At 35.4% G+C, this 72,089-nt stretch overlaps 3 protein-coding genes, 1 long non-coding RNA gene and 6 other non-coding genes across 14 annotated transcripts; 7 read left to right on the top strand and 3 right to left on the bottom strand.

Moving 5' to 3' along the window:
• Window positions 1-756: 756 nt before the first annotated feature.
• Window positions 757-8,618, bottom strand: LOC111898617 (uncharacterized). 5 transcript variants are annotated; one of them, XR_008230248.1, is made up of 4 exons: window positions 8,339-8,618; window positions 8,014-8,137; window positions 7,075-7,164; window positions 757-1,172 (listed from the first exon to the last, which is right to left on the bottom strand). XR_008230248.1 is itself a non-coding variant. In XM_023894515.3 (2 exons), exons 1-2 carry the CDS (start codon window positions 7,078-7,080, stop codon window positions 873-875), a joined length of 306 nt encoding a protein of 101 aa, XP_023750283.1. In that variant the 5' UTR covers window positions 7,081-7,709; the 3' UTR covers window positions 757-872. The 5 variants fall into 5 exon arrangements, 1 of the variants encoding a protein (XP_023750283.1); XR_008230249.1 differs by having other exon boundaries at window positions 8,359-8,617; XR_002852643.3 differs by having other exon boundaries at window positions 8,014-8,605.
• Window positions 8,619-13,053: 4,435 nt separating this feature from the next.
• Window positions 13,054-20,028, top strand: LOC128132197 (uncharacterized). Its single transcript, XR_008230250.1, has 2 exons — window positions 13,054-13,464; window positions 19,868-20,028. It is a non-coding gene; the product is annotated as an uncharacterized LOC128132197 (long non-coding RNA).
• Window positions 13,520-13,621, top strand: LOC111898691 (small nucleolar RNA R12). The gene has a single exon (XR_002852671.1). It is a non-coding gene; the product is annotated as a small nucleolar RNA R12 (small nucleolar RNA).
• LOC111898679 (small nucleolar RNA SNORD24) lies at window positions 13,671-13,755 on the top strand. The gene has a single exon (XR_002852660.1). It is a non-coding gene; the product is annotated as a small nucleolar RNA SNORD24 (small nucleolar RNA).
• Window positions 13,830-13,909, top strand: LOC111898689 (small nucleolar RNA Z199). The gene has a single exon (XR_002852669.1). It is a non-coding gene; the product is annotated as a small nucleolar RNA Z199 (small nucleolar RNA).
• On the top strand, window positions 13,993-14,070 carry LOC111898682 (small nucleolar RNA SNORD18). Its single transcript, XR_002852663.1, has one exon. It is a non-coding gene; the product is annotated as a small nucleolar RNA SNORD18 (small nucleolar RNA).
• Window positions 14,106-14,208, top strand: LOC111898694 (small nucleolar RNA R64/Z200 family). Its single transcript, XR_002852674.1, has one exon. It is a non-coding gene; the product is annotated as a small nucleolar RNA R64/Z200 family (small nucleolar RNA).
• Window positions 14,321-14,414, top strand: LOC111898695 (small nucleolar RNA Z221/R21b). The gene has a single exon (XR_002852675.1). It is a non-coding gene; the product is annotated as a small nucleolar RNA Z221/R21b (small nucleolar RNA).
• Window positions 20,029-30,734: 10,706 nt separating the features above from the next.
• LOC111898673 (uncharacterized) lies at window positions 30,735-31,662 on the bottom strand. Its single transcript, XM_023894568.2, has 2 exons — window positions 31,558-31,662; window positions 30,735-31,457 (listed from the first exon to the last, which is right to left on the bottom strand). The coding sequence occupies exons 1-2, from the start codon at window positions 31,660-31,662 to the stop codon at window positions 30,735-30,737; spliced, it is 828 nt and encodes a 275-aa protein (XP_023750336.2).
• A 636-nt stretch (window positions 31,663-32,298) lies between these two features.
• LOC111898616 (2-oxoisovalerate dehydrogenase subunit beta 1, mitochondrial) lies at window positions 32,299-35,243 on the bottom strand. The gene is made up of 13 exons (XM_023894514.3): window positions 34,857-35,243; window positions 34,459-34,570; window positions 34,271-34,306; window positions 34,111-34,170; window positions 33,972-34,029; window positions 33,783-33,880; window positions 33,631-33,720; window positions 33,455-33,523; window positions 33,294-33,380; window positions 32,974-33,069; window positions 32,811-32,888; window positions 32,617-32,703; window positions 32,299-32,539 (listed from the first exon to the last, which is right to left on the bottom strand). The coding sequence occupies exons 1-13, from the start codon at window positions 35,060-35,062 to the stop codon at window positions 32,504-32,506; spliced, it is 1,113 nt and encodes a 370-aa protein (XP_023750282.1). The 5' UTR covers window positions 35,063-35,243; the 3' UTR covers window positions 32,299-32,503.
• Window positions 35,244-72,089: the final 36,846 nt, after the last annotated feature.

Here is a 72,089-nt window from a genome sequence, read left to right on the forward strand (position 1 = left end):
AAATATTCCTTTATTTCATAAACTAACTTGTAGGTTATAAGCTTATTTCCATGTTTTAACAAGTTTCATGTTTTAAATACACTTTAAAAGTAAGAAAGACAAAATAAGCAATTGATATTTTTCAACACAATATTTCTTGTGTTATACTTGTATTCCCCCCTCCCCCTACAACATTAAAAAGTTGGAAAAAGATATGGGGGTATGAACTCACCTTATGTGGTGATTCAATTGAAGATTCGATATAGGGTGATAGGTTCCACGAACTAAGTCCCGAGACACAAACGAGTCCTAATTAGCATATTATCACACATATATGTATATAGTTAGTGAATATAACTACAAAGGTGTTTAGGAAACAACCAAGGATGCAAGAATAACTCACTAAAAGAGTGTTAGAAGCAAGTTAGGAGACTGATCACGGTGTTCACCAAAAGAATAACTCACCAAAATGGTGTTCACTGCCCTAAAGAGTGATCACGGCCCAAGAACACATGAGTGTTGACGACCCATGTTGAAGGGTTTACGGCCCTATGAGTGGTTCCAGGCCCAAGAACATGAAGAACACTTGAAGATTTTTGGTGGTCGGTAAGTGCTTGAAGGCCTTTCGTGGTATACCAAAGAGGTGTAAAATAAAAGGAGTGTTTAAGGGAAGAAGATGGTGTTCTTGAGGATGATACTTGAGAGAGAATGCAAGAGATCACGGCTAGAAGGAGAGAAATGAAAGAAAAATGAACCCATCTCATATATATAAGACTCTCCTTCCTTCATTTTGGTAGTGATCACCACAATGATGATCTCATACCTTTCATGCATCGCACCTTGATGGTACCTATCCATCAAATCTTGATGCATCTCATAGGGGTAGTAGTCCACTAGGACTTTTGGAGTTTAGCGGTCATTGTCGCAAGCATGATGCAATGGACTTTCGTAGCATCTCGCTCGGGAGCTTCGAAGGCAGCGATCTCTTCGGGAGTAACAGTCTTGACGTTAACTTCTTTCAGCTCCTTGTAAAGGACATACTCCTTGTCCTCGTAATGGGTAACTATTCGAATGTTGTGGATCCAATCGTTGAAGTTGGACCCATCGAAAATCACCCTCCTACACAAATTCATGAGTGAGAATGAGCCGGAAGAGGTTGAGCCAGAAGCGTTGTTGTTGTTCGAAGTAGACATCTGAAATAGAAAAGAGACAAAGTTTGATTAGATAAGAATCCCCAATTAAACACCCAAATGTGTCACACCCCCGAACCAGACGGCAGAAACGTCCGAGGGATCGCGTGACTTAAATTGAAATATCATCACAATGAATATAGATGAAACATAACATAAACATCACCATGCATTAATATATAACAACTGACATTGTTTACATCAAGTACATTGTCTAAATATTACATTTCCATAGCATAAATTGTTTGAGAGTTTTCAAAACATAACATCCTAATACACTTGGTATTGTTCTTCAGTTTATCTGTTACCTGAGAATACAAGTTATTTTGAAAACATCAACATAAAGAATGTTGGTGAGTTCATAAGTAGGTTTGATATGAAAATGTTTTGTGTAGTTTATAAAACCCAGAAAATCCGATATTTTCTGAACTCGCAATTGTTTATAAAAAAAAGTGTGAAGATCCATAGGTATATGCGTGAATGATTTCAATATGTGTATAAATGAGAAGTTTTGCATTATAGTTATTGAAAGTACAAGTGAATAATATTGATTTCCCTCGAAAAATTTGATGTTTTCCGATAAATAATATGATCGTTTTGTATTATTATATTGTCACAACGAATAAATATGATTTATCCTGATTACTTAGATGGTATTGGATTTTTATGTGAGTCGTTATAACCATGCATGATAATGAATAGTTCGTCTACCTTGGCATTCTAGTGAACGCAGGAATAGATTTTCAGATTTTGTAACCCTAAACTGGCCGAGTCTAATTGTAGCGAACAACTTAGGTGTGGTGGAGTCACCACCGTATAGATCTATACACAAACTCTCGCTCACCCTCCAGGAGACTTTGATTATAACTACAGACTACGATCGACACTTAATGGTGTCGCCCGTAATTACTCACTTAATCCAAATGAATTTGATTACCCTTGCTTAACGACCTGATTTTTCGTTTACTTAAATAGAAGGTAAGCCTAACAGACGAGGAGAAGAAGACCACGAGGTACCACTGATCGCGTATATTATCTAAGGCTGTCGAGTATACGAAGGGTGCGCTGGCCTACTTCGCATATGATTTATTTGGACCTTACTAGCAATGCTAGTGGGCCACTGAGGCCCAACAACATGTAAATGCCATTGAGGGTCCCTTAAGCATGTAATTGGGTCACAGGAGGCCCAATAAACATGTATTATTATTGTTAGGCCCATAAGTCATGTTAATGGGTTACGAAGGCCCAATAAGCATGATTGGAATCTGTTAGGTGCAATTTGTGCACCTTTTTGCACGCCTTTTAGTCACTTTTCATGTATATATTTAGCATAATTGTTCTTCCTTTTTCTTGCATTTCATCATATTCATGTTAGTCTCTAGAACAACCTTATTTGCACACTTTTATGTCTTTTTCAGGTAAACCAAAGCTTGGAACGCGCTTTGGGAAGTGCCGGGAAGCATTGGTGAAGATTTCGGGATGATCGGGTGAAGAACGAAAAAGTTGGAAAAATCAAGTTTGGAATTGGAGTCAGAGAAGTACACGGGGCGTGTTGATTTTACACTGAAAAGTGAGCACGGGGCGTGTTTGACAAAAATAGGAGCTGTTGACCATGATGAACACGGGGCGTGTTGCTGAACACGACCCGTGTCAGTTTAGTGCAAATCAACACGGGGCGTGTTTCTGAACACGACCCATGTCAGTTTAGCCTATTTTAACACGGGTCGTGTTCGACCCAAAAACCAACTTTTGGCAGTTTTTCCTATCTTTCATATTACGGGTTGAGGGTCATTTTTACACACACACTACATATCAGAGCACCATTGGGGAGGAGAATTCGAAGGTTTTTGCAAGGGTTTGTCCGTCAATCATTTGGAAACATTAATTCTTGTTTTTTTAAGTTGTAATTACACTTAATTTCATCTTTTAGACTTGTGATCTTGTTCTAGCCATGTGTGGCTAGAACCCTAGCTTCTCCAATTTCATGTTTTGACTTCTTAGTAGTGATTTCAATCATATGACATGATGTTTGTTCTTAATTTCTATCTAATGAATTTGATTTTGCTTCAATCGAATGTTTGATCATAATTGTGATTCTTATTGGCCATTTGAATTAGGGTTAGGTCATTCAAGTTATCTCTTTTACAAAATCCGTAATTGTTTTGTGAAATTGAACAAGTAACAAGCATTAAATTAATCTCTATTGAATGAATTTAGTGTAAATCTTATTCATACACTTTTACGCTCCCGAGCTTATGAGGAGTATTGGGTGTTGTTGGGAACATTCACATAAAGCTTCATGCAATCTTATAATCTAATTCTAAGAGCTTGTTTAGATCAGGTTAATAAGGTTAGGGTTAATCAAAGAGCTTGTTTTGGTTAATTAATGTGGTGAATGGGAAGTGTTAGAGCTTATTAGCACTTTCAAGTACCAACTTAGATAGAATTGAACGAATATTGTGTCACATTTGAGTCACATTGCTAAATTGTCATACATGGAGTTCGAGTCCTTACAAAATCTGAACTTAATTCATTCGTTTAGTTGTCTACTCGTGTTTTAAATTTGTTTGTTTAGTCATTGCATTCTAAGCCCCCCTTATTACTGTTGGTGACCATAGTACCTTGCGCAAAGAGGTATAGACTAATTATCCCGTGTCTCTGTGGATCAACCCTGCTTGCCTTGTACTACCTTTTAGTGCAATATAGTGGGATTATTTTGGACTATATCGTACCCCTTTATTTGTTGGGTCTGACACCCCTAACAGAATCTTTCAAGCCCAACAATTTGAATATTTACTTGTTTTAGGTATAGTATAATTGTCGAAAAGTCTTATTGAACAATTCTTAAATCGCAACGGCACGAAGTTTATCGATTGTTTTATAACGATATTTAAATTTATGAAAATATATGTATATTTTTCATTCTAAATTCATAAGTTATAATTTGGTATTTTTGACCCTATATCTTAATAATAAAATAATTAACTCAAAAATATTGGTTTGGCCTATTCAGTCCTTCTTTAATAAAAATGACAATTTTAGTCCCTTTTTATAAAAAAAATGACATTTTAGGTCCTTAAACTATTTTTCTTGACATTTTGGCCCATAACTTATTTAAATAATGTTTTCAGCCAAATGTTTACTTCTTGGCAGTTTCAGCCCCTTTAGTAAAAAGATTTTCATTTATAATCCAAACTTTTCGCAACTTTTACAAATTTGACCCAAAATCCAAAAACTTTACATTTTTAATCCTTTTTGGCAAAAAAGGGTCATTTTAACCCCTGAAATAGATTTATTTACTTTTCTACCCACTGTTTTGAGAAATTTACCATTTTAGCCCCTTAAAACCCATATTTTTCGCAAATTTTAGCCCAATATGCTACAATTTCAATTTTTAGTCCTTTGAAAAGCATAATGTTCATAAAAACTTCTATTTTAACTGTTTCGACCCTTTTGATCCTTATAAAAGCCGCAAATGACAACTTTTTCCCAACTTTTGTTTATTTGACAAAAATAGTCCAAAAATGACTTTTATGTTGTAACATGCTTATTATAACCTTAGATGATAATTTTTCTTAACTTGTTAAGCGTAATACATCCTAGATCACATATTTTTCCTCCATGAACTATAGATCTCGAAATATATTTCATTTTTGGCACATATTTACCACATAAACACAAGAAATCACAGATAACATACACATACACATAGATCTACACATTTTACTTGTATTCTCCCCCATAAAGATGTGAAAACTGAAAATAGAGGGGTATGAACTCACCTTGCTTAGTTGTTTCGGTTTTTGAAGAAGATAAGAAGAAGACTTTTGGTCCTAGCAACACTTGATGTGGATCTCGAAGTTGTGGTGATTCTAGGAGTATGATTACCACAAATGTTTAAGAGAAGGGATCTAATCATGAGAAAAGAGTTATATAATCCTTGGATATGTATAACTTACCAAGAAGTGATGATATTCTCTTGAAATCCTCTTGATGCACAAGCAAAATTTCGAGATTTTAGAGTGGGAAGGAGGAGAATACTTGAGGGAGTTTGGAAGAAGTTTGATGTTGCGTGTGTATGTTTTCCTTATGCTCTCGGCCGAAGAAGAAAAATAGAAGGGAAGAGAGAGGTGATTAAATGACTATCATGGATACATTTTGGATCTTTGCATGGAAATATGGGGTGTAATAAGGAGGTGGCACCTCCAAGGTCAACCCTCCCTAATTACATCTTTTCCTTTTTTTTTTCTACTTGGGCCGAGAGAGGGAGAAGGAAGAGAAAAGAGTTGGGCCTTAGTGTTTGAGTTTCGTAATGTGAAGCCCAAATTGATAGCTTTCGTCCCATTGGGACTTTGGAGTGGATTACGACCCAATCTTGCATGAAGAATGGATTTGGGGCTCTTTAGGGCTTATTGGATTGTTATGGCCCAACAAGGCCCATTAAGGTAAACTAATCCATTTTAGGCCCATTATGGCCCAAAAATAAGCATCATACATGCTTTCAAGTTTTAGTTATAATGTTATCCTTGTTAAGTGTTTACAAAGCATCAAAATTCCTAGTTGTGACAAAATGAGAAATTAGGTCTAGGATCCAACAACATTATTTGCAATTTAGAAGAGGGATGCGGTAATCTAAACAACAAACAATTTGAAGGTAATTGAATGATGATTCACTAATTTCCACCATGAAAAACGAAAAGAAATTAAGTTTTGAATGTATTGAAAACTCTTAGATCTTTTGAGATTCATTGAACTTTTCAATGACATGTTTAAATCTCGATATGCCCTTCAAGTTTGTGACTGGGATACCGAGGATCACAATAAAGGTGTGAATAACCATGCAAATATACTTGGTAATGTCGATGTTACAAATCACCTAATCAATGTGCCGGTTAACCAAACACGCTCCATTGATCTATGATAAACATCAAGTCACCCTTTGCCACGATTGCTAGTCCATATTAATGTATCGGTTATCCACGCACGCTCCAATAACGACTTGACAATGGTACAAAGTGTAATTTCATGGAATAGCATTATTTCACATTTTTCCTAAAGTAACTAAGATTGAGAATTTTTTATAAAAATCATTTGGTTACATTATTAATAATTATACTTTTAATGAGGAATTAGTTGTCCTATCCTACCCGTTTGGCTAACGACCCTCCACCAATCAAGGAAGCGGTGGGTGAGAGTGGACACCCATTAGACTGCCATTTTATAGGCAACAACCTTATACCCCCTTATAGATCGGCTTCGTGAATGAGGCCTACTAACGGTAAGACTAGCATTGTATATATATATATATATATATATATATATATATATATATATAGATACACACACACACATTAGTTGTGTGCCCCGTGCAAAGCGGCAGCGGTAAACAATTTCTCTAGGCAATTAATTTCATTTGGAAACATGTTATGTTATATTTGCGAGGCAATGATGACAAATAGTTTTTTCACACGAACAATTAAGAACATTCACGACATAAAGGTAAATTCAAAATTTAAAAGATGTTAATTCTCTAACTATCAAATAGAGTTAGGTGATATTTAAAAAACATTAATTCTTTAACTATCAAATAGAGTTATGGGATATTTAAAAGAGTGCTCTGGTTCATTGCAATATGTGTTGACCTCTGAATTCCATGATGTATCCTATTTTTTAATCCCTTAAGTTACTCAAGTGATTATGTGATATAGACATGTAAATTCATCATTTCAAGTCTCGATAAGTTACTTTAAATATACCAACAAAATCTTTCAAAATTACCTTCTAGAACATGAATAAGCTTCCTATGTTTGACTTCTTTTCATATGTGAAATTTGAAACCTCGTTGCACCTCAAATTGAACATAGATAAAAATCGCAGCAATAAAAAAACAGAAATTAGACAGTACCTTCATCCACGACTTCCAAGCTTATATATGTTCCATATATGCTTCGCTAAAAGTTGGTGAAAGCTTCCTTGTCATTACATTTAATGTCATCTGCATAGGCATTGGGGCAACTGTCCTGTTTTAGGAAGCCGTCTTGCAACTTATCTGTCATACAAAAAAATGTCATGACATGTCAAGTCTTTCACTTTTAAGGAAAAAAATGAATAGGAAATACAATGAGTTGGGGTAAAGCAAATAACTATGTACTATTGTACTCCTATAAACCAAGAAGTGACTAAGTAAAGCTAAGTATAAATAACCAGGTAAAATTATTCAGTAAAATCAATAAATTAAATATTTGAAATCAAGTTCAAAATACAAAATGAAAAGGTAATGTCGTACAACCAAGCGTAGTGAATAATCATCTTGTCATGTCGAATTCTTTTCTTAAATCATCGTTGCTTTGTACCAATCATACCTACAACCACATATAGTGATTTTACAGCTATCAATTAAGAATAAAAGTTGAAACTTAAATTTATTGTCATGAAAGATGAAACCAATATTTAGTACCAACATCATTTAAAGCAGTGGTAAGGAATCTTTCTCAAACTTTGAGCCAACCAAGTTCGGATGCTCCATTATGGTAGAGGAACCATCAAGCCTTATATATATATATATATATATATATATATATATATATATATATATATATACACACCTCATGTAGTTCATGTGCTCCTGTATCAACCAACATAAGAAATATTATTTAATTAACCTGAAACTGAAATATATATATATATATATATATATATATATATATATATATATATATATATATATATATATATGGATCTTATCAAATACTTTCAGCATACATATAAAGCCTCTAATAAGAGAAGAAAGAGGTTGATTAGGATATTTGAAGGTTATTTGGAGAAATCATGGTTTGATTATTACCTCATTGATCTTCGTGGGCATGAGCTAGGATTCAACAGAAGTAAGAACTAAATCAAGAAGAACCAAGATTAGATTAATAACTTAGGAATTTTATTCCTGATTGACCATGGAGAAGCTGCAAATCCTGAAACCAAAAAATCCAAATCAAAGAAACCTAGTACCATACAAAACACCAGAATCTGAAACACCCAAAAACCCAAAAAAAAAAAAAAACTCATAACTCAACAGATTAAGAAATATTAGGTTAGAACTTTAATCATCTTGAGCTCACAACCCAACAAAACCACAAGAGTTAGCTGGCAGATAAAATGAAGAGAAAAATTACCCTTTTTGATTTGCATATACCTTTTCCTTTCTTTCTCTGGTGAGAGGTTGTCATGTTTTTTTGGTCAATCAGGGTGTGTTTTTGTGTTTGTATGTGTGTTGTGGTGGAGGCGACAAATAGTAGTTGACTAATTAGGGTTTTAGTGAGAGAGTAAGGCGGAGAAGGGGGAATTGCTTTTGAAGAGAGCGTGATACAGTTTCCAGAGGATTTCAAAAACGCAAAATTCAAATTCTGAAATGTGAATGAATGGTGGGTAGTGGCCATTAATATATTTTTGCCAATATATTAGGATTCAATTGACTCGATCAATGGACAGGGCGACATTGACGACGGATTACTTCGATCAAAACTAACTTTAAAAGATTTAATAATATTTTATTTATAAAGGGTTGTACTATAAGCTTAACGACTTGAATATCTTAAAAAAATATTATTATTATATTTAATCTATTTTTAGAAATAGTTAGCTTTCTTTTATAAGATAGTGTGTGTGTATATATATATATATATATATATATATATATATATATATCGTATAATATTATAATAGTATAAGGGTTGAATTTTAAACTTGTAAACTTCTAGGGTTTAGAATTTAAATATTTCAAAATTAAACTTTTAATAAAAAATTTAAATTCCAAAACTTGAGGGCAAGTTTTGAAACTTTTCAAAACTAACTTTTAGATCAAATTTGAAAAACTATTAATTAATCTTATTATTAATATCTATCACATAATTTGATCTAATCTTTTCCTTAATAAGATAATTCAAATAAAAAATACAAATAATCATATTTATCTTATAAAACAAGTAATTATCTTATTTTTGACAATTATCCTTCAATTGAATTGAGATAATCACTACCATATTGAAAAAATCGAGTTTTATCAGTTAAAATAGTTTATGGTAATTGTCCCACCTCAATTTTAGTCAAAATCCCGAAAAATCAGCCACCAGACGATTCGACTCGCTGAGTCACAGAACTTGACTCGTCGAGTAGCCCTGACTCGTCTAGTTCATCTGGTGACTCGACGAGTCTATCAGTCAGAGGCATGATTTTTCGACTTTTTATCCTTAAAAAGTTATCAATGCATCAAATACAAAAGAGAAATGACCTAGGTTCTGATACCACTGTTGGGTTATGAGCAAAACAACATTCCTATGGTGTTCATGCAAACCCTAATTGCTTGGATCTAGTTTTCTATTTGTACATGCAAAATTGTCCAAGACTTGCAAACCCTAATCTAGCATACAACAAAACTTTGAATCAACATAAATAAGCTAATAAGAATGTTACCTTTGATTGTTGCTTGAAGATCTTTAGTTTATGAGAACCTAGCACCTCAAATGTGATGCTTCTAATGAATCACAAACACCAAAGCAAGTTGGAAGATCTTGGAGAGAGTGGGAAGGCTCAAATTCGGCTCTTGGATCTATAGGGTTCAAGTAGTAGCCGAAATATGAAGCATAGGGGTCCTTTATATAGGTGTGAGATTAGGGTTTCAGTCAGAGTCATTATCCGGTTACTTAGCCACCAAGCAGCCCATAAAAACTTCTGGATCCCTACCTTGGATGAAATGTTAAGGGCTATCCATAAAGATTTCGTCCACCCTATCCCTAGGGTTTCTCAACCTACTTTGCAACTATCCAATAATTACAATTCAGTCCCCAAAGTTTAATTAATCTCTTTTGTTCACAAAATTAATTCTTAATTAATTCTTGACCAATATTAACTAAACAAATATGATTTCTCCTTTAATATATTATTCATATAATATATTAATAAACCATAATAACCTCTTTCTCCATTAATCATCTAGTCAAGTTGCTCCAGTGAAGGCAACCCAAAAGGACCATGCTACAACAAGGTCAAGTACATACCAAATATAGTTATGGACTTAGACATTAATTCAACAACAACAAGGCTCCATTGTTGCTTCATATCACTCGAAGTGCTCCAAACTTCTTCTAGTTGCTCCTAACCCCCTTCTAAATGATCCGTTCCTTTGACACTCGATCCTTTCCTTTGTCAGTTGATCCATTCATTTCTCAGATGATGTGTTCCTTTGTCACATGCTCCATGAACGCCAAGTGCTCGATTTAGTTCCAAGTGCTCTAAATGCTCCATGAACATCATCCAAATTCTCGAGTCACATTTAACATATATTTTAGGGGAACCCACTAAGCTTTGTGCTTATGATTTTCACTTTATGTTTCAAGTAATTCAAGCTCAAAGGGAAGGGTCCGACCTGATCGCACTGCATCCACCTATGATTTTCCGCATCATGAGATATTGAGATTTGTACTCTGATAATATGGTATTATGATAAACTCTCGACTATTTTATATGATTACTGCATGATTGAAATGAATTTAAAAGCAAAAAATTTATCTGAATTTTTGGGACGTTACAATTACGATGATAAAAATGAAATTAAGAGAAATGTGATATATAAGAAAGTCTTCGGAACCGAAATACCACTAAGCAGTTCCAACTAGCTCCATTCTACTAAGAAGTTTACTATCTAAGAAAGTGTTTAGAACTTTAATCGGCCCAAACCGGACCAAAATGAAATAACCAAAAATCAATATTAGTAGAACATAAAACTAAACAGAATACCGCTGATCGATTCGGTTTTTTGATTAAATAAGTCATACATAATGAGGACGGAAAGACAAAAAAATATCAAATCTTTCCATCCCATTGAACTTGCCTCTAACTTAAATCATAATTTATTTATAATTAGTTTCCGTTTCATTCCACTATTGTTAGCTAGCCCTCGTTTCATCCCCATTCCCCTAGGTTGGAGGGTAGGGATGAAATTTAAAACCGGAAAATCGGAACCGGAACCGGAACCAAAATATGTAGAACTGGTCCGGGTTCCGATTTTAAGGAATAGGTTCATCTAGGTTTCCGGTTATCTAGTTTTGGGTCCAACGACTCTGGGTACACTGGTTTAAGAACCGGAACCAGTGTTAGGAACCATAACCATTTTTACGGATTGGAATCAGTTTTTGTGAAAAGTTTAAAACATACATAACTCATTTGTTTGAAGTCGGATTGACATGCAGTTTTATCCAAAGTGTAGTTTAGAGTTTATACATGATTTTAGACTATAAAATTGTCATTTCTTGTTTTATATTCATTGTCTTACAGTCCCCGAAGTCAAGATATCAAAGCTGAAAGTTTTTAGTTTTTTAGCTATTTTTGTATTTTGTGAAAATGTTAAAACATACATATCTAATTCGTTCGAAGTCGGATCAAATTGATATGAAGTTTTTTCCGACTTCTAGTTTAGATTTTGTACATGAGTTTAGACTATAATTTTGTCATTTTTGGTTTAATATTTAATCACTTACAATCCTACGAAGTCGAGATATCAAAACTAAAAGTTTTTAATTTCTCAGCTCTTTTTGTATTATATGAAAAAGTTAAAACATACATATCTAATTCGTTTGAAGTCGGATTGAAATGTAGTTTTTTTCAACTTGTATTTTAGAGATTATAGATGAGTTTAGGCTATAATTTTGTCATTTTTGGTTTAATATCCAATGATTTACAGTCCCTGAAGTCGGGATATCAAAGCTGAAAATTTTCAAATTTTCAGCTATTTGTGTTTTGTATTTTGTATTCTGTGAAAATTTTAAAATATGCATATCTCATTTGTTTAAAGTCAGCTTGACATGTGGTTTTTTTCAGAGTATAGTTTAGAGTTTGTAAATGATTTTAAACTATAGTTTTGTCAATTTTGGTTTCATATTCAATGACTTACAGTCCCCGAAATTGGGAGATCAATATAGAAAATTTCAAAGTTCAACCCCCTAGGTAATTACCAAAAAAATCCGGTTTTTTTGGTTCTAAACCCACTTTACCTAGTTCCACCCTACCCACTTTGATGTTTTCAGGTTTTCCGGTTCTAGACCCACTTTACCCGAAACTGGACCAGAACCGGTTCCTATATACTGATCTGGTTTCCGATCCTACAAAATTCCGTTAACCGATTCCAGGTTTTCCAGGTTATGGTCCATCCGGTCCGGGTTTGGACCCACTTTCACCCGTATTGGAGGGAGTGGTAGCATGGTTAGCATGCCGCCACATCAGATTTTTCAAAGCTACACATGAGTTTTTGAAGCCATATAGGATAGAGAAAATGATAACATCCAAGTTGTAAAAAGGTAGGAATGGTAGCATCCATATGATGTTGTATTTTTAATAGTTTTTATTTTGGTAAAAAAAAGTAAAATAGAAAAAAAATAGCCGATCACAACCCTTTGCCCCATTCCATCTCTTCTTACTTTGGGTGTAACGAGTCCTTCCTAGCAAGCCTCCTAACGAGAGTTGATGTGTAGCATTCTTACGCCTTGTTCCTGAGTTCTACTTAAAGACATATATAGATGAATATGAAGGGAAAGTGAGGGATATCGAAAGAAAATCGTGTTCCCGAGTTATTTTAACAAAAGGAAAATCAGAGGAAGGAAAGAATGTCAAGCTATATTTATTTCCCAATTTTCCTCTTAAATTGGACGGATTTGGAAGTAAAATGAAGTGAAGAAAAACTTTTAAATTTGTTTTTTTTTTGTCTCATAACAAAACTTAAAATTTTTCTTTTATTTTCTGAAACAAAGAATAATTTTTTATTCTTTCCCCTCCTATTTCTATCAATAATTTCCTTCCTTTTGTTTTATTTAATTAAAAAAAAAAAAAAAAAAAAACAAGACGTTAGCGACCTATGGCCGTAGCCTTACTGAAAAACGCAAAAACAAGGAGCTAGGGTTTGAAACAACCATCCCTAATTTACATCTGCATATAAAATACATCCTCCTTGCAACCAAACAACTCAATCGCAGCTACTTCATCTCTTCTCAATAGCTCGCATCCTCCTTTCATCATCATTTATGTTTCAATAATGCTCGATTTACTTGTACTTCATCGTTTTGAGTCTGTTGAATGGGCTTATCATTAAGCCTGATATTGCAATTCCTTGATCGGAGTCCAATTTCAACGGTGGATTAAGGGATCTATCATTAGGCTAAATGAAGTATTTCGATCACATATATTTGAATTCTATATGTGGCTACCTTTAGCTCCGGATCTTCCTCTTTAGCTAGGGCTTTTCGGTGACAAGGTAGATACATTCAAACTTACTTATCTTTTCTATATTTATCATTATATCATTGATAACGAGTATGATGAAAAAAATCATTCGGATTCCCAATGATTTTCTCTTTATAATAGTTTTTATTTGAAGAGGAAGGTGATCTTACACTCCATTTCTGACTCATTATACTACGATTTATCTAAATCAATTTAATCGATTTTTTTTACTGTTGTGGCCATTGATGTAAGAAAGATATTTGCTACTCTTGATGGGATTATCCCATTTGATGATTCATTATCCACCAAGATCTCTGAGGCCTTTTCTATTTTGGATTTTTAATTTCGTTTTTGAAATTATTCTTTTCATATAAAACTAATTTACATGTTGTGTTTGTCAAGTGATGAGAAAATAACTGCAACAAGATGATCGAACAAAATGTTCATGATTATTAGTATTTAAGTCTCTGATGTTCCACATTTAGCCCTATTTTATCTTCTTGTTCTTTCTATTTCATTTTTATTTTGATATCTTATATGTTAATCTTTTGATTATTTTGAGATATGATGAGCAATTTATTGGTCCGTGTTTCTGAATTTTCAGTGATCGACAAACTATTAACCAAACTCTGATCTCCATTCTCAATATTCAATCGTATTTACTTTTTCTGTATTCTGTTTTGATGAATTATGAAACTTATCACATGTCAGACTTCAGAGTTTCTTTCAAACAAAGGAAACAATGAGATTACAAGTTCATAAATCTGAGCAGATGTGAAAAAACATTCCAAGCTTTTTCTTTTTCTTTTTTTGTTATTACAATAGATTGAACTTTCATTATGATTTTGAAAACATTCTTATATAATACGATTATTTATTTCATGAAGGGGCGATGATGATAAAACAGGAAAGTCATGCACCACTCTGATATTCATTGTGATCGATAAACTTTCTCATAACCCATATTTTGTTTCTGAGCCCTATTTTTTTATTAAAAAATTTATTTTTTGAAAAAAATGTTTTGATTTAGTATTTTTTTTACTATCTCGAATCAAAATTTGTAGATTAATGAGGATCCAGATGATGGAATTTCTCTTGGTAGAAATTAAACCATGATGCGGACCGATTAGCTTTTATAAGCATTTGGGGATAAATATTTGGTTTCTGATGGGTCCTCTATTTTCATGATTAAAAAATCGCGATGTATTGAAATATTATAAATATATTTTTTTAATCTGGTTTATCGATTGATTTCTTATGTAAAAATTGATTACGATTTTGTAGTTTCTTTGTGGTTTCGTTATATTGCCTCTTCTTTCAGCTACAAGGGGAAAGATATATGATCGATTTCTTGATGGCTTTGTTCTGGGGGCAAAAATTTAATTCCAAAAATTAGGGTTTTTATTCTATCTCAGATTTGGGTTTTTCATCAAATTTGGGTTTCATTTTTGGTAAATTTTACTCGGTTTTTGTTAATTATTTTCTATCTATGATTTTGAATAAAATTTTGAAACAGCTTTTACATGATTTTGAATAAAAGGATACGAAACCAATATGCATTTACATTTTTAAGAAATAAGCTCACCTTTGTTTGCCCTTTCCATAAATTGCTACAATTAGTCCCTGAGAGCTTATATATAAGTTATTTATCCCATAACCTGTTTCCTAAAAAGCCAAGTCAATAATCACAAAATTTATAAATGTCATGGCTAGATTCACACAGTTATATAAAATATCAATAAAGCCTTTAAAACCAAGATATTAAAACATAAGCAAAATGAAGTTAGAGAAGATAAATCAATACCTTATCATTTGTTCATCAACATAATTCTGTTATAAACATAAACCTGTAATTGTAATATAATTAAAAACACAATTTCTAATGAAATGAAGAGAGTCCGATGATTACGACAGAAAAACATTAAGGGAAAGAAAAGTTTTTTTTAGAGGTAAAATATCCAATGATGCAATGTATAATTTTTATCTCGAATGAGAAGCCGAAAGAGGAACATGTGCATCTAAATATTTTGGTGATAAAACCAATTCTCTTGAGAAATGTATTCATAAGTTTTGGGGACATATAACATTGTTATCCCATTACATGGAGCAAGGCATAGTGTCTAGAAGTAGACAGTGGTAAACAAAAGGGGAAAATGATTTTTTGAGGGTAATTAATTTTTGTATTTGTATTTATTTGGTCTTTTTTTTTTGTATTCAATATACCATCGAACTTGTTGTTTGTGTTTACCATAACCCTTTTGACTGGTTTTTGACCTGTAATAGCCGGTCAAAGGGTTATGATGAACACAAACAACAAGTTCGATGGTATATTGAGGACAAAAAAAAGGAAAGAGACCAAATGAGAATAAATGCAACAGTTGCTTACCTTTTTTATTCATTGTAACTCATTTACAACAAATCCCACGTGATCTCCTACTGATATTAATGGCTTTATGAGATTTATTTTTGCTTCTCTTCAAAATATAACCTACGAAAGGACATTATTCATATATGTACAATTTTGTAATGCACTTGAATATTTATTAGGGGAATCTTGACTAAGCAGGTGCATTTCATGACTACATTATATTTCTAATCAAATGATTTATGGATTTAGACAAGTCTACAAACAAGTGGAATCACAAGTGCTGTGATTTTTGAGTTTATTTAGCTTTAAGATCGAACTCATGGGATAAGATACAACATCAATACGTACACAAATGGGTAATTGTTTTTATCAAAATAACTTTCGAAAAGAATCTTATGGTATTTTAAAAACTTTGGATGAGGTTGAAAAACGTTTTCAATTGTATTGAAGGTCTAAAATAAAAATATTTTCATGATTTTAGTCCAAAAAACTTGAAATGAGGTTTATGTTTTTATTTTTATTTTTTTGTATTTTTTATAATAATTTTAATACTATTTTAATTAAAAAAATAAAAAAAATATAAAATAAATTACTGAAATCATCCCTATGGTTTGGTAAAAAAATTGCATGTTTGGTCCTTAACGTTTTTTTCGTACTTAGATTGTTCTTGTGGTTTGATTTTGTTGCGTTTTTCGTCCTTATGGTTTGGTCAAAATTGCACGTTTGGTCCCTAACTTTATGTACGCAAGGGATGAAAAACGCAACAAAATCAAACCACAGGGACGATCCGAGTGCAAAAAAAAAAAGTTAGGGACCAAACTTGTAACTTTGACCAAACCATAGGAATGATTTCCGTAATTTATTCAAAAATATATTATCCCCCACCCCACCCACCTATCTCTCTCTCCACAAAACCCATATTCATCATTATGGTTTTCAAAAAAATAGAATATCACCACTATCATTTGAACAAGATGAAGATTTAGGAATCAGATGAAGATGAAGAAATCAAGGGAAATATGAAAGTAAAGATCTTGTGTTCATCTCATAGCTAATACATAAATGCCAGAATTCAGTGGAAAGAAATTGATTTTTTGCCTTCAAACACGAATAAGCACATACACTCCAAAAATTGATGTCACCTTTAAATCTCATTCCGTCTTTAGATCTCGGGTGTGGAGACGAATTTTGATTAGGGTTAGAGATAGATCCGACAACATCACCATTTGAAACCCTAGCGTTCATCGGAATGGGGGCGACAGTTGATTGCTAGGGTTTTCGGCAACTGATTGCTAGGCGGCGACGATTGATTGCTAATCCAGATCTTGAACGAAAACCATAATTCATAGCTTCAAGCAAAAATGAAAAAAGACGGGTAGCGACATCACTTTTCAATTGAGGATTTGGAGATCTATTTGTCTATGACAACCCGATATTTAGAGACAATGTAATGTAAAACCAGTCAAATTTAGGTCAAAATATAACTTTCCTAAAATCTTATTTGAGTTAAATCAAGTAGTAGGAATCGTAACAAGGTTTTCATACATATAAAGAACACAAAAATCCGAGTTATATCGAAGAAGTTATGACCATTCTAACATTTCCGACAAAACCGGCAACACCGATTAAACGAAAAACGCAAAGTTTCAATACAATAGTTTTTAGCCTTAAGTATCTAAAGGAAAGTTGTAGATAACATTAAACCGTAAGCGTACATAAAAAGAACGTCCAAATCTGACTTCGTATGAGGAAGTTATGATTTTTCCAAGATCCAGATATAACAGTAGGCAGCTAAAAACTCGAAATAGAGCTCGAGAGACTTTTGGCCAAAACAACCTAAATGAGAATCGAAGGTCTCAATAATAGTAGCGCAACGGCGAAAAGTCTGACAAAAACAGACATCGGATGAAGAAGTTATGGAATTTTAACGGACTTTTCGTGTCCCGGCCCGTTATAATTAAATAATTAAAAATAAATTCAAAATTTGCCGATGAAGTCTAAACGAGAGTTGTAGATCATATTTTCAGCTATGCGTGCATATAAAGAACGTCGAAAACGGAGCTCGTATGCGAAAGTTACAGATTTTACAAGTTCGAGGCCCGAAATTCGAGGCTGTCAGGCTTGCCATGACGTGGCACAAGCTTGCCGCGACCCGACAAGTGACTGAGGGCATCCAATCAATGGAAGAGGATAAGTTTGACTCCCCACGATGTGGCCATCCCTTGCCACGACGTGGCACACCTCAAAAATGCCCCTATAAATAGATTTCAAGGGCTCCGAGTTCCATTGCTCAGTTCCTTTCTTTCTCGCGCCGAGACTCTGCGTTTATGCCCCCGAGACCCTCCCAAAGCCCTGGTTTTCACCTTCAAGTCCCGAAGGAAGGTTTTGTGTTCCCGAGATTCCCGATTTTCCCGAGAATCCTAAGATTTCCCGCGTTTTCAACTCTTCTTGTCGAAGTTCTGCTCGATTCTTCTCTCGACTACTTCAAATCAACCACTTCAATCAAGTGAGATCATACCCCTATAAACTACAATTTCAAACGTTTTATTAATGCATTTTATACACTTTAAAGGGGGGGGGGGGAATACAAGTAAACACACGGTTATCCCCGTGTGAAAGACATAAATCTTTGTTATACGTTTTTGTTATGAAATCAATCACATGTGATTTATAACTAACATACATTTGGACTTACTACACTTTTAGCCGTTTCACCAAACAGAGTACTTCAAATAGCTTTCTCAAACATTTTTACATGTTAAAACACTTTTAGAAACTATCTTACAAACTATATGTTTCCTTTTGAATATGTTATAGTCGTGTTTCAAACAAAGGTTTTCTCACACTTAAACTGTCTTGTCAAACGGTTTTCAAATCGATTTATAAACTGACATCAAGTCATAAATTCTTATTTATTAAACTTTTCAAAGGTTTTACAAAACTTCTTTTATGCTTTTATATTATAAAGTGCATGCCTCTATATGTATAGTTATATAAGAAATGTTTAAAAGACTTAGGAATGCTATCCACCATGTTTCCTTTTTCTCGATTTGGATGTGGTCTGGTGGGATATCGGGTACCCGTCCGAAGGTGGTTTAAATATTTGTTATATATCATGTGTACCTATATAGACATAAATGTTCCATCAGTCAGTTCAATTCCGACACTCTTGGGTAGCAAGGGTGTATAAACCTACTTGGACACTCATCAATTACATTCTAGTAAACTATTATAGGAATAGTTTAGGGGATACAAAACATTATTCTTATTACAAGAAATTACACCAGAGTCAGTTCATTCATGAGTCTTTACTACATGCTATATGAAGGGATACTCTTACAGAGATTCCTCTTACATGAATACGTTTACATAGATACGCTTAGATGAGTACGGTTACGTAGATGATATATGATGAGTTACTATTACATATTATATGTGTAGATACTGTTATATAGTTCTCCTTCTTATCTTTACCTTGTGATACAATCACATAATCGACGAGATAGATTGGACTTTATATCCTAGTACCAAAGGATACTTTGTGGGACTAACCATTCCTATAGCCACTGTTAGCTACATAGGATAATGACACATCTACAGATGTCTACGGTTGATACCATTACAGGTATACTTAAGGGACTAACTATTCCTAAACCCGACTGTTAGCAACAGAGGTAAATGCACATCTCCGGATGTCTACGGTTGATCCGTTTACGGCGAGTTTCCACGCCGTGTGTATCTTAGTACCAAAGGATACAACATAAGTTATTATATTATTAATTTTATAGTTTTATAATAATAGTTAAACAGGGAAAAACCGTCACATTTTCAAGTGATGCGTACTTTCAAAACAGTCTGGTCTTGGTAAAAGACTACTTTCAAAACATTCGGGTCTTAGTAGAAGACTACTTTTATACTAGTAGGAAATATGAGATTTTCTAGGGTTTTTCATACTTATACTAAATGTTTCATCAAACATTCACCAGTCTTTCATAACAACTTTTCAAAACAATAACATTAAAATACTTATGAATTCACCAGCTTTATTGCTAACTTGTATTCTCAGGTTACAAATAAATAGGTACTGATGCAAGGTTTAGAGAAGACGGAGCAGTCAGGACTCGTCTTTTATTTTGAGTATTCATTATGTTGTTTTATACTATGAAAGAACACACTTGTAATTAGAATTATTCTATTAATGTAATGGAGGATGTTGTTGCTTGTTTACATGACGTCCTCCGCCCCAGAACGTTTCCGCCGTTCTCGGTTTTTGTGTGTGACATTGTCGACTATGTGTTATTTTCAGATCGTAGGGGTTTTTTTTGTCTTTGTCTGAAAATCAAGGGTGTTTCAGATTAAAGGTTTCTAGGTGACTGGTGGCCGACGGTGGTGTTCTAATAATTTGGTGGTTGTCCTTTTTGGTGAAGACAAACACCCTTTCATCCCATTCTCCATTCCGTTGAAATCAAAGACCTAAGTTTACACCTTTTTAGTATATGCTTAAATCGAAAAGTTCATTCATAATGTTGATTATCTTCAGATAGGCCTGGCAATCGTGTCGTGTTCGGGTTGGCATGTCGCGGGTTGGCGGGTCAAAATATGCCAACCCAAACACGACCCATTTAAACATACAGGTCACGGGTTGGCGGGTTTGGAACATAAACCCATATATGACCCACCAACCTATTTATTTATACGGGTTCACAGGTTGGCGGGTTCATGGGTTAGATTTGGGTTCGTGGGTCCGAATTTTAGACATTTAAGTCTTAAACATCCAAATTAAAAGTAAAAACATTCATAGAAACATGTTACAGACTTATCCTTATAGGTTACGATTTACGATCTTAGACCATCCACCACGAGTCAAAATGTCAAAACAGTCAAATTGTCTATAAATCAACGATATATATATATATATATATATATATATATATATATATATATATATATATATTATAATACTTATTAAACATTAATACTTGATACATAAATACATTTAAAAATAAAATAATTTTTTTATTAAGAATATAAACGGGTTGGCGGGTCAACCTGTTTATTTTTTGAGAAACCCACATATAACCCGTTTAATAAACGGGTTAGCAGGTTGGCGGGTTGAAAAATTCAACCCAAACCCATTTATTTCGTGTCGTGTCGCAGGTTGTGTCGTGTGTCGTGTCGAGAATTGTCAGCCCTATCTTCAGAAGTCAACTACCCTTTCATTCATCTATTCATGAGAGAGAGAGAGAGAGAGCCCAATTCTTTAATTTTTAATTTTTAATTATTAAATTATTAAAGAAAATAGAAATAAATAGAAAAAAAAAAGAAATAAAAAAGGCAAAACAATCTTTTTCAAGTTCCCCAGGGACCAAAATCAAACGAAAACATTGACTTTGGAGCATCAATGCAAGTTGAAAACGTTTCGGACCTTATCCAAAGTTTTTTCAATACCATAGGGACCAATTTCAGAGTTTTGTCTAACTTTTGATTTTGTTCACGTTTAGTTTTTTTAAGAGTCGTTAAGTGATATATATAATGTACTAAATATACAATGTACTAAAAAAGACATTAGATATGAACAAATTCAAAAGTTATTTTGAAACCCGATATTTATGCGAAAATGTAACATCCATAAAATTCGAGTCAATTTAAAACTTTTTAAATCGTTTAAAACCATTCAATTATTATAATTTGTTTTCATAATAGTTTAAACATCCGAGTTTCCAGAAATCATAATCATCAATCGAGGAAGTGTATGATCACGCCTTTGCCTTCCCGCGGCCATCCGCTGAACCTGAAACAATAAACTGAAACTGTAAGACCGAAAGCTTAGTGAGTTACCCAAAAATACCAATGCCATACAGATAACCATATCATATAAACATATAAGTAACAGAACAACCATGCATCACGAGTCTACAGTGTGACTGGTCCGCCCGCACCCGGCCTTCAGTCCACCTGGTCCACTCTCTGAGTCTACAGTATGACTGGACCGCCCGCACCGGGCCTTCAGTCTATCTGGCCCATTCTCCGAGCCTCGACACGTCTGGACCTCCCTCTTGGGGCCTTCAGCCTATTCGGACCGCTCGTCGGGCCTTCGGCCTGACTAGGTGCCCTCCTGGGCCTGCAGTCTATTCGGTCTGCCTTGGGTATGTTGGCCTACAGCACGAAGCAGGACCCGCCTCAACCCAACCCCCATACTAATTAAACAATCATGTGCACATAAAGATCATACGCTAGCATGTATATAACAGATAATCATATCGATCTAACAGATCACTAACAAAACAACCATCCTATAACCACAATATCGACCTAACCGGTCAATAATATAACATCATCCTATATACTAGGATGCAGATCTAGCAGATCAATAAACATATCAAGCAAATACCCAGATACATATCCGATAAGGGCCGACCTTTGTGCCTTAGACCCTGTTGATATAGTGAGGATAACTCACCTTGCAATGCCGGACTGAACCACAAAATCACGCTCTCGAAACACTGTCCCAAACTCCAACACCTATAACCATCAATGATCCAATTCATAAATACCCGCTTACCAATTATCCTTAAAAGTCAAACTGGTCAACCCTTGGTCAAAGTCAAAGTTAACGGTCAAGGTCAATAGTCCATGTTGACCTCAACTCGTCGAGTACCCTTAGCTACTCACCGAGTTCCTTGCATAACTCGCCAACTTGCCGAGTCACTAGAGTGACTCGTCGAGTTCCCAAGGTTTGCGGTCGTAAATTCCTTGGCCGACTTGTCGAGTCTTCCTTGCAACTCGCCTAGTTCATACATGTCCAAAGGTTGGGAAAACCCTAGCCGACTCGCCAAATCACTCGTCTGACTCGCTGAGTCCACAAAAATCTTCATCGGAGTCACCGAGTTGAGCATGCAACTCGCCGAGTCCCTTCAGTCCTTCATCCATATAGAAGCTTCTTCGTGAAACCAAGACTCCAAACTGTAGATCTAGGCTCCTAGGGTGTTGTTATCACGTAAAGTTGCTAACTTTACGTGCATGCAAGGCTTTATGGAACTAAAACACTCATAACTAGCATTAAGAGAAGGTTTTGTACATGAAGGAGGGTCAAAGTTTCATAAAGCTTGAGGCTTTCTGTCCACAAAGCCTAGGGGAGTCAAGATCTGAAACTTTGCCCTTGTGACAAGCTCAAACCCGAAAATGACTATGTCTTGCCCTAGAAATGACCATTTTCTTCCACAAATAGGAGATCTAAGCAATGAAAAGTAAAGATGGTAGCTTTATACCTTAATCTTGATGCCACAATACTGGAAATGCTGGATCTACATGCTCTTTCTTGTCCCAAGCTCTCAACTCTTCAAGAAATGCTCCAATACATTCTCTTTTGGTCTCACACACTCAAGAATAGAGACTAGCTGGCTATTAGGGTTTCTTTAGACGTGAAGGTGACAAGGGAGGCTGGGAAGGAAAGTTAAGGACCTTTAAAAAGGGTGCAAAACCCCATAATTAGGGTTTTATCGTTCAGCTCCTACTCGTCGGGTCTCTTCTTGGACTCGGCGAGTAGGTCACTTAAACACGTGGACCTACCCGCTGCTACTCGGCGAGTCAGGAAACTAACTCGTCGAGTAGACCTTGAAATAATGAGAAATAATAACCACAAATTGATACTCGGGAATCGGGGCGTTACAGAAAAAATTAAGCATTTTTTTTACTAAATTGTTTTCGAAAACAATACCACCACGCCACCACGGATCATTGTCTAAGGGGTTGTTTGTTTACCATTTAATGAATCTTAAAAAAAGCAGATTTGAACAGGTTTAGATTGTTTGTTTACCTCTTCATAAAGGACCCGAAAAAGAAAAACACATGATTCAGTCAGATGTAAAAGCCCATTTAAAAGACACTTTTCTTTGTCTTACCCTAACCTAAACTTGTTCCTCTCTTTCTCATCTCCCACCTTCGCATCTTTAAAATCGACGCTCCTATCATCCATATAACATCGACGCCGTCCTTACATAGTCTGCCGACGTCACACACTGCCATCACATATCACACCACCTTCACACAGCTCGTCGACATCATCTCGTATATACACCTTCAAGTTTCACCCGCAGTACCACGTTCATAACCATTTTTATTGTGTCGTGTGCTCTAAGCCATGAAGTTGAATCATGTAAAGCATTTACCCATGTCAAAGCTTGAGAAGTTCTAAAAAAATTTCCAAAATGATACTTAATATAGATGTACTTACGCAATCTACTCGATACAAAAAACGGGTCTAAGACATCCAAATCAAAAAACTATGCCCAAACTACATTCGACCTCAACGAGATTTCACCAAAAGAACCACTTTGATGACGGATTGGGAGGGATGAAAAGAGGCGAGCTACATTGTCTTTAGGTAAAAACGTGTTGGAACCAAACGAGCTCCATATTTTTAAAGAAAACTTTAACGAACATCTTCAATCGCAAAAACTAAAGACCGAGTTTAAAAAGGAAACTAAGCGTGAACAACAAACATTATTTCATGAATAAGTCTCAACTAATATGTAGGTTTTGAAGATATCGACCTATGATCTTGAGGGTGAAGACATGAAAAGATGTTAGTGGAGAAAAGACAATTCATGAAAAAATGTTACAAAAAATTATAATATTAGTTCTTTATTTGTTATGTATTTTTATTTAAGTTTATTAAGAAATTTTTAATTTGCCAGACTAACCTAATTGGTAGAGGGTAATACTTCTGGGGTAGAAGCCTAAGATTCGAACATGGATAAAGAGATTCTTACTAACGACATAATCTGCCGTCTAAAAAAACAATTACTTTTAATTATTTTTATTTTCAATGATCGTTATTTTTATTAAATAAATTAAAAAGTGAAAACAATACAATGACGTGGAATGATAAGTACTTCCTTATAGATTGTGAGGATGTGACCTAGCATACCCTATAACATTATCTTATTAGATAACGGTGATGAAAAAAATCTTAAACCAAGAGCGCAAAATTTACATACGTTTTTGTTTGTAAAATATGCAATTTGTGTTTTGTATCATTTGGTTGATACAAGGAAATAAGTAATAGACCCATTATTTGAATATCAAGGAAATTCTAGATCAGTTATTTCCGAAAGGAATAGACCAAATATTTGAATATCAAGGAAACATATACAACACAACATCTTTTATGTTATTGCATTGTATATGTTTCGTTTTATTACAAATTTCGGATTTAATTTTTTGGATTTTGGGCATGTTTTTGTTAGGAATATGTTCTTTTTGTCTGCAGTATATTTAGTTTTTCTAGTTGGCGTTGTTCATGTTAAATTGAAGTCAGCACGTTCGGTTATTTTATGATTATCTTTCGACAACAATTTCAATAATATTTTCCAATTTAAACCTTTATTGTACTTTATCTTCATTAAAATGCTACCAAAATTTCGTTTCATGTTTAGGTGGTGAAAATTGAAAAAAAAAACACGGAACTGAAGCTAGAATCATCAAAGAGCAATTAGCAAAATAAAATCGATCAGTTTTCAACGATATAATAAAATCATTAAAAAAAAAAATTTAAAACACAAATAAAAAGTTGGTCTAGGCAAAATTTCATTTTCCATTTATTAATAAAAGATGTGGAATGAGAATCATTTTTTTTTTATTTCTTATTTCTTTAGTGTTAAACTATAGAAATGAAATTCTATTTTTCTGAAATAAGCAATGTTATCCTCCTTAATAAATGAACGTTTTTTTGCCACATGTCAATCTCTTATAAGTTTTGACACTTGTCATTTTGTGGTAATTTTGAAATAAATATTATCCATTTGTTAATTTTTGGTTTGTTTCAATTTTTAAAATTAAGTCATATACTTATAAATGTAAAGTATTATATATATATATATATATATATATATATATATATATATATATATATATATATATATATATATATATATATATATAGGGGATAGAGAATATACATCACAACCCCACCTAAACTTAAATACTAAACCTCTAAAATATGTCGTTTTAACATGCTAAATATACCCGGTTTGGTTTCACTTGGTAAATATATCATTCTCCATAACATTTATTTCTTTCATTATCGTTTTATCATCTCCGTTTTCTTTCCTCAATTATCGTTTATTACTTCATCCAAGTGAACATTACTAAACCCTAAACCTAAACCTAAACCCTAAACACTAAAGCTAAACCCTAAACCCTAAACCCTAAACCCTAACCCTAAACCCTAAACCTTAACCCTAAACCCTAAACATAAACCTAAACCCTAAACCCTAAGCCCTAAACTCTAAACCCTAAACCCTATTGTGTCGATCTTGAATTTACATCTTGAAATATTAATCGTGAATCCATTAACCGTAATCTTTATATAGTAAAACAATGTATTTTCAAGAGGTTTAGTATCTAAGCTTAGGTTGGGCTGTAATGTATATTCCCTTTTCCCATACATACATACGTATATATATATATATATATATATATATATATATATATATATATATATATATATATATATATATATATATATATATATATATATATATGGAAAAGTTCAATAGAGAACCATAATTATGGGTTCTTCAAGGAACCAAATCTTTTTTTCAATTTCTAGAGCTTATTCTTTCTCGAAAAAAAAAATCTAAAAATATCTAAATTCATATATTAACATTGTGAATGTGAAAAATATTTTTCGGATTCACCGTATGAATCTGGATTCCCATTGTGAATTTGACGTAAAAAAAAAATTTGAATTTTATATCATTGGAAAAAAGATAAAAAATTATGAATTTATGTATTTTTAGTTTTTTTTTGATAAAAAATAAGTTTTTAAAGTTGAAAAAAAATTGGTTCCTTGGTTAATTATGGTTCTTTATTGAACCTCACCTATATATATATATATATATATATATATATATATATATATATATATATATATATATATATATATATATATATATATATTAAATTGCAATAAATACGTTTCTTTTTTTTTATTTATTTTTAAGTTGTACATTAAAAAATATTTTTTGCTTACATTTTAATGTTTAATGATTTTTTAAATCAACTCGAGTAATACATGAGTCTCACACTTAGTAATTTAGTAATTATTATGAGAAGCATTTTAACAGGTTATTTTTTACTGTAACTTTTGGGCCAATACAGTAATTTATCTATGTTATACAAATTTCTATTCCAGACTTTACTTTTGTCTTCAAAATTATTTATAACCAACGAAGCATTCTCGAACACGGATAATGTTTTCCACGCACACTCAAATGCAACAATGATAAAAACGTCGCAACAGTTTTATAAAATATCTATATTTCACAACACATGTTACAACTGAGATTGAAGAAAGGAATTTGAGAGAGAAATTCTTCAATATTCTTCATTTTTCATTTTACTGAATTGAATCAATACAAAGCATAAATTCTAATATGTACAGACTATCAAACTAACTGAACAAATAACTGAAATTACATAAATGCCCTTCTTCTAACTAACTGCATAACTAATTCTAACTAATCAGTTAGTTAACACCCCCCCTCAAGCTTAGGACCATTAAGTAGACCAAGCTTGGATGTAGCTTCAAGATATCGAGAACCTGAAACTTGTTTTGTAAGAACATCTGCCAATTGTTCATTTGTATCAACATGAGATAGACGTATTAAACCTTCTTGAACCTTGTTACGGACGAAGTGGCAATCGATTTCAATGTGTTTTGTACGTTCATGAAATACAGGATTATTGGCAATATAGATAGCAGCCATATTGTCACATTTAAGGGGTATAGGAGTAATATCTGTAATTCCTAATTCATCAAGAAGACGACTCAACCAGGAAAGTTCAGCAGTGACTCGTCGCATTGATCGGTACTCAGCTTCTGCAGAAGATAAGGATATAGTTGATTGCTTCTTTGATTTCCATGAAATTGGAGATCCACCAAACAGAATATAGTATCCACTAACTGATTTTCGAGTAATGGGACATGCTGCCCAATCCGAGTCACAAAAAGCATCCAACTTGAAATCTTTGTTATCATTAAAATACAAAGCTTGTGAAATAGTACCTTTGATGTATTTGAGAACATGAATAGCAGCAGAATAATGTTTTTGAGAAGGTGCCTGATTAAATTGACTTAAATGTTGTACAGAGAAGGCTAAGTCAGGACGAGTATGCAACAAGAAATTGAGTTTACCAATAAGCTGTCGGTAAATTGTTGCATCTGGAAGTGGATTGTCCATGTTTGGAAGTAATTTCACTTGAGGAGGAAGAGGACTTGAAACTGGTGTAGCATCATCTAAATCATAATCGTGAAGTAGTTGTTTGATGAACTTGGTTTGATGTATCATCATGCCATGATCAAGTTTATTAAACTCAATTCCAAGAAAGAAATGTAAAAGACCTAAGTCTTTAATCTTGAATTTATGATGTAAAAATTCTTTTAAGCATTGTATCTCTCCAATGTCATCACCCGTAACAAGTATATCATCAACATAGATTGCAACGATTGTAATTGAAGAAGAGGATTTCTTTAAGAAAAGAGAATAATCATTAGGAGAATGAAAATACCCTTTAGAACGTAATGCAGTGGAGAGTTTAGCATACCACTGTCTAGAGGCTTGTCTTAACCCATAAAGAGATTTTTTGAGTTTGCAAACGAGTGAAGGAGAGGAAGAAGCCTCATGACCAGGTGGTAAACGCATATATACCTCTTCATGTAATTCACCATGTAAAAACGCGTTATTAACATCAAATTGATGTATATTCCAATTCCTTTTGACTGCAATAGCAACAAGACTCCGAACAGTGGTGAATTTAACCACAGGAGAAAAGGTTTCATGAAAGTCTATTCCATGTCTTTGAGTGAACCCTTTGGCTACTAAACGAGCCTTATACCTCTCTATAGTTCCATCAGATTTTTGTTTGATCTTATATACCCATCTACAAGTTATAGCCTTTTTTCCTTTAGGAAGTTTAACAACATCCCATGTCCCATTTTCTTGTAATGCATTCAATTCATTCTGCATTGCTTGTTCCCACTCTGGTATGCCCTTTGCTTGATGATAAAAGGCTGGCTCATTGATGATAGTTCCCACATTAAAAACATATGAATTATGCGAAACCATATTACAACTTGTATATTCGTGATAATTGTTGATGCAAAAATTTGTAATGGTGTGAGGACAATTAAGATCAGAACTAATAGCAGCATTGCACACATAATCATGAAGATGTGCAGGAGGAATATGAACTCTAGAGGACCTTCTGAGCTGTATGGAAGGTTCAGGGGTATTTTGGGAATTGAGTGTAGAAGAAGGATTTGAAGGTTGAGTGGGAACAAAATTGTGAATAGAATCATTGGAAACATGATTCTCTGGTTGAATATTGGGAATGTAGGAGGGTGTTGGGTTAAATGACTCAACAGATTTGAGAGCATGTAATGGAAATATATGTTCAAAAAACTTGATATCTCGAGAGACATGTATTTTGTGAGTGACAAGATTTAAAACTTTGTATGCTTTCTGACCAAAAGGATAGCCAAGGAATACGCAAGGGTGAGCTTTAGGCATGAATTTGTCTCTACCAATTGGAGTAGAAGAAACAAAACACAAACATCCAAAAGCTTTTAACAGTTGCATATCAGGTGGAGTACCATATAAAACTTCGAATGGTGTTCTGTTTTGTAGAAGTTTAGACGAGGTTCTATTAATTATATGAACAGCAGTTTTGACACATTCTCCCCAATATGGAACTCCTATTCCTGATTGAAAAAATAAAGCTCTAGCCACCTCTAAAATGTGACGATGCTTCCTCTCAACAAGCCCATTTTGTTGAGGTGTGTGTGGTGTTGATTTTTGATGAATGATCCCTTGTTTCGTGAAATAAGCAACCCCATCATTGCTTGATCCAAGTTCTTTGGCATTATCACTTCTGATGCATTTGATGATTTTGTGAAATTGGGTTTTGACAAGATTGACAAATGCTTGAATTATAGAGAAGGCATAACTCTTGTTTGTCAACAAATGAATCCAAGTGTGTCGTGTATAATCATCAACAATAGTAACAAAGTATTTGTAACCATCATATGTGTTATGTTTATGAGGACCCCAGACATCAATATGTATAAGATCAAAAGAAGCCTTGGAAGTTGAAATGCTATGTGGAAAAGACAATCTTGTTTGTTTTGCTTGAGCACAAGTTAAACAAGATGTAATAACATCATTATCATACTTCATAGGTAAATGTAAGAAATGTTTGAGTTTATCAATAGAAACATGTCCCAAACGTTTATGCCACAACATAACATTCGAATAAGAAGAATTATGGATTACATGAGAAATTGAAGACAAAGGAGAATTGAATACAGAAGTGAAAACGGAAAAACCGTAAGAAAGATTTTGTTTAAGAACATGATACTCAAACACATAAAGATCATTTATTCTTTTTCCAATGACTCCAAGAGCTAATCTACTCTTCAATAAGGGGTCCTGCATGAGACATGTCTCATCAGTAAACAAAACAAATGTTTTCAACTGTGATGTGAGTTTGGGGATTGACACAAGATTATATTTGAATGATGGAACATACAATACATTTTTGAGAATGATTGATGCATGAATTTGAACATCACCATAGTGTGTAATGAACAAAGAATGACCATTAGGAAGCCCAATCGAATGTGGCTGTGTGAAAGGAATTAAAGATAAGAAAAGTTCAGAATTAGAACACATATGATCAGTAGCACCTGTGTCTATGATGAATGAAAGATGTGGTGTAAGAAATGCAGATGACTTGGACACATTAGCTACAAAGTGAGCATAGGAAAAATCATTACCATCAGATGTCATTGCTTCTTGAAGAATAGAAGAATTTGCTTGACTGGATGATGGCACATTATGTTGTGAAAGTAACTGCAAAAGTTGATTGTACTATTCTTGAGAAATTGCAGAAGAAGCATCAGAAGTAGCGATTTGAACAACAGACTTTGGCTCATCTTTCTTTGTCTTCGTAAACTTAAAATTGGATGGAAAACCAATTAGTCGATAACATTGAGATTTGGAATGCCCTGTCTTCTTACAATGAGTGCAAACTAACGATTTCTTGGAGAAATTAGAAGAAGAATTGTGTGAAACGTTCATTGCAATTGTGTCATGATTGATGTTAGTAGGAATAGTGATTTCTCTCTGTCTTTCTTCTTGAACAATCATAGAATAAACAGTTGAGATATTCGGCAGAGGTTTCATCATTAGGATTTGACCACGAAGAACTTTATAAGTATCATTCAATCCCATTAGTAATTGAATCAATCGTTGTTCATCAAGGTATTTAGCAATACCTGTAGCAGCAGCGCATGTACATGAAGGAATGTTTTGAACAAGACGAAGTTCATCCCAGATTTTACTCAATTTGGTGAAGTAAGTTGAAAAATCGTCGGATCCTTGAGACAGAGAGTAAAGTTGTTGTTGAATTTGATAGATCTGAGCACCATCTGCTTGTTCATATCGGTGATTAAGTTCTTTCCAGATGTCATAAGCAGTTGGGAGAAAAATAAGACTATCAGCAATATTACGATGTAATGAATTGAGTATCCAACTGATAACCATGGAGTTTACTCTCGACCAATTTGCAAATAATGGAGAATTATTAGGAGGCTTCAATGTTGTGCCATCAACAAATGTAATTTTGTTTTTTTGCAGATAAAGCAATCGTCATGGAACGTTTCCAGGCAGAAAATCCGACACCATTGAAAACATTAGAAACAAGAGCATTACTTGGATTATCGGAAGAACCAAGGTAGAATGGATTTGAAATATCAATAACATGAGATTGAGATGAGGAATTAACAGATTGAGACATTTCGTTTGAAATTGAACTGAACAGATCGATGAAGAAGAAAGCAATTGAAGAAAAACAGAGTGAATGCGGAAGATCGAATCGAATTACCGCTCTGATACCATGTTACAACTGAGATTGAAGAAAGGAATTTGAGAGAGAAATTCTTCAATATTCTTCATTTTTCATTTTACTGAATTGAATCAATACAAAGCATAAATTCTAATATGTACAGACTATCAAACTAACTGAACAAATAACTAAAATTACATAAATGCCCTTCTTCTAACTAACTGCATAACTAATTCTAACTAATCAGTTAGTTAACAACACATAATAAAAATAAAAAAAAATACTTCGAACGATTAATAAGATGCAGTTGATGAATTTAGAAATACTATTGATTGACTCGACACGTAATCAAACTGGACAATGTATTTTGTCCCAAGGTTTATCGTTTTATAGCCCGTTAGTATATTTTAAGGATAATATCAAATGCTATCCAACAAATTATGAATTTTTATTAATTTTTATTTGTAGTTTAGGTCTTTAATTGATGAATGATTTGTTAAAAAAGGTATATCCCATTTATTTCCCAGTTTCACTAATTATTTTTTGGAAAAATAAAACAGGAACAATATAAGTTAATAACAATAATAATAATAATAAGATTTATGAAAATATATTAAAAAGAACATGGACTCCATGTCAATGCCACTTAACATGTTTTGCTGATCAAAGATGGTAAAATTTAAAAGTTATACAAAATGTTTTTTTTTTTTTTTCAAGAAAGAAAATACATATATTACAACGGGTGGTTGCACTCTCATCCTGGTTTTTGCATGGAAGAATCACCGAGGGCGTTTTAGTAATTAACCGTGTCTTTGATCGCATCAAGTATCTACACCCACGATCCAAGTACATCAATAACAATTACCAAAGTCAAAAAAAAAAAAAAAGACAAAAGACAATTCTAACCTTGTTCTTGTTAGGCATATAGAATGGCTCAAAAACAAGAGGAAATGGAGTGTCCAAACCACACACTCTAGCAACAGGTGCTTCCAACTACAAAAAAAACAAGTATCCATTTTTTTTTAATTATAAAAATAAAAAAAAATTCAATGTTTGGTTTTAAAATTATATAAAATATATTGTCTAATTAAGTAACTTACTCTCAAGAAACAACGTTCAACAATTGATGCAGAGATTTCAGCACCAAATCCACCTGTAACTGGAGCTTCATGACTAATCTATAAATTTAAAAAAATAAAAAATTTGTATATTCATTATTCAACAATCAACATTTTTTTTATATAAAAAATATAAATCTTTTACCAATAATCTTCCTGTTTTCCTCACTGAAGCTTCCACTGTTTCTTTGTCCCATGGAATTAATGTTTTTAAATCTATAAGTTCACAAGAGATTCCTTCCTGTAAAAATTTAAAAAATGAAAAGAGAATTAAAAAATTGTTTGTTGCAACATAAGGGTAAAATGGTCATTTACTCTTGTTCAGACAATTGATCCGGTCTAGAAAAGAAACAACCAATTAGTTTAGCACTACTTAAAATCAGAAAAAAAAAAACAACGTTGAATAAAATCGTCCCTTTTCATTAATAATTTATTTTTTTGTTCAAAAAAAAAAAAAAATCTTGCCTTTTCAGCATCAACACAAGCTTGTTCCATGATGGCAAGCTGAGCGCCCCAACCAACTAGGGTTATGTCACTACCTTCTCGAATAACCTAATTTTCCAAAAAAAAAAAAAATTAAATTTCCAAAAGGGTAAATTTGGAAATTCATAAATATAATTAATTACCTCAGCTTCTGATAAAGGTAACATGTAATCCCCTTCCGGAACCTCTTCTACAGCTAATCGGTATAGCCACTAAACTTCCAAAAAATTATAAAAACTTTACTTCACATGAATAAAAATACAAATTAAAATAAATAAATAAATAAATAAATAAATAAAATTATAAAGCAATGAATGACCTTCGGTTCAAAAAACACAACAGGATTTGGTTCACGTATACTTGATAACAACAATCCTTTTGCTTCCTTTGGGCTTCGAGGTATAACAACCTATGAGAAAAATTTTCGTAAGAAATTCTTTATAAGGGTAAAATGGTCAAATGTTCGAGTACCTTAAGACCAGGAACATGGCAAAAGAAAGCTTCGGGAGATTGTGAGTGATAATGGCCTCCATGTCCCACAGCTCCATATGGTGTTCTTATTGTTAAACCTAATAACCCACAAATAATCAATTTTGATAATCGAAAAAAAAAAGGAAAAAGGAAAGTTTTTTTTTTTCTTTTTTTGATAATTTTGGTTACCTCCGCAATTAAATTCGTTACCACTTCGATATCTGAATTTAGCAGCTTCATTGACAATCTACAAAAAATGTTGAAAGATTTGGATGTGAATCTGTGAGAAATTAGCATAGTGGAGAATAAAGAATTCAAAGATACATGCCTGATCAAAAGCAGGAAAAATGTAATCTGCGAATTGGATTTCTGCTATAGCTCGATTCCCCTGTTACAAAATCATTATATTATATAATTATATAATATAATATAACTGTATGAAAAGATGCAAAAAAGGATTTTGGAGTAGAAAATTTTAAGGAACTAACCATTGCTGCTAGACCTATTCCAAATCCAACAATCCCCTGTTGTAAATAACAAATTGGTTTAAATTTGAAAAGTAAACGATTTGAAGAGCAGGAAACCATGAATAACTTGTATCGGAATAATGGAGAGATTTGAAACGAAAGAATCTTGGAGAAATGAGAGATTTTTTATTGATATTTGATAGAGTTACCTGTTCGCATAGAGGGGTGTTGAAAACCCTATGTTTGCCAAATTGATCAGCCAATCCAGTTGTGCAACGGAAGACGCCACCAAAACCCACATCTTCCCCAAATATATAAGAACTGTGATTCCAAATGTGAACTTTTAGTTCCCAATTTAGCTTAATTTGTTATGATGTGGTAATAGAAATGAAAAATCAGTTAAGAATCCATGCTAATTTTACGATTCCATTCGGAAGAGGGGATTCTATTAAACCTACACGGCCCACATGTGGAGAATCAGAAATAGGAATCGAGTAATCAGACAAAAATGATCATGAAACAAAATCGGAAAAAGGAAGGAATAATATATCCGGATTCAGACGTAGAGTATTATAATCAAAGGAGGTAGCAAAAGTGAAAAAGGTACCGAGGATCAGAATCTAAAGCTATTTGAAGTGCTTGATTGATTGCAGTGTAAAGGTTTATAGATTTCCCCGTTCCAGTTCCTGGTTGTTGCACCTGACCATCAACAGAACCCAAAACGGCGGAAGACGAAGATAATCGTCTGAGAGGAGAAGAATTGTTGATGAATACGGAACCTAATCGCTTAAATCTCCGGAGATTTGTAGCCATCTTCTTCTTCTTCGTATTCTTCTTTTTCTTCTGGGTGTGTTTGATAATTGATAACAAACAGATGACTAAATCTATGGAGGTTGAAGCAATCAGTTCTATTTGTTGGTTTTCTCCGGTATGGGAAGCCGAACTACTACGATTCCTTTAAGACTATGTACATGTGAAATGGAAAGTCAACGGAAGGGAACTCCAGATAAATGTATGCTTTAATTACAAGATCTTTATAAATAATTGAGGATACAAGTCGGATATTCAAAAAAATAACATGTTTTTGTTAGATGATTGTAAATGATTTCTGAGTAAGTATATAAATTTAGCATAGGTAGGATAAAAAAATAAAATAAAATTACATGAATCTTCATCATTTATTGTTTCATACACATATCAAATATGTTATTAAATATATCCCATGTCAATATTTGATTTGATAAAAGTGTCTCTAATACTTTGAAAGGGTTAAGCATAGGTAGGATAAAAAAATAAAATAAAATTACATGAATCTTCATCGTTTGTTGTTTCATATAGATAAAAAAAAATGTTGGGTTTTTATATTCAAAAGTTAACTAGGACTATCGTTAAAAATTACAAGTTTAGTTTGTTACAACATAAAATGATTAGAATGCTACTTAAAAAAACAATTATTTTTTAATGTTTGATTAAATTATTAAATGAAATTAAATAATCTAATTTATGTAAATGAGTTATTCAAATAAAATAATCATTTTGTTTTTTTTTTTTTTCGAAAAATAACCATCTTCTTTTTGGAATGTCTAATTTAATATTATTGTTTATATTCTACAGTTTTTTTTTTTGTAAATTTTTTAAAAGGATGCTTCATTCGGAATGCTTCTTTCCGAGTTTGATCTTAATTATGGAGTTAATGTTTGTTGTTTTTTCTAACTTTTTTTTTTGAAAAAATATTCACACTTATGTCTAAAATATTCAACGTCATCGTTTTTCAATAAAATATTTAATTATGTGCATTAATATCATATATTTTCACATTCACTATGTTTATTTAATTTTTTTTATTAGATTTAAGCAAAGACAATTTTTTTTCCTCGAAATTTCGAAATTATTCATTGGATTTCAGATTTGTTCTTGAAATTTCAGGGTTTTTTTTTCTTCCGAAATCCAAAATTTCAATCCGGAATCCGGGACGTTGGTCCGGAATTCAATCTGAAATGTATTTTTTTTTGTTAGAAAAAGTGTTTTATCTTGGTTAAGAATGCTCATTCCGATCCAAGTGGTTATTTTTGCTAAAAATATTTTTTTGGTTATTTCTTCAAATACACATTAAATTGTTGTTAGATTACTTAATTTCCCCTTTACTAATAAAAATATGTTAATTAAATTGTAACATCCAAAAATACGACCCAAAATTTTTTGTTTTAATAATAATAAAAATCATATACTGAACGTCATATCATAAAACCATACGTCAAATATCTCAAATCATAATAAAATGTCGTGAAACAACTGTATCAAATCAAACTATGAATCAAAACAAACTCCCAGGACAAAGACTGAAGCTATGGTGTGTGCGATGCCATCATCCCGAGTTCTTCCCTTTACTTGCGGAAGTACCTGAAACCAAAACTGAAACTGTAAGCACGAAGCTTAGCGAGCTCTCCCAAACTACCACATACCATACAATACATATAAATCACATATAGGGCCTTGCCCACTGCATCGGACCGAAATCCGGAAACTGCATCGGACTGAAGTCCGGAACTGACTGGGACCTTGTCCCCTGCATCGGACCAGTGTCCGGAACTAGCTGCATCAGACCGAAGTCCGGAACTAATTGCATCGGACTGAAGTCCGGAACTAACTGATCATAGCATAGCATAAACACATATCAACTAGCATAACACATATCATCTAGCATAAACACATATACTGCATACTACATCAGGCCGTAGCCCGGAACACATAACACATAAATCCTGTCTGAGCCACGAAGGCATCAAACACACTATCTGCTGCATCGGACTGAAGTCCGGAAACTACTGCTAGCTAATCGGGACGACATTGTGGCCATAGACCCGTTCTTACTGGAAGGAAACTCACCTCGTAATCTGGTTGCTGAATGAACTGCCGGGAAACTGTCTGCTGCTGCTCCGTTATCTCCCCGGCTACAATTTCCATAAGTACACTCAATCAATCACTGATAACTACACTGAGGGTAAAATGACTATTTTACCCGTGGTCAAAGTCAACATATTGGTCAAAGTCAACATACAGTTGACCTGTCTCGTCGAGTTGGGTCACCAACTCGTCGAGTCCTTACTCTCACTTTCTTGCTTCTGCTCGCTACTACTCGTCGAGTTTGGCATAGACTCGACGAGTTCCTCTTCGATACTTACACTCAGTCAATCTGCATCCGACTCGCCGAGTTGTATGAACAACTCGTCAAGTCCTCTTTCAACGCATGACACTCTGGCTGTGACTCGCCGAGTTGTATGAACAACTCGTCGAGTCTGTTCTTGAGGTATGAAGATTGCCTTGGACTCGCCGAGTCAGGGCATTGACTTGCTGAGTCCCTTCATGAATGAGTACGAACTCCAACTCACTGAGTCCACCCATAACTCACTGATTCCACTTGGCATGACACATAAAAGGGGAAGAAATCGGGGACTCACGACCAGACTCGCCGAGTCTGAAGAACAACTCGCCGAGTCGGTTGCATGCAACACTACTCCGATGATTCTGCTCAAGTCTAATGCATACAACTTATAGATCTGGGTTCATAAAGCTTAGTTACCACGTAAAGTTTCCAACTTTACGTGTACATATGCATGAAAATGGATTTAAAGGCTAAAAAGACACTTAAAGGAATAGATCTAGGGCTTTCAAGCAAGAAGGCTCCATAAAGGTGTTAGATCCACAACTTTGGGACTGAAACATGGCTAGACCCGAAGTCCAATCACCCCATTGTGATTTCTCTACCATAAATAAGCTAAGGAAAGGATTAAAATGGTCTAAATGTGATTCAAAAAAGGAGAATCAATCATAGCAACAGAGGGAATCCGGTTTTCACCTCAATAACTCTGCAATAGATGCAAGATCTTGGACCTTCTTCTACTCCCTTGGATCTAGCTACCTTCTTCTCTTCCAAAACTTCAAGATTCACACAATAAATGCTCAAAATGCTCAAGGAAAGGTTAGGGTTTGCTAAATGATGCTCTGAGGGTGAAGGGGACGAGGTTGGGGCTCATAACATGGCTTAAATAGGGTGCAAAACCCAGGGATTTAGGGTTTCATTTAGACTGATGGACTCGCCGAGTCGCCATCTTAAACGTGCTCGAAATCCCGTCTCTACTCGACGAGTCGGGCTACTGACTTGTCGAGTCCCTCTTGAAACTTGAATAAATAATAATATTAAATAACATACCAGAATCGGGGCGTTACATAAATTTTATGGGTCCCACCCTTTTATCCATTCCTCACTTTCCTCTCTAACCATTCATAGTGATGATCTGAAACCATGAAGTCACCACTGGCAAAATTTGCTCATCCACCTTACCCTCTCTTTTGCAACTCTGTTGCAACTACACATCTCCTCCGTATTTGTTTCTGCAACATTTCTTCTCTTTATTGGATGTCGACAAGCATGGGTGCCGAAAGGGATGTAAGTGGCGTAAATAGGTTTTGACGGATGAAGAACAAAACCCTTCTGCAAATCGCACATGTGCTTGTTAGGGATGGGAAAGAGAACATGGGAGATGGATTCGTCTTCTCCACCTAAAATCCTTTCCCCCTTTCTATCTCTATATCAAATCAACAGACACAAGGTTTGTATTTTGTTTTTACTTCGGTTGGTGTTTGTACATGAGGGTGGTGATGGTGAAGGAGCTGGTCGTTTGTGGTTATTTTTGGGGAAACAAGTGGTTTGTTGGTGGCTTAATGAGACGAAGAACGAGGTAATAAATGGTCGCCGATGGTGTTTCTAAGAGAAAAAGAGGTGACAGTCGACGGTGGTGGGCGGTGGTTGGACTGTGATGATGGTCCGATGGTAGTGATGATTTTGTCTGTCAAAAAATTTACGGGAAAAAGGGTTTAGAAGGGAAGGGTTAGGATAAGGTAGTTAGGATGGGGTTGTTTTATTTTATTTTGTATATTATAAATAATTCTAAGAAAAAAAATCAAAAAAGAATAAAAAAGCAGAATAGGCATTTATGTTAGGGTATCTGCGCATCTAAACACATTAATCATGCTACCGGAAACAAAACAAAATCATATGTCTTCATCTAACCTAAGGATCTAAGTTTCATGTTAATAATACTTCCCAATGAAAACATAAACAATGAATAACCACATACCTCATGTGCAGCTAGTGACCTTCGAGCTTGAGATCTTTTGCGTGTAAACTTGTTTAGATGAAAGGATCCAAACCATAATCTCTCTCTTGGTTCATACCCAAAGAACTAAAAAGAGCCTAAAAAGTCATTTAGGAGGGGACACAAACTCACAAGGAATTCTTCCACTATAAAGGGAGGAAGAGGGTTGGAAAAAATTTCAAACCGTAGTGCAAGGAATAATGGGATCCCTACAGCCCTATTTATAGTGTTGGATTCGTTCCTTGGATTTGTCCTCCATCCAATGTGGGACAAGAGGCATTTTCGAAAATCACTCCTCATCCCATGTGGGATGAGGTAATATTTGTCTAACCCTAATCCACAAAGGGTTATGGAATATTCTTAATCAATCAACTATTTATTAATTGATATTCAACCCTTTAACTAATTAAACTATTAATTAATTCCCAAAATATTTTCCAAGTAGTTTCTAATTAATTATTAAACCATACTCATTAATAAACAAATTACTCCTTTATTTATTCTACTAAATTTGAGTCTTGAGGGAAACCCAAGAGGAACCTACTACTATTAGAAATATCACTATTATCTAATGGTCTTGGACACTCTTTCAACCAATCTCCTACTAGGATATAAGAGAAAATAAGAGTACCACATCATGTATCAAGAACCCATGAATTAGTAGTGGATGTGCTATGGAGTTCAATCATAAACATACTCGAGGTGCCAACTTGAAAGACCCCTTTCATACTTAACATTATTATTATTATTACTCCAAACATGCTACATGCATATTCATAAACATATTTTACATATATGGTCTTATTACAAAAGACTGGATACAAACTTTCATTTAGACCACTAAGGCTAAAAAGTAGTTTATCGTAAACTCACTTTTTACATCATATGGCGGTGTGCCGGTTCTGTCGCGAAACTTCGATAAGTCATAACTTCTTCGTTATAACTCAAATTTTAGTGAGGTTTTCGCCTAAAATAACGAGATAATCTACAACTTTCAATAACATTATTTTTCCTTATTTCCGATTTTATATTTTCGTTACTTTCAATAGTTGACTTTTGATCAGAAACCCATAAGACTTCCAATATTTCCGAATGATTCTAAACATAGTTTTACTTCAAATATCGTAAAATCTATCTTGTTAGAACTCAATGCTCAAAACCACATAATATTTACTAATATTCATTTTTAAACTAACAAAACACAATAACTAAACGTGTATGTTACAAATACCTCCTCATTTTGAGGATTTTGTCCCCGAAATTACAACGATTTAAACAAATGGGGATATTTTGCTCTTATCTCATTATTATTTTCCCAAGTATAATTTGGGACTCTATGGTGTTTCCACTTTACAAGCACCAACTCCACTTATTTTTTACGCAATTCAGTTGTCCTTTCATTTACGATCTGTTCAGGCTCTTCTACATATCTTAACTTATTATCTAGTTTCACCTCGGATAACGAAACGGTTTCAACATATATGCTTCAACATTTATGCAGATAACTCACATGAACAAAATCATGAATACCTGCCAAATCTTCCGGCAATTCCAAGTGATATGCTTGCATACCAATTCTCTGGATGATTTTGAAAGGGCCTACAAATATAGGACTCAATTTTCCTTTCTTCCCAAATCGCATAATGTCTTTCATTAGGGATACCTTCAACATTAAAAAATACCCACCTGGAATTCTATGGGTCGTATCCTCTTTTCCGCATATGATTTCTGTCGATCCTGGGCTGCTTTCATTCTTTTCCGTATAATTTGAATCTTGTCAGTGGTGTCTTGAATCATTTCAGGGCCTCCAAGGATTTTTTGTCCTACATCATGCCAAAATAATGGAGTACGACATTTACGACCATATAATGTTTCATATGACGAAATTTTGATTGAAGTGTGGTAACTGTTATTATATGAAAATTCGACAAGAGGTAAGTACTTGTCCCAATTGCCACCAAATTCCAAGACACATGCACGAAGCATATCTTCCACTGTTTGGATTGTTCTCTGTGTCTGCCCATCTGTCTGGGGATGATAAGCTGTGTTGAGAGCGATCCGAGATCCTAATTCATGTTGCTTACTAGCCCAAAAATGAGAAGTGAAGAGAGTATCACGACCGGAAATAATCTTTAGTGGCACACCATGTCTTGCAATAATTTCATCCAAGTATACTTGTGCGTATTTTTCCATTGGAGCTGTTTCACGCATGGCAAGAAAATATGCACTCTTAGTTAGTCGGTCGACAATTACCCAAATGCTATCATTCTGTCTCGCAGTCTTCGACAATTTGGTAATAAAATCCATGGACAACTCCTCACATTTCCACATGGGAACATTTATACTTTCTGGACTCCCATGTGGCTTTTGGTGCTTTGCTTTGACTTGTAAGCATAGTAAACATTCCTTCACGTATTTTCCAATGTCTTTCTTTAATCTAGGCCACCAATAATCAGCCCGTACATCAAAGTACATTTTACTTGTACCAGGATGTATTGACAGTTTAGACTTATGAGCTTCATCCAAAATCTTCTGTCTTAATCCGCCAATCTTTAAAATCCATAGCCGATTCTTAATTTCCTTCAATCCTCGTGGATCATCAAGTAAAACATCAGTATAATGTATCATCCCTTCTTTCTTCACATTTTCTGGCTTTAAGGCCTCTACTTTCCATTTCTCTAGTTCATCATGAATAGTGAACTTTATTGTAGTGTGAGTAATAGTATAACACATACTATTACGATAAACTTTTATGCTAAGAGCATCATTAACTACATTGACATTTCCAGGATGATACAAGATTTTATAGTCATAGTCTTTGATCAGCTCCATGGCTTGTTGTTGTCTCATATTCAAAGTTTGCCGACTGAATATATACTTGAGACTTTTGTGTTCGGTAAACAATTGACAGTTTGTACCAAAAAGATAATGTCTCAAAAGTTTTAGGGCTAATAGTCTTTGAGACTTTTGGACGTTCTTTTTATGAAAGTTCTCGGTTTAACGAATAATAAAACCTTCATTTAGATCACTAAGGCTAAAAAGTAGTTTATCGTAAACTCACTTTTTACGTCATATGGCGCTATGCCGGTTCTGTCGCGAAACTTCGATAAGTCATAACTTCTTCGTTATAACTCGGATTTTAGTGAGGTTTTTGCCTAAAATTTTCTAACGAGATAATCTACAACTTTCAATAACATTATTTTTACTTATTTCAAACTTTATATTTTCGTTAATTTCAATAGTTGACTTTTGATCGGAATCTCATAAGACTTCCAATACTTTTCGAATGCTTCTAAACAAAGTTTTACTTCAAATATAGTAAAAACTATCTTGTTAGAACTCAATGCTCAAAACCATATAATATTTATTAATATTCATTTTTAAAGTAACAAAAAACGATAACTGAATGTGTATGTTACACAACTACATTGACTTTTCCCTTCTTTAGATCTTCCTGGTATTTTAGGGTAGCTACATTTCCAATATACCTTGATCTAGTAGTAAAATACACACGGTCTCATTCAGATTAACGACAGGAACTATTTTGGTTTGGAATTTTCACTTAGATCTTTGGTCAGAATGTCCAATGTTGCGTTTTCCCTTTCCTTTGGGATGCGAAACCTTTTTCCTCTTAGTAGCACCATGATCAATGGCCAAGACAAGAGAAGTATGGTTTGAGGTAGGAGATTTCTTCTTGATTGATTCAGGATTCGTAAGCATGCTTGGATCTCCATTAAGGTCTTAACAATATTGTTCATATTGTAGTTCATAATGAATTGTTGATATAAACGAAAAGCGAGTACATAAACATGTCAATGGTCAACTCCTTTGGTATCTCGATACCAAGTCCATAGTTTGTCTATGTATGACTTCATCTTTTGGATGGTTCACACATACAAAAGCTCCCTCTTGTCCTTTACATGCCTTAAGAGATTTAAAGATCTCATATAGTTCTTGCCTTTCTTGCTCTTGGAACATTTACTTGAGCTGCAAGTTCATGACATAGGCACCCCAATTCTCAAAGCTCTTTTTGAGCTTAGAAGCCAGGGTCGCCAACATGAGGCAAGCCATTTTGGTCGATTTATCATAGTGTTTGTTGTAGGTTGTAATTTTTTCTTTAGGGGCGTCGTCTGCCGTACTATCTAATCATCATTAAGAACATACACTTTGTTCTTACACCTCAAGGTGTGGATCCGGTCTAAGATAGTTTGATCTAGATGTGACATCCCCAAATTTCACGACCATTTTAAAACTTTTTATTTATTCTTGTTTAAAATATAGTTTATTTATAAATGCGGAATTTTTCCCATAAAAGTATTTCGGGAGAAATGTTTTTTTCATTAATTTATATAAAGCTTGGGATGCCATAGTTGATACAAATAATGAGCATAAATAGAACGTACATTTTCTTAGACTAACAATCTACATCTCTTTGAATTTTTCATTGTGTATGTATCTTTTACCGTTACCTGTGATACTGAGTGGGTCAGGTTGGGAAACCTAGTGAGTACATAGGGATTTCAATTCCACAATGTTAAAACATATATATATATATATATATATATATATATATATATATATATCTTAAAACTTACAATTTGCAAATACACCTCATATAAGCAATCTACCCCATTCTGTCGATACTCACACTTTAATCCTATACAACGATATAATCCATACTCTTAGATAAGGAATGAATGTCTATGTTTAATCCATGCTCTCGAATTGGTCACATAAACTTACAATTTGCAAATACACCTCATATAAGCAATCTACCCCATTCTGTCGATACTCACACTTTAATCCTATACAACGATATAATCCATACTCTTAGATAAGGAATGAATGTCTATGTTTAATCCATGCTCTCGAATTGGTCACATATGACTATTCCCAATACATACTATCAGACTAGGGACGAATAGCTATATCTAATTCATACTCTCAGATTAGGAATGAATGCCTATGTCTAATCCATACTCTCGGATCAATGATAATTGATTATGCTTAATCCATACTCTCAGACCAGGGGCGAATGGTTATGCCTAATCCGTACTCTTGTACCATGAATGTTAGAATTCTACTCTCCGTTCATGTCTTGCATGCACTCTTAGGGATATGCTACCCGTTGTCCAACTTAATTAAACTTAAGTCTCTTTAACAAGTCTTATATTATCTCTTGGTAAGACTACAACACTCAACTCCTAATACTGACTCTATTTAGACAACACTATCCTATTTTGGTGTATATAGAGTATTTAGGTATTAATAAACCTCTATCCTTCTCTCTAATGATACTTTTATTATTGTTATCATGAAATAATAACCTAACTCATATATAACCATACTTGGTTCACATATCAAATATTATCATATATGTTCTTAACATGTATTCCATGTAATAGCAATATCTCATACATAAACTCTCCATATATATTCAATACTTTAATTAATAATTATATTAAAAATCATGTTCATTAAAAGGACTATGTACTCACTTGATAAAAATGGGTAACTGATGATTTCAGCAGTGATTTGCTTCATACATTGAAAATACCTAGACATATAAGGTACTAAGCCTTAGTCTAGTTTCTTAATCCTGGTGACTATAATAATTATAGTCTAGATTCCTCACTAATCCCAATGTCTACATCAAGATATATCAAGTAAGGATTAGCCAAACAAGACAGTTGGGAGGCAGGATCATTTCGACATAATAACTTTTCTGAAATTCAACAACCAAGCCAACGTGACCATTTTAGACACTTCTCCTGTAAGTAGATTAATCAATATAATGAATTTGAATTACTGATAAATCTTATTTATATGGTCATAATAATGACCTATGACTATAAATATAAGTTACACTAAAAACATCAAAGTGTAGCTTAGCTTATAAAGGTTCTTGATGCAAATCGGAATCTAAATGGGCAAAATACTGACTTGTGAACTCCTATTTGAAGGTTACAACTAGCTAAGTATTCAGGGGTGTTGTACGGCTTCACCGTAAGCTATAAACTCAAGGAAAAGGGCCTATAGGAGGAAAATTTGAGAGTGAAAGGCTCTAGGGGATGGATGTGAGGAACTTATATGGAGATGAGCCATATATATAAACTATTCAAATATGCGGCATGCACAAGGGTCATGTTGGCTCCATGGGGCTTCTGCTCCATTCCACATCACCGTTCGCCCAATTCGCGTCCTTATAGAATGTGACATGTGTTACATTCCTGTAGAGCCATGTGTTGGCTTTTACTTGGTCCACATCGCGTTGTATCGCGAGACACCTAATCCAGCATCGCACCTGAGTCAATTAATAATAGAGCATGCAAGGAGTTCACTAGGAACGTACCTAACAGAGGTACAAACATAAGCATAACATAAAACATAATCAACGGGACAAGGGATAGAAATGTATCAATCACAACATTTGGGGTGGCTCTGGCCTCCTCGGCAGTAAGCTAAAAAGCGTGACCTCGAGCCCTCGAGGGCTCCACCCTACCCTGACTCCCATCCGTGATCCTCAAAGTAGCCGGCGCTAGAACCTGCATTGGCCTAGTAGCAAGTGATAGACAATTTGCCTTCATATGGCTAACTTAGACGCAATGATAACAAATCCTGAAACCGAGTGCTGGGGCCTGCTGGCGGAAATCCCTCGCCATATGGCCTTGCCGTCCACAATTGTGGCACCCAGAAGACGATTGAGAAGCACCCGCATGCGCCTTGTCGCGCTTCCCACAAGTGTGGCCCTTCCGGTCCCCAAATCTGACATCAATGGTCTTAAACTGCTTTGGCACAGGATGCGACTGATGGGTTTTGAGCATTCTAACACTCCTATGGTGTACATGCAACCCTAAAAACCTTGGATCTATGTTTGACTAAGATACATGCAAATAATTATTTTTCCAAGGTTCTTATCCTATCTAGCATGGCATGGGGAACTTGAATCAAATAAAGCTAGTAGAATTAGTTACCTTGTAGTTGTAGTTCATTGCTTGGAGTTTTAGAGCCTAGCACCAATAGTGTGGATGCCTCAAATGGAAATCACAAATCACCACAAACTTGGAACTTTGAGAGAATAGTAATCTTCTTTCTTGAAATCGGCCCTCTTGCTTTACTCACCACAACTAGTGTGATTTGTCAAGAACCAAAGCCTCCTTTATATAGTGTGGTGGATTAGGGTTACATCCATGTAAACCCTAATACCCATGTCTTTTCATTTCCATGAGATCCATGGGTTAAAGCTCCATGGACTTTACATGCAAGCCTAGCCCATTCCAAATAAGCATTAGCCCACACTATATAAATACAATAGCCCATATTTAATTAGTAACACTTTTGATCTCTAAATTAATTCTAGATTAATTATAGATCAATACTAATTAAATAATATGATTTTATATTAATATATTAGAACTTATAATATATTAATAAATCATAACTTATACTAATCTCAAAAGATTATCTATAAATTTTTCGGGTGAAGTGCAACCCAAATGAACCATGCCGGGTCGGGTCAAGTACATACCAAATATAGTTATGGACTTAGACACTATATCCAACAGTCTCCCACTTGGATAAGTCTAATAGCTATAGTTGCAAGTATGACTTCAGGAACCGATCAACAATCATAGCTCTTTAAACTCTGTTGAACTAGAACGCGCCATTTTAGATAAGTGATCATATAATCCTCTGTTCTAGATATCAGCCGGACAAATACATGGAACATGGTCTTGCTTATTGTCAAACATTTGTTTCCCGATTTCCGATTTGTTTGACATAGAACTTAACTGAACACATCAATTTAGCTCTAACCGGGCCCGGTACATAGATCAAAACAAAATCATCGAGGGGCCCAGATATCGCTTCTAATCCTAGAAGGAACAGATAAACTTCGACTCATATGTTTGCTCTACTACTTGTTGAATTACACACAAAAGCACGGTTTATAACATCGAGTTACCAATGCGTTTTCGTGCAATCAATGCGTAACCAACTCATAGGCAACAAATCATATCTCTAGGTTTGAAGACTTATATGATATTACTGTGTCACGATCACTCAAGATAAATTCCATGAAGTGATACAAGTCAGTAAGGGTTGAATCCAATACTCAGAACTTATGAGCACTCATGAGTGTTGTAGCCCCGCTTTGTCTAACATCTTAGACCTCTACAAGCCAACGCATGACAGTCTTGATTCATATCTACTTCCAACATATGACCGACTGTGGAGATTTTGAATAATATGATATAAACCATAACATAATTATTCTGGAAGTCAAAACATGCAAAAAGAAATAATAGTAAACGATTGACAAGAGATAGCAACACTTTACTCATAAATAACAACTTTTATTTATCATCAAATGTCAATTACATTTTACAAATTTCAAGATTATCTAACTACTAAAACTAATATCATCCTTTAGCCCTATGCTCCGAGCATGCTGGAGATGCTTAGCCCGAGTCAGTCCCTTCGTGAGGGGATCTGCTGGGTTCTCATGCGATGATACCCTCTTTTCCATGAGGATTCCTTCTTCTATTTGATGTCTGATGAAGTGATATTTTCTGTCAGTGTGTCTGGATCTCCCATGATCTCTTGGTTCCTTGGCTAAGGCAACCACACTATTGCTGTCACAGAAAACCTCCATTGGCTCCTTTATAGCTGGTACAACTCCAAGGTCCCCGATGAAGCTCTTTAGCCATATAGCCTCCTTTTTCTGCCTCGCTTGCTGCTATATACTCTGATTCACAAGTGGAATCAGTCACTGTCTCCTGCTTGGAAATTTTCCAAGTAATTGCCCCTCTGTTTAAGGTAAAGACCCAGCCCGAATGAGAGCGGAAATTATCCCTATCTGTCTGAAAGCTAGCATCACTGTACCCTACAACTCTCAAGTCATCACTCTTACCGAGGTTAAGGACCCAGTCCTTAGTCCTCCGTAGGTACTTGAGGATATTCTTTACCGCAGTCCAGTGTGCCTTGCCTGGATTCCCCTGATACCTGCTAACCATGCTCAAAGCAAAGGCTACATCAGGTCGAGTACACATCATAGCATACATGATCGATCCTACAACTGAAGCATAAGGTATTCGACTCATTTATGCTATCTTAGCCTCAGTACTAGGGCTTTGTGTCTTACTTAATCCGGCGTTACTCTGGATGGGTAACTCTCCTTTCTTGGAGTTATGCATTTTGAACCTTTTCAACACTTTTTCCACATATGTGCTTTGACTAAGTCCAATTAGTCTTTTACTCATGTTTCTCAAAATCCTTATCCCTAGGATATAGGTAACTTCTTCAAGGTCCTTCATAGCAAAACACTTCCCAAACCAGGACTTTACTTCCTGCAGGGTTGGGATGTCATTTCCTATGAGTAGTATGTCATCCACATACAATACCAAAAAGCTGACTATACTCCCACTAGCCTTGATATAGACACAAGATTCATCTTCACTCCTTGAAAAGCCAAATTCTTTGACTTTCTCATCAAAGCAAAGATTCCATCTGCGAGGTGCCTGTTTCAATCCATAAATGGATTTCTCGAGCTTACACACTCTACTGGGGTACTCTGTACAGACAAAACCCTCTGGCTGAACCATGTAAACATATTCAGCCAACTTTCCATTAAGGAAAGCGGTTTTGACATCCATTTTCCATATTTCATAATCATGAAATGCAATAATGGCTAACAGAACCCTAATATACTTAATCTTGGCCACTGGTGAAAAGGTCTCATCATAATCAACTCCTGGAGTTTGAGAATAACCCTTTGCTACAGTCGTGCCTTATAAGTGTGTACATTACCATCCATGTCGGTCTTCTTCTTGAAGATCCATTTGCACCCAACTATATTACGATCAGGTACATTGTCAACAAAGTTCCAAACTTGATTAGCATACATGGACTGTATCTTGCTATCCATAGCCTCTTTCCATTTAGCAGCCTTAGGGCCTGCCATGGCTTCCGTGTAGCTGTTAGGCTCATCCAGATTTATCAGTGTGCTATCACTGATAAGTGTCTCACCTTCTGCAGTAATATGAAAACCATAATAATGCTCAGGTGCATTCTTAACTCTGGTGGAACGTCTCAGAGGTATAGATTCTTCAGTTGGCTCAACAGGAGTTACCTCCTCAGGTTGAGGGCTAGGGTTTGAGGTTCCTTCACCACTTGACTCTTGAATTTCCTCAAGGTCAATTTGCCTCCCACTGTCTCCTTGGCTTATGAATTCTCTCTCTCAAAAGAATCCTCTTCTTGCTACAAAGACCACATTATCACTGGGTCTGTAGAAGATGTAACCAAAGGATTTCTGTGGGTAGCCGATGCAAATACATCTTTCGCTTCGGGGTTCGAGCTTATCATGAGTCTCGCGTCTCATGAAAGCCTCGCAACCCCAAATCTTGATGTGGTCTAGATTAGGAACTTTTCCAGTCCACACCTCGTAAGGTGTTTTGACAACCTTCTTTGTAGGGAATAGATTAAGGATATGGATGGCAGTCTCTAAGGCATACCCCCAAATTGAGATTGGTAGCGAAGCTCGACTCATCATGGAACGAACCTTGTCCAACAAGGTCTGATTGCACCTCTCAGCTACACCATTCAACTGTGGTGTCCTAGGAGGTGTCAATTGTGAGACAATCCCACATTCCTTAAGATAGTCAAGGAACTCAGTACTAAGATACTCACCACCACGATCGGATCGAAGCATCTTAATGTTCCTGCCCAACTGATTCTCCACTTCTTGTTTAAACTCTTTGAATTTCTCAAAGGTTTCTGACTTTTGCTTGATTAGGTAGACATATCCATATCTACTAAAATCATCAGTAAAAGTCACATAGAACCGATTAGCATCTCTTGTGGCAGTTTTGAAGGGTTCACACACATCCGTATGTATGAGGTCCAACAAACCTTCACCCCTAGAACATGTGCCAGTAAAAGGTGACTTTGTCATTTTACCAAGTAAACAAGATTCACAACTATCATCTGACTTTAGGTCAAATGACTCCAAGACTCCGTCCTTTTGGAGTTGGCCTGTGCGTTTCTTGCTTACATGACCAAGACGACAATGCCATAAAGATGATTTATCTAAGCCAGTGGAAGAGTCAATACACAATACATTATTTCCTAGATTATCTACAACAGATATAGTTTCATACACGCCATCACAAGGTAATGCTTTAAAATAAAGAACATTATTAAAGAAAGCATCAATACTACCATTATTATTATCAAAATAAAAGGTAAAACCTTGTCTATACAAGGCATGAAAGGAAATAACATTTCTTGCCATTTCTGGTGAATAATAACATTTATTCAAATCTAATGTAAACCCACTATTTAGCACTAAGGAATAAACTCCTATCTTGGTGGCAGGTGAAGCTTTCCTGTTTCCCATGATCAAGTTTATCTTTCCCTGCTCCACATCCTCACTTCTTCTTAGTCCCTGCAAATCACAACATATGCGAATACCACAAACTGTATCAAGGACCCAAAACTTATAATGAGGTGAGTTATTAGACAATATAGTGTATATACCTGCATGGTTGGGTTTTACTTTCCCATCCTTCAAATCTTGCTGGTACTTTGGGCAGTTTCGCTTCCAGTGTGAATTTTCATGGCAATAGAGGCATTCAGCCTCATTAGGGTTAGCAGAAGGAGTGAAAAAACCTTTCTTGGTTTTGATTGAAGAGGAGCCTTCAAGGGTCTTACCCTTGGTACCCTTAGAAGGGTTCTTTCTCTTCTTCCCTTTGCCATGCCCGATTGCCAAGACATTGGCCGCAGTTGGAGTAGGAGTAGGAGTAGTAACAACCGACTTACCCTTTAGACCACTTTCGGCGGTCTTCAAGAGTCCTTGAAGTTTGCTGAGGGTGACTTCTTCCTTGTTCATGTGATATGTCATGCGGAGTTGATCATAACACGATGGTAAGGAGTGCAAAATGATGTCTATTGCTAACTCCTCTGGGAAGTTCACATTCAGCTTCAGTAAACGATCCACATAACTTTGCATTTTCTGCATGTGGCCCGTGATGGGTTCACCATCCTTCATTCGGGTTGTTATCATGGAGGAGATTATTTCATATCGCTCTTGACGAGCACTTTGATGGTAGCGGTCCATCAAATCTTGGTGCATCTCAAAAGGATAATAGTCCTCATAGGACTTTTGGAGCTCGGCTGTCATGGTGGCCATCATGATGCATGCCACTTTTGTAGCATCTCTCTCTTGTACCTCATATTCAGCAAGCTCTTCAGGAGTAGCAGTTTGCTCGGGTACCTTCAGCTCCTTGTTGAGAACATATTCTTTGTTCTCCTACCGAGTGATCATCCTGATGTTTCTGATCCAATTTGAAAAGTTGGATCCATCAAAGATGACTCTCCCACAAAGATTCATGAGAGAGAAGGAGCTAGTAGGGTTTGAGCCAGAAGCATTGTTATTGGAAGACATATAAAAAGAAGAAGGAATAGATTAGATTAGATATAGAGATAGTCCTTAATAAAACACCCAAATGTAATCTTAAGGCTATTACCCAACACAATATTTTATAACTTAGAAGAGGGATGCCTGTAATCTAAGCTATAAGATATTTAAAGGTAGGTGAATGACGATTCACCAATTTCCACCATGAAAAATGAAATATTTAATTAGGTTTTAATTGGTTTAGAAACTCCTAGATTCTTTGAGATTCATTGAACTTTCTTCAATGGCATGTTTCAATCTCGAGTGTGCCCTTCAAGTTTTGTGACTGGGATGCCGAGGATCACAAAACAAGGTGTGAAGTAACCATGCAAATTACTTGGTACCCTTAATGTATTACCCCTCAATCGATGTGCCGGTTAACCACACATGCTCCATCGATACTATGATAAACATTAAGTCACCCTTTACCTATCTTGTTAAGTTGAATTTAGTGTGCCGGTTAACCACACATGCTCCACTAACGACTTAAACAAAGTGTAAAGTGTAATTTCATGGATTAGCACCTTATTCACGTTTTCTGAAAATAACTAAGATTGGGAACTCAAAAAAGTTTAGTTACTTTAGTATTATCATTATACTTTAAATGAGAATTTATAAGTCCTTGTCCTACCCGTTCGGCTAACGACCCTCCACCGATCAAGGAAGCGGTGGGTGAGAGTGGACACCCATTAAGTTGCCATTTTATAGGCAACAACCTTATACCCCCCTTATAGACCGGCTTCGTGAATGAGGCGTACTAGCGGTAAGACGACTCGATCTTATACATATATATTATTAACTTATAATATTATAAAGTATAAGGGTTGAATTTTAACTTTTAAAATTCTAATCGTTGGAACTAAAGTTTTAATCATGAATTTACTTGTTCCAAAACTTGAGGGCAAGTTTTGTAAGCTTTCAAAACTTTTCATTTCTTATAACTTATGAATTTAATTGGGTATTAAAATGAAGACTCTTCATTTTTTCTAACTCTTGTGTTCTTTTAATGGATTTTATTGAAGTGTGACCTTTGGTTTTCCATAACTTGAGGATAAGTTATGGACTCCATTAAAACACATAATGATCAAGAATTAAACTACCAAGTAGGTTACAACCAATTCCTATGATCATCTAATCTTCATAAGTTCAAGAACATGAATATGAACATTTCAAGAATCATAAATTACTCATAAAACTTGTAATTTTTGATAATAGCCATTGTAAATGGATTAGCATAAGCATTACACCATCTAAAACAAGTTTTATAACACCAAAACAGTTTAGGGTAATGTTTCTAGTCCATTTCCAGCAGCAAAACTCGAAAAATTGGACACTGCAGCCTCTACTCGTCGAGTGCATGAACAGACTCGACGAGTAGCATGCATTTCTTCATGGGCTCGTCGAGTCCCCCCATGGACTCGGCGAGTTCATACGGCAGTGAACAACAAAATTCGATTTTTAAGCTATTTGCATCAAGTATCAAGTAAACAAGCCTAGGATCTGATACCACTGATAGGTTTTGAGCATTCTAACACTCCTATGGTGTACATGCAACCCTAAAAACCTTGGATCTATGTTTGACTAAGATACATACAAATAATTATTTTTCCAAGGTTCTTATCCTATCTAGCATGGCATGGGGAACTTGATTCAAATAAAGCTAGTAGAATTACTTACCTTGTAGTTGTAGTTGATTGCTTGGAGTTTTAGAGCCTAGCACCAATAGTGTGGATGCCTCAAATGGAAATCACAAATCACCACAAACTTGGAACTTTGAGAGAATAGTAATCTTCTTTCTTGAAATCGGTCCTCTTGCTTTACTCACCATAACTAGTGTGATTTCAAGAACCAAAGCCTCCTTTATATAATGTGGTGGATTACGGTTACATCCATGTAAACCCTAATACCCATGTCTTTTCATTTCCATGAGATCCATGGGTTAAAGCTCCATGGAGTATCCAGGGACTTTACATGCAAGCCTAGCCCATTCCAAATAAGCATTAGCCCACACTATATAAATACAATAGCCCATATTTAATTTGTAATACTTTTGATCTCTAAATTAATTCTAGATTAATTATAGATCAATACCAATTAAATAATATGATTTTATATTAATATATTAGAACTTATAACATATTAATAAATCATAACTTATACTATTCTCAAAAAATTATCCGTAAATTTTTCGGGTGAAGTGCAACCCAAATGGACCATGCCGGGTCGGGTCAAGTACATACCAAATATAGTTATGGACTTAGACACTCTATCCAACAGTGACTGCACCGACGCCGACCACTGCTCCCTAGTCTGTAGATCAATCTCAATCTCACGCCGCCTGGCGGCCTCCTGCATCTCCAATAATGTACCATAGCGCTGAGTAGAAACAAACCGTCTGATCTTTGTCTTGAGCATGCTCAAGTAACAGGCCATCTAAGCCTGCTCAGATGCAAAAAACTCAGGACAGAACATAGCTCTCTCCGTGAACATCTTGGTGATTTTCGTCACCGTCTCAGAACCCTACCTCAAGTCTAGGTACTCCTGGGCCATCCTCTCTCGCTGCACCAGTGGTGCATAACGGGAGCGAAACATCTCAGAGAACTGCTCCCAAGACACAACAACTCTCTGCTCAACATATTATGAACTAGTAGCAAGCCTCCACCAATCCTTCTCTCCAGTCCTGAGAAGGTTTAGAGCGCACCTGACCTTCTGGTCAGTTGGACTTGAAAAAGTGAAGAAACATCCCTATACATCAGATAGCCACCTCATGTAGATGATCAGGTCTTGTACTCCATTTAAAGTCAGGGGCTTCGTATTGTGGATGTTCTGATACTAAAAACCCGACCCAATCCAACCCCTGCAGCCGCAACGGCTGCACTCTCATATAAAGCAGCATCGCGCTCATAAAAGTACTCAACCATGGCGGTCTTGATATACCCAAACATCTCCGGAAATTGTGATCGGAAATAAGCAACAAGCTTCTATTCCAGGATCTCCCTGATCCTATCATCCAACGCAACTGACTCACCCTAGCGGCCAGCTCCTAATCTCGAATCGGATCCCGCCTCAACTCGAGTCATAGTCACCATACTGAAAAATAAACCAGGAGGATATCAGATAACATGCATATCATAACGGGGAACCAACTCCTAACATAGCCCTAGGGGTTGTGACTTCCTTGTTATGCGTACGAGTCCTGTGCTTTCGGTAGTACGAGTCCATACTACCTTCTACACCTACCTGCATTTGTCTTAGAGGATCATCACAACACCCTAAAAATACTCTCTATCATAACCATACGCTCAATCCTTACATCCTAAAGGAAGGATATATATCTCAAAACTGCTCGACTGACTCCACACCACTCATCTATGAAACTTCCATAAACCCCGAAACACTCATGTATGCTAGCCATACATAACACTGGACCCTGTAGACATTTGAATATCTAATCCTACCCTAAGACCTTCAACAAACAAGAACAGGAAATAATGCCACACCAAAGATACTCAGCCTATAAAATCTTAGTTATGTATAACCATGATGCATACACTAAGCAACTACAGTAATGATGTCCATTCCATTAGAGTAGAACCCTAGGCTATAAGGCATCATATAATCATGCAATTCTTTCTTGCAAAATCCTGAAGATCCCTAGCCTATTGCTATCATGCTGTTATAACATATCATAATATCAAATAACAATATGGTATTTTAGGGGTCTACTTACTAGCTCCAGTTGATCGTACACATTGCATCCTTCTTGAATATTTTGAAAACCATTCGAAAATATTTTTCCTTAGCTTGAGACTGGATTCACATGAGTGTTCCTCCAATTCAATTAAACCAAGTTTCTAATACCAACTTGCAACATTCATATAATTCATGAAAAATTTAAACTTTTAAATAAAACCCAAAACCATCATTGTTTACAAATTGTTTTCAATGCAAGTTCAACATCAGAGTAATCACAGAATCATGAAACAAAATGTGAGGAGGTGCACGATCACACCTTCTCCTTCCCAAGACCCTCTGAGGTTACTAAAACATAATCCAAACTTATAAGCCTGAAGTTTAGTGAGTTCCACCAAAATACCAATACACAAGCCAATAGCACATAAACAATAACAACATGCAATGGGTCCACAACTAATAGACTGGATTATCCCTGAGCCCACAACATAAGCCTGACTTGTGTTTGGCCCACAACTTACATCTAGCTTGCTCCCTGAGTCCATAGCATAAGTCTGGCTTAACCCTAGGGCCCACAACTTATGTATGGCTTGCTCCTTGCCTGATCAGTCCCCATACTGAATACCATTATGCCCTCAGTACGAGTCTGGCATGCCCTTCCCGACCCTCATCTCATATTTGGAATGCTCCTGAGCCCTCCGTATGAGTCGGACATGCCATCCCCGACTCTCAGCTTATATCTGGTTTGCTCCAGGGTTTGTTGGCTACAACACGGAGCAGTAAAACCTCAACCTAACCCATACATTATGTCGACATATAATAGATAATATCAGATACGGATAAACAGACAGTATCACAGGTAGTCCTACAGATCTAACAGACTAGCATATCAAAACTAGCATGCATATCTATTCCGTACTTAGCATATCAACAATATCAAGTTATCAAACCAGTGGGCCGACCTTGGTGCCTTCGACCCGAAAGTTTAGTGAGGAAAACTCATCTCACGAGCAGCACAAAACTGATAACGTCCGACTCCGAATCTCAGCTCTCAACTCAAATGTCTACAACTGTGACATCCCCAAAATCTCGGCCAGAAAAGACCGATTTTCATTTATGCTTTTAAATAATTTCAGAGTAAATTCTTTTGATTTAAAAGTGTTGCAGAATTTGTTCCCAAAACAAAACATGATAAAATAATATTTATCAAAGCATTTCATCAAGAGATGCATTTTCATTATATAATCAAAACTCGGGATGTCATGTTCCAATACAGACCATAAAGCATAAACGATAACATTACAAGTCATTCAACAAATATATACATATACAGACTTGTAAACAAAAGAACTTGATGATTCAACCATCTTATACCCTCGCGCCACTACCTGTAATACAATTAAAACTGAGTGGGTCAGGCTTGGGAGCCTGGTGAGCATATAGGGTTTTCAACCCACAATAAATAAATTATATTTCATTTCACCAACCATCACTATCCCGATTACCCATTCCCGTTATCCTCACTTTACGTCCCTAAAAAAACATCTATCTCAAGGGACCTAATCTAGGATTTTCATCGGGACGGACATCACTACTAAGGGGTTTCCTCAACAATAGATATCCTAAAGGCAACCATGAGGGGGATAGAGTACACCGGTGAACACATCGTTCACAACAGCTATAGGTTATGAACCTGCTAGCGTTCCACTGGACTGTCTAGAAAGAGTCCGTGGTCGTTATCCATACTCCGCTGAATAACTAGATCAACAACAACAACAACATCGAGGCCTCTCATCTGTTTATTACACACCAACTATCTACCCATGTTCTACCCAACATATTAGTATATATATATATATATATATATATATATATATATATATATATATATATATTCATACATAGTTTAAAAACTGTATAGCATTTTCATTCAATATATATTCCACATAACAGATGAGGCACACCCACATAACACGTATTTCATAGAAAGCAATTCAGATCTATGAGATGGAAGAGAGTGAATATACATTCACACACATAACAACAAAATTATACACATAACACGTATTTCGTATAAAATACTTCATAATCATGCGTTAGAAGAAAGTAACTACGCACTCACACATATAAACAACAATATACTTAATACACTCGAACCATACTTGTATTATTATCGTGTTTATGAAAGGTAGTATACACTCACTTGATCAGAAGATGATCGGACAGCACTACGACTTGCAGAAGTAGTAATCCTCAGCAGATCTGGAAGATCTCGACAAAAATCGAACTTCTCGCGGGCAGAGCTTCGGCTCGGGAACCGCACTTCTTGGCATCTCGGGACTTGCTTCGGGGCTCGAGAATAATACCGGGGCTTCGGGGTATTTCTGGCATGCAAAACGATGCAAAACGGGAGAGAGAAGAGAGAAAAATAGCAAAGGAGCCGGCTGCCCTCGCATCCTATTTATAGGAGGCTGCAGCCTCGGAGTACGCGGGGCGTACAGGCGTACGCGGGGCGTACAGGCGTACGCGGGGCGTACGCGTCCGAATTCGTCACTGCATGCGTCATCCGAAGAACTCGAGTGCGAGGCGTGTCATGCTTCGCTGTACGCGGGGCGTACGCTAGTACGCGGGGCGTACTTCGGATATGCCCGGTGACTCCCCTTCGGATAATACCGGATTTTCCATTTAAAATTAAATACAAAATATTTAATAAACTTCGGAAATTCATATCTTCTTCATACGAACTCCGTTTTCGACGTTCTTTATATCCACGCGTAGGTGAGACTACGCTCTACAACTTTCATTTAGACTCCGTCGGCTAATTTTAACTTTATTTTTATTATTTATTTTTAATAGGCCGTGACAGAAAAACTTCGTTATAAATTCATAACTTCTTCGTTTGACGTCCGTTCTCGCCTAACTTTTTATCGCTTCGATACCAACAACGAGACCTTCGATCCTCGTTTAGATTGCTTCGGCTAAAAACCACTCGATCTCAAATCGAGTATTTCAGGCTGCATACCGCTAAGCCGAAACTTCGATAAATCATAACTTCTTCATACGAAGTCAGATTTGGGCGTTCTATATATATTCGGAAACCTCGTTTCAACTACTACGACATTATCCAAAGATATTAAGTTTATTTTACACTTAAATTTTGACGCTTATTTTTATTCTTAATTAATCAAACCACATAATTAAGCAATTAAGCACAAAACACATAATACTCAAATAATACACCCTTATTATTTCAAAACGGGTTACAAAGGTTAACCTAGACTATTATATTGCTAAAAATGGCAAGCCCGGAAACACAGGCGTTACAATTCTCTCCACCTTAGAAAGATTCCGTTCCCGGAATCACACATCAACAAACAAATGCGGATAGCGACCCATCATGTCACTCTCCGTCTCCCAGGTGAGATTCGGCCCATTCGTGTGTTTCGATCGGACAAGCACTAACCCAACCATCTTGCATCGCAATTTCTTAGTCTTTCGGTCAACAATTGCCTCTGGTTCTTCAATCAACCTTTTGTTCTCATCAATTCTCAACTCCGAAAGTGGAATCATGTCGGGAACTTCCCTCGTGAACTTCCTCAAATAACACACATGAAAAGTGTTGTGAATTCCATTCAGTTCTTCGGGTAATTCGAGATTGTAAGCTTGGTTTCCAACCCTATGAAGAACTTTAAACGGTCCAATAAACCTTGGACTCAACTTTCCCCTTTTACCAAATCTTATAAGTCCCTTCCACGACGAGACTTTAAGCAAAACCGAATCTCCCATCTCAAAAGTCATCGGTCTTTGCTTTTTGTCAGCATAGCTCTTTTGACGATCCTGAGCTGCTAACATTCTTTCCCTAATTATTTTCAACTTTTCAGCAGTTTGATGAACCATCTCCGGTCCCATAAACTGCTTTTCCCCAGCCTCAAGCCAACAAGACGGCATACGACACTTCTGTCCATACAAAGCTTGGTAAGGTGCCATCTTAATGCTCGAGTGGAAACTATTATTATAGGAAAATTCTACCAATGGTAAATGTTCATCCCAATTACCTAGGAATTCCAAGGTACATGCTCTCAATATATCTTCAAGTGTTTGTATCGTTTCACTCTAACCATCAGTCTGTGGATGGTAAGCTGTACTTAAACACAACTTGGTACCCAATTCCTCTTGTAGACTTTTCCAAAATCGTGAGGTGAAACGGCTATCACGATCCGATATAATCGTTAACGAAACACCGTGAAGCCTCACAATTTCCTTCACGTAAGAATTCGCAAGCTTTTCCATAGACCATTTCTCCTTGGCCGCTATGAAATGCGCACTCTTAGTGAATCGATCAACGGCCACCCAAATCATGTCGTGACCATTCTTTGTTCTGGGCAGTTTAGTGACAAAATCCATAGCAATGTCTTCCCACTTACCCATAGGCATAGGAAATGGTTCTAAACTCCCGTACGGTTTCTGATGTTGTGTCTTTACTCACGCGCAAGTCACACACTCAGCCACATACTTTGCAACATCAAGCTTCATCGTCGGCCACCAGTAGTAGGGTTTCAGGTCCCTATACATTTTAGTGCTACCCGAATGAATCGAGTACATGGTCTTTTGAGCTTCTTCCATCAGAAGATATCTAATTCCTCCGGACTTAGGTACCCAAATCCGATCTTGGAATACCTTCAGTCCGTGACTGTTTACACTGAATACCAACATTTTGCCCAAACGTTCCTCCTTTCGGTCATTCTTTTCAGAAGCTTCCTCTTGAGCTTTCTTTATACTTTCCACAATGGTCGATACAACTTCAATTCTCAACGCTCTTGGCCTTTTCCTTTCAAGATTGACCTTCCGACTGAGAGCATCAGCAACAACATTAGCTTTACCGGGGTGGTAAAGTATCTCGCAGTCGTAGTCTTTAAGTAATTCTAGCCAGCGTCGTTGCCTAATATTCAATTCCTTCTGATTAAAGAGATATTGGAGACTCTTATGATCAGTAAAAAGTTTGCACTTCGTGCCATAGAGGTAATGCCTCCATATTTTCAGAGCGAAAACTACCGCTGCCAACTCCAAATCATGAGTTGGGTAATTCTTTTCATGCTCTTTCAGCTGTCGAGACGCATATGCTATCACCTTTTCTCTTTGGGTCAAAACACAACCCAATCCAACCCCAGACACATCGCTATAAACAGCGAAGTCTTCAACTCCATCGGGTAGAGAAAGTATCGGTGCCTCGCATAGCTTCTTCTTTAGCTTCTCGAATGCTTCTTTATGCTTATCACTCCAAGCATAAGTAGCTCCTTTGTGGGTCAGAGCTGTCAATGGAGTAGCGATCGAAGAAAAGCCTTGGATAAACCTTCGGTAATATCCAGCTAATCCCAAAAAGGTTCGGATCTCCGTGGGACTTTTCGGTTGTTCCCACTTCATCACAGCTTCAATCTTTGCTGGATCAACCATTATCCCTTCTTGGTTGACCACATGACCCAAGAATTGGACTTCACGAATCCAAAAATCACATTTGGAGAACTTAGCATACAGCTTCTCCTAAGTGTACATGCAACCCTAAATACCTTGGATCTATGTTTTCTCTATTATACATACAAATATGAACATCCAAGGTATTATCCTAATCTAGCATACAAAACAATGAATATAACAAGATAAAATACATACCTCTTTCATGTAGAAAGTCTTCATGAAGCTTGAGTGCCAAGTGCCTCAAGTGTGACACCTCAAATGGTTCACACAACACCAAATACACTTGGAATAACTTGAGAGAATTCCACACTTCATGAAAATCGGCTAGCCCTTTCTTACTCTCTCTAGTGGCCGATTTTTGGTCAAGAATAAGATGCATATATAGTTAGGGTTACACCATGTAAACCCTAATTAACATGGCCTTTCATTTCCATGATCCATGGGTACAAAAACACCATGGAGCATCCATGGAGCATCATATGGGTTTTAGGCCAACTAGATAATTCATGGAGCATTAGCCCACTGTATAAGTATGGATGATTTACACAATCAACCCATATATTTAATTAGTCTTCTTTTGATCACTTAATTAATCCTAGATTAATTCTTGATCAATACTAATTAAATAATCTTATTATTCTTATTATTAATATACTAGAGCTTATAATATATTAATAACCATAAGTGTCTTATTTCTCTCATTTAGTCTATCCAAGTGCATGATGCCATGCAACCCAAATGGACCATGCCGAGTCGGGTCAAGTCTAGTCTTACCAATTATAGTTATGGACTTAGACATTAATCCAACAGGAACCTCATCAACTATTGTTCAGACCGTGAGGTGAGTTTTTCCTCACTATACTTAGGGGTCGAAGGCACCAAGGTCGGCCCATTAGCTTGATATCCTGCTATACATTGATATGCTGAGTATGGGATATATCTGCATAATTATATGCTAGTTGCTGATATGCTTAGACTAGTAGATATGTAAGACTACCTATGCTTTCTGTCTGCATGATTATCTGTCTGTTGCTTATGTTTGTTACTTGTTATATGTCAACAAATTGTGTTAGGTTGAGGTTGTATGGCTTTGTGTTGTAGCCAACATACCAAGGAGCATTCTAAATATGATCTGAGGGCCGGTTGACACGCTAGACTCATACTGAGGGCTTGGGGGCATTCTAGATATGAGCTGAGGGCCGGTTGGCATGCCAGACTCATACTGATGGCCTAAGGGTATTCCAGTCCGATGAATGAATGGACCTGTTATACATTGGCATTCAAACCTGGGTTATTCCATCACGAGGATGATTGGACTCGGAGGTTGATTAGGCCTAGGGTATTCCAACCCAAAGGTTGATTGGCCTGACAAGCTTATATATATATATATATATATATATATATATATATATATATATATATATATATATATATATATATATTTGTGTGTGTGTGTGTGTGATTTGTTTTGTGTGTTGGTACTTTGAGGGAACTCACTAAGCTTTGGCTTACGGTTTTTAGTTGTTGTTTCAAGTACTTCTGATGACTGCAGGAAGGCGAAGGCATGACCGTACACATCCTCTGTTTATGACTTTATGATTTTGGGATACTCTGATATGGATAAACAATTTAGAAAAAATGATTTTGTAAACATTTATTGACTATGGGTTGTTTTTTAAAAGTTTTAATTTGTTGTGATTTTTGAGTCGTTACCTGAGTGAATCCAGTCTCACACTAAGGAAATAAATAGGTTTTATAAATGATTTTCAAAATAGTTCTCAAAATAATCAAGAGAGGATGCGATGTGTACGATCATCCGGAGCCAGTAAGTAGACCCCACAGTACCACACCATTGTTTGATATTGTGATATGTTAGAATAACATGCTAGTGATAGGCTATGGATCTTCAAGAATTGCATGATAGAATTGCCTGATTATATGATGCCTGGTAGCCTAGGTTTTTCCTACATAAAATGGGCATCATTACTGTTGTTTCTTAGTGTATGCATCAAAACTGTACATAACTAAGATTTTATAGCATGAGAATGTTTGATTTAGCCTTATTTCCTGTTCCTTGTTTGGTTGTGGGCTTAGGGTAGAATCAAGTACTCAATTGTCTATAAGATCCAATGTTATGTATGATTAGCATACATGAGTGCTGCAAGGTTGGTGAAAGTTTCATGGATGAGTTGTGTGGAGTCAGTCGGCCAGTTATGTAATGTCTGTCCTTCCTCTAGGAAGTGAGAATAGGGTGTATGCATATTCTAGTGAGGATTTTCAAGGTTTTTGTGATGATCTTATGAGACAAATACGTGTAGTTGTGGAAGGTAGTATAGGCCCATATTATCGAAAGCACATGAACTGTATGTGTAGTAGGGAAGTAATAACCCCTAGGGTTTTGTTGGGAATTGGTCCCTATGGTATGATGTGTGTGTATATGATATCTCCCTTGCTTATTTTCAGTATGGAAGTTATGAGGCAATTTAAGGCAGGATCTGGATCGGGATCAAGAGCGGGTGGCCATGATAGGCCAACTTTGACAGAGGATCGGGTTAGGGAGATGATTCACGAGGAGGTCGTTTCTATCATACAGGGTCAAATACCAAAGTTGTTTGGGTTTATTAATACCTCTATGAAGGGGTTGTTTGATGAACCGATACGTTGCACTCTCTGAGACTGTTGCTGCTGCAGCCATTGCAGCCGTTGCTACTGCAGGGATTGGCATTGGGAGGGCTTTCTAGTACCAGGACTTCGATAATACGAAGAGCCCAATATTTAACGAAGTTCAGGATCTGATCATATCCATGAGGTGGCGGTCTGAAGTTGAGGGATGTTTCTTTATGTGCTCCTACTGACTAGAAGGTCAAGTGTGCTCTAAACCCTTTTTGTTCTAGAGCAAAGGATTGGTGGAAGTTGGTTACTAGTTCTTACACTCTCGAACAACAAGCTACAGTTTCATGGGAGTAGTTCTCTGATATATTCTACTTGAGATATGTTCCATTGGTAGAGCAGGAGAGGCTGACTCAGAAGTACTTGGATTTGAGGCAGGAGACCGAGTCGGTGATGGAGATCACTAAGATGTTTATAGAGAGGGCTATGTTTTGTCTTGAGTTTACTGCTTCCGAGCAAGCTCAGATGACTCGGTACTTGAGCATGGTTAACAAGACATCCCATAGTTTGTTTCCATGCAGCCCTATGGTTCATTGTTAGATCTGCTGGAGGCCGCTAGACGACATGAGATTGAGATGGAGCTCCAGGCAAAGGAGCAGAGGTAGGTCCCGACGCAGTCGTAGCCTACACCAAAGCGGTTGAAGGCCGCTTATGCTACATCTAGGAGTCGAAGGGTCCGCACTTATGGAAAGTGCTGCAAGGTTAATGACGGTGCTAGCCGATCTTCTTCTGGATGCTAGATTTATGGCAGGCAGGGCCACGTTGTGAAGGATTGCCGACAACAGGCCCCAGTACCCAGCACCAAGATTTGCTATCACTATGACAAGGTTGGACACCCTTTCCAATAATTTCATGCCATAGAAAGGATGAAACATGCAAATTTAAACTAATGAGGGATGTTATGTGCAACTTTTAAGCAAACAAGGGACAGTTTGAGTTAATTTTTGAAAATAAGAACTGAACATGAATTTTTCCACCTACATGAGGGATGATTTGTATAATTTATTCTATTTTATTTTTAAATATTGCATATTAAATGAATATATCAGCATTTTAATAAACTTTATACACATTGATTTGTTGTAAATCCATCGCCAAAACCAACTGGCGGATTACCGACGTATTTACACTAAATTTTTATTTGATCGGAAAATTTGAAAATAACATAGTAGGTCCATTCAAGGTGGTGTAAGGTGGAACCTTAAGCATTGTTTTTTTCTCTAACCATTGATGATATGTCGATTGAGATATCGATGTTTTCAAAAACATAATACCCTTTTATAATGTTCTATCGAAATCTACTTCGATTTTTGTAAGTTTCTTTACCATCTCATTAGGCTTATGACAAAATGCGGTATTTTAGACTCCTAAATATTGTTTATTTCCATTTGCATATGATAAAATGTTATGATGTCTTGTCTCTTTGTTATGTTATTGGAGATTGACCTCATTATAGCGAGTTGACGTTAATTTACGGTTTCTGAAACGTGTATTCCAGAATTCTTTGGATTTCCATTTTCAGACTTCAAATCGAATGTTGTTTTTATCATTTACACAAAAAAATGTTACTTCGACATGTTTGTATGAAATGCTTAATGATGTCAACCCATAAATATTCATTTGATTTGTTCTTTCCGAGTAGAAAATATTTATTGTAATGACCGAAAGTTTGAGTACCTGACTATACTCTATTTTTGTATATAAAATTTAAAGTAGGTTAATATTATGAGAATGAAAACTGTCACACTTGAAAATACAAGCTAATCAATTTAGATATAATAAACGTACATATAGAGAACGCCTAAATTTGACTTCGTTTAAGGAAATTATGATTTTTAGAAGTTTTAGCGTAGCAGTGTACGACATAGAAGCTGAAATTGAAATCGATAGATTGTTAGGAAAATCAATCTAAACGAGAGTTGGAGATCTCGTCAACACCTATCCGTTGACACAAGGACAGTCGAGAACGGATATCACATGTGAGAGTTATGAATTTTTAACGGACTTTAACATTCTAAGCCTGTTAAAAATATGGCTTTAAAAATAAATTCAAAATTAGCCGACAATTTGTAAACAAAAGTTGTAGATCTTATTGATAGCTATGCGTGTATATAAATAACATAAAAAACGGAGTTCATATGAAGCAGATACAAAATTTTGAAATTTCCTGAGTACACCTTGCGCAATAGATGTGTGGTGTGCACCTTCTAAAAGGTGAGCCGTAGACTACCATATTTGCAACACGTGGCAGAAACTAGGAGATACAACGTCTTAGGTGTGTGCCGCGTGCACGGTTTGGGTGCGGCGTGTATTCAGATATTTAGGCTATAAATATAGCTTCAACCCCCATTCAACATCTAAACATAGTGTCCTTGTGTGTGCAGTTACATGATTACATCTGAGGATATATAAAGTCCCAATATGAACAGTCTTATCTATAATGTTAAGCTTTGGGATGTAGACTTCCCCAAATCTATCTGTTATGACATTTTTGAATGTTAAAAGGTTGACAATATGTTTTAATTTTAATATCAAAATATATTTGTATTTTATTGATGGGTTAAAAACCATATAGCTCATAAGTCTTTTCGACATACATGTTGTTTCTAAATGTGCTATGTACTCATGTATCATAATAAAGCTTAGAAATATGATACTAGAAAAGGCTTATTGAAGACTTAGCGAAGTCTTCAAATGATCTGATCTCTTCTCTTTTACTATGGTTGTTGATATTATTATTGTAACAAAAATGCTTGTAAACGCTAATAAATCAATGAAAGGTTTTGGTCAAACCTGATTTTACTGTGATGAATTTTTTACAGTAATTGTACAACCATGGTAAATTTTGATAGTTAAAAAGTATGGGTGTTACACTTATTATAGACTTGTTCTTCGAATTTCAGATTTTGGATGCCAAATGAAATGTAGTTTTTCGAATCACTTTTACATAAGAAATGTTAATTGGGACCGTCTGTATAGTATGCTTCATGATGGTGAACCTAAAGAGCCATTTGTTGTATTGTTTTTAAGTTTGAAATATATATTTTAGACTTGTTCTTCATATTTCTTCAATAAAGAAATGTACATTTTTTTTTCGAAAACTTAATATTTTGTTTTGCTTATACACTGTAGGTATGGAAAGGTAAGTATTCTAAAAAGTTGATGGTTACCACGAAGAGATATGAAAGAGTCGCATCAATGGTGACCTTTATCATACTCGTAGTCCTTGTACCTTAGTGAAGCTTTAACAAATGTAACTGCGGTGTAGGGTTAAATTTTGTCTGAATGGTTCCATCAACATTTATTCGAGGATGAAAAGTTTTCGAAGTCCATTAAAATTTAGGTTTATAAGTTCATGATATATTGTATTACATTTTATATAATCGAAAAATATACTTTATTATATATTAATGAAGTATTCAACCTTTTGTTTTCATTTGTTGTATTAATTCTTTAAATGATGAGTATGATGCTTGAGGTACGACACATATTTGAATGAATAAGACACATTGTTAAGTTTGTGAAGGCCAAATAACATTCCATTTGATAAACATATTATTCTAAGAGTTATTTAAACAAATAGTTGGATATTATTATGTCTATGATTTCCAAACATTTACCTTAGACTTAGATTCACTCTTACTTGGCGAACCTGACTTTTTTGGATTAACCAAATGATACGAATGCAAAAGGTAGCCTTCTAAGTTCCAAGCTGGGTCTGGGTCGTGATAACGAATGGATGAAGTCCAAAAAGGATGTTGAATGCAAACTGGGCGATGGATGCGAAAAGGCTTATGATTGCGAAAGTGAAGTTGAGTGCGAAAAGGGTCCAGGTTGCGACTAGATGCGAACCAATGCGAAAAATCATAATGGATTATAATCCAATGGTTATGGATGCAAATGGGTCTAAATGACTTATCCGATGTGAATGCGAAACAGATCAGAATGACAATTAGATGTGAATGAGTGGTGGATGTGAACATTTCTACATGGATGCAAACTACTTGTTGGTTCTGAACTACTATTGCACTCAAGTTCCAAAACCAGATGGGTTTACATGGCTGATTGCATGGACTTTGCATGGTTTGTTAAGGACGAAGATTTTACATTCTACTTTATTTTAAAAAATGATTTTATTTGATTTTATTTTATTTTAGTTTCTTTTTTGTAAGCATTTATAAGGCTATAAATAACGCTTGGTAGATCGTTTGTAATACATGATGAATGATTGAAGTTGAATTTTGAACGTTTGTTCTTTCTTTCTTGAATTATTGTGTATAATTCGGATTGTCATCATTGTTTGAGATGTGTTTCTCATTCATGGCTCAATTTCAAGTCAATAGGTCTTGGCTTGTTATCAAATATCATTTGATATATGATTTCCTGATGTTGGTAAGAACTCAAGTTATACATATTAGCTTGTTTTCACCCGATATTCAATCTATAGGTCTAGGTTGTCTACTAAATCTACGTATATATATTTTTTATTTTATTATTGTTCTTGTTCTTGTTTTTAATTTTTCCACTACAAATTTATAATCAGAAAATCCAAAAAGAAGTTAAGCCCTCGTATACGCATCGTATATGGTATCAGAGCTAAAAATTCCTATTGAGTTTGTTTGTTAGAGTTTAGTTTCGATTTTTGTGGTCATGTGTTAAAAACAAAGTCGAGTTTTTGTTAGATACGAAATTCTTGATTAGTTTGTTGATTTCGTTGTTAAGTTTTTCTTTTTCAAAGTCAGCTCAGAATGTCGCAAAGGAGATCTGAATTTGTGGGGTCGGAAGAATACTTCTCAATTTTTTCTAAATATGGTAAACTCTTTTGAGACACGTTAGGTGAAGAAGATCAGGATGATTTCGATGAAACTGATTATGATGATGAAGATTTTTGTTCCCTCTATGATTCCGATAGGGATGAAATCAAAGAAGATATTCAGGAGGAAGAAGAAGAAGATGAATACTTTACTCCTATCTATGACACTGATGGGGAAGGATAAATTTTTGAGAAAATCAACCTCGTGGCTGAAGAGGAATTTGTTAAAGATCCCTAGGAATTTAGGACAATTACTTTTGAAGAGGGAGGGGATGATACGAATGCAAAAGGTAGCCTTTTTAGTTCCAAGTCGGGTCCGGGTCGTGATAGCAAATGGATGAAGTCCAAGAAGGATGTTGAATGCGAATCGAGAGATGGATACGAAAAGGCTTATGATTGCGAAAATAAAGTTGAGTGCGAAATGGGTACAGGTTGTGACTGGATGCGAACCAATACAGACAATCGTAATGTATCACAGTCCAATGGTTATGGATGCGAAGGACTTATCCGATGCGAATGCAAACCACTTCACAATGACAAGTGGATGCGAACGAGTGCAGGATGCGAAAGCTTATTGGATGTGAATAATGCTACATGGATGCGAACTACTTGTTGGTTCCGAACTACTATTGCACTCAAGTTTCGAAACCAGATGGGTTTACATGGCTGATTGCGTGGACTTTTCATGGTTTCTTAAGGACGAAGATTCTACATTCTACTTTATTTTTAGAAATAATTTTATTTTATTTTAGGATTTTATTTTAGTTTCCTTTTTGTTAGCATTTGTAAGTGTTAGGGTCAGAAATGGCATCGACCAAGTCCTCACACGATGGCCTGAAGTGCCGCAATCGAATGCCTGGTCCTGGAGGGATAAATGCGCTATATGGGTAATGTTGTTCCCTTTCTAACACTAATTGGTTTTAGATCAACTCATAACGCTGATGTCCAACAAGTGGTATCAGATCCAGTGGGTAGGGTTCGATTCTCTCAGGGAGTAGTTTCTAAGGGGGAGGGGGATCATTGGGGGTCAGAAATGACATCGACCAAGTCCTCGCACGATAGCCTGGAGTGCCGCAATCAAATGCCTTGTCCTGGAGGGTTGATTGTGCTATATGGGTAAGGTTACGCCCTTTCTAACACCAATTGGTTTTAGATCAACCGGTAACGCTGATGTCCAACAGTAAGGCTATAAATTTCCCTTGGTAGATCGTTTGTAAGACATGATGAATGATTGAAGTTGAATTTTGAATGTTTGTTCTTGATTTCTTGAATTATTGTGTATAATTCAGATTTTCGTCATTGTTTGGGATGCGTTTCTTATTCTTGGCTTGATTTCAAGTTAATACGTATTTTCTTGTTATCAAACATCATTTGATGGATGGTTTCCTGATCTTGATAAGAACTCAAGTTAATAGGTCTTAACTTGTTTTCAGTCGATATTCAATCTACAGGTCTATGTTGTTTATCAAATCTATATATATATTTTTTATTTTCTTATTGTTCTTGTTCTTTAATCTTATTTTTCTGCTACAATTTTAGAATTAGAAAATCCAAAAAGAAGTTAAGTCCTTGTACACGCATCACCAACAATAGAGATGAACAGGTAAGGCATAAATGTCCCTTCATTTGGTAGCAATTTCATTTTTGATTACCGCTCTCTTTATGGATCCAAATAGGCTCCTAATGCTTGGTTTCAACGTCTCTAACATGCTTTATTTCATTTAGATTTATCATCTCTAAGACCATCACTTTTCTATTCATATATGCCTACGTGAATGTTCTCATCAACATCGACAAAATTAACTATCGACAACACTCTATGGAAGCTTCAAGGATAATCACTACGCATGTCATCTGAATACTTTAAAGGACTTGCGCCCCTTGCATTATTTTCTGGGTGTACAAGTATCATAATGTGGATCCAATGCATTACTCTAACCAAATTTATACATAAACAAGACAATTCAAAAAGTTCTATATAATGCTAAACCATTGCCATCCCTAATGGCCTTATGCCCTCCTCCTTCCAAAGAATAGAGAAAACATATTCCTGATACCGTCAAGTTGTAGGAATGTTTCGATATGCAATCTTGGCTCTATGCAATCTTGCTTTCAGTACCAATAAGGTTTCCAATGTATGCATTAGCCTACACTCGTTCATTGGTCCATTATTAAATGCATTATTTGCTGTCTGCGAGGCATCACCTCTCAAGAATTATTGTTTCATCACAAATCATGTATTACGTTAGAGAAATTTACCTACCCTACCTATTGCCTTCCAATCTTTCACAAATATTGATTAGGAAGGTTGTGCATATGATAGCTGTTCCAAAAGAGGTTTTTCTATCTTTCTTGGCTCCAACATAATATCATGGTCTTCTCACAAGCATAAGACACACTCTCAATCCTCTACAAAATCAAAGGACAAAGCTCCATCCAACATTAAGGTAACTTGGTTTACGATCTCTTACTAAACGTCATGTTTCCCTTTAAGCTCCCATTCGTTTATGGTGTGGTAATGTCAGCTCTGCCTACTTATATGCAAACCCAGTGTTCCATGCGAGCATGAAACACATCAATGTTAACTTCAACTTTGTTCGAGAGAAATCACATAGAAGAAACTGAAAAAAAAAGTTTAATTCATCTCTATAAATGATGAACTTGCAGACATCTTTACTAAATTCATTCTCGCACCTCGATTTTTTCCTTTCAACATTCCAAGCTTGAGGCTCCTTGCCTTTTGTCGCGATGGTGCGTATTAGACCTAGTATAAATGGATTATGTACAACTATATATATATATATATATATATATATATATATATATATATATATATATATATATATATATATATATATATATATATATATATATATATAGGCTGTAGTATATTATTGTGTATATACACGTTTTGTGTATCCTTTGTAATTATCTCAAGATATATTTATCAAGAGGTTTACCAACTTTAGTAGCCCACAATATTTATATAAATAAGTATAAAGAAAAATTTGTTTTTTTTTTTTTTACAAAAACTACAAAACAAATATCAACATATAGATCATAGACACTCTTTGTAAAACTTGAAAATATTTTATTAAAATACATTTAAATATAAAATTCAAATAATAATAAAGAGATGATCCAATCTTAAGAAAGTAGTCTTATAGTTGAATCTAAAAAGCGTATCCGTCAATTTGACTAAAACACGTTTGAATTATACAGAATATAAATCATTTACTAATTTAATATCAATAAATAATTACATATATATTTACAATGTGGGTTGGCAAAGAAGTGGAAGAATTTTACCTAACTCGATTGTAGAAGACTAGAAATAGTCAAATCATTATAAAAATGGAATTTAAAAATCATGTTATATGTCAAACGTTGTAGTTGGTAAAAAGATTAATTAAATTTAAAAGATCGTGTTTACGTGATTAATGTGAAATGCAATAATCCAAAACTTATAATATTATAATATAATGATGGAAAAGGTTGTTTGAAAAGGTCCAGATTTTTGTAAGAACCAAAATCTAAATTATAGGTGATGGAAATAAATTATAAATTTAATTTTTATGTTTC

This window comes from Lactuca sativa, chromosome 2 (assembly GCF_002870075.4).
Source record: "Lactuca sativa cultivar Salinas chromosome 2, Lsat_Salinas_v11, whole genome shotgun sequence".
Classification (NCBI taxonomy): domain Eukaryota; kingdom Viridiplantae; phylum Streptophyta; class Magnoliopsida; order Asterales; family Asteraceae; genus Lactuca; species Lactuca sativa.

Excerpts from the sequence above, each read along its gene's own strand:
- LOC111898673 (XM_023894568.2), bottom strand. The coding sequence starts at position 31,662 with ATGTCTCAATCTGTTAATTCCTCATCTCAATCTCATGTTATTGATATT. Across the intron at positions 31,458-31,557 it reads GTAATGCTCTTGTTTCTAAT|CCTCCTAATAATTCTCCATT; the intron begins GTTTTCAATGGT and ends ACAACATTGAAG.
- LOC111898616 (XM_023894514.3), bottom strand. The coding sequence starts at position 35,062 with ATGGCTACAAATCTCCGGAGATTTAAGCGATTAGGTTCCGTATTCATC. Across the intron at positions 33,881-33,971 it reads TAACGAATTTAATTGCGGAG|GTTTAACAATAAGAACACCA; the intron begins GTAACCAAAATT and ends GTGGGTTATTAG. Across the intron at positions 33,524-33,630 it reads TTGTGTTTTTTGAACCGAAG|TGGCTATACCGATTAGCTGT; the intron begins GTCATTCATTGC and ends TTGGAAGTTTAG.